The sequence below is a fragment of the Schistocerca piceifrons genome, chromosome 4, assembly GCF_021461385.2.
Source record: "Schistocerca piceifrons isolate TAMUIC-IGC-003096 chromosome 4, iqSchPice1.1, whole genome shotgun sequence".
Lineage (NCBI taxonomy): Eukaryota > Metazoa > Arthropoda > Insecta > Orthoptera > Acrididae > Schistocerca > Schistocerca piceifrons.
Genome location: NC_060141.1, coordinates 611,987,722 through 612,059,810, shown reverse-complemented (window position 1 = coordinate 612,059,810; position 72,089 = coordinate 611,987,722). Strand labels below are relative to the sequence as shown.

The window sequence follows — 72,089 nt, the reverse complement described above, 5'->3', positions numbered from 1 at the left end:
TGCCTCATACTGAGCACTATCGGTAGCAAACCGGGGCACACTACCTGGCTGGGCGCGCATTTCTTGCCACAGGCATTGCATCATGCTGGGGTGGTGGGTGTGGGTGTTGGAGGGTGGGGTGGGGGTGGGGGTAGGGTGCCTCAAACTGAGCATTGTCGGTAGCAAACCGGGGCACACTACCTGGCTGGGCGCGCATTTCTTGCCACAGGCATTGCATCATGCTGGGGTGGTGGGTGTGGGTGTTGGAGGGTGGGGTGGGGGTGGGGGTAGGGTGCCTCATACTGAGCACTATCGGTAGCAAACTGGGGCACACTACCTGGCTGGGCGCGCATTTCTTGCCACAGGCATTGCATCATGCTGGGGTGGTGGGTGTGGGTGTTGGAGGGTGGGGTGGGGGTGGGGGTAGGGTGCCTCATACTGAGCACTATCGGTAGCAAACCGGGGCACACTACCTGGCTGGGCGCGCATTTCTTGCCACAGGCATTGCATCATGCTGGGGTCGTGGGTGTGGGTGTTGGAGGGTGGGGTGGGGGTGGGGGTAGGGTGCCTCATACTGAGCACTATCGGTAGCAAACCGGGGCACACTACCTGGCTGGGCGCGCATTTCTTGCCACAGGCATTGCATCATGCTGGGGTGGTGGGTGTGGGTGTTGGAGGGTGGGGTGGGGGTGGGGGTAGGGTGCCTCAAACTGAGCATTGTCGGTAGCAAACCGGGGCACACTACCTGGCTGGGCGCGCATTTCTTGCCACAGGCATTGCATCATGCTGGGGTGGTGGGTGTGGGTGTTGGAGGATGGGGTGGGGGTGGGGGTAGGGTGCCTCATACTGAGCACTATCGGTAGCAAACCGGGGCACACTACCTGGCTGGGCGCGCATTTCTTGCCACAGGCATTGCATCATGCTGGGGTGGTGGGTGTGGGTGTTGGAGGGTGGGGCGGGGGCGGGGGTAGGGTGCCTCAAACTGAGCATTGTCGGTAGCAAACCGGGGCACACTACCTGGCTGGGCGCGCATTTCTTGCCACAGGCATTGCATCATGCTGGGGTGGTGGGTGTGGGTGTTGGAGGGTGGGGTGGGGGTGGGGGTAGGGTGCCTCATACTGAGCACTATAGGTAGCAAACCGGGGCACACTACCTGGCTGGGCGCGCATTTCTTGCCACAGGCATTGCATCATGCTGGGGTGGTGGGTGTGGGTGTTGGAGGGTGGGGTGGGGGTGGGGGTAGGGTGCCTCATACTGAGCACTATCGGTAGCAAACCGGGGCACACTAGCCGGCTGGGCGCGCATTTCTTGCCACAGGCATTGCATCATGCTGGGGTGGTGGGTGTGGGTGTTGGAGGGTGGGGTGGGGGTGGGGGTAGGGTGCCTCATACTGAGCACTATCGGTAGCAAACCGGGGCACACTACCTGGCTGGGCGCGCATTTCTTGCCACAGGCATTGCATCATGCTGGGGTGGTGGGTGTGGGTGTTGGAGGGTGGGGTGGGGGTGGGGGTAGGGTGCCTCATACTGAGCACTGTCGGTAGCAAAATGGGGCACACTACCTGGCTGAGCGTGCATTTCTTGCCACAGGCATTGCATCATGCTGGGGTGGTGGGTGTGGGTGTTGGAGGGTGGGGTGGGGGTGGGGGTAGGGTGCCTCATACTGAGCACTGTCGGTAGCAAAATGGGGCACACTACCTGGCTGAGCATGCATTTCTTGCCACAGGCATTGCATCATGCTGGGGTGGTGGGTGTGGGTGTTGGAGGGTGGGGTGGGGGTGGGGGGAGGGTGCCTCATACTGAGCACTATCGGTAGCAAACCGGGGCACACTACCTGGCTGGGCGCGCACTTCTTGCCACAGGCATTGCATCATGCTGGGGTGGTGGGTGTGGGTGTTGGAGGGTGGGGTGGGGGTGGGGGTAGGGTGCCTCATACTGAGCACTGTCGGTAGCAAAATGGGGCACACTACCTGTCTGAGCGTGCATTTCTTGCCACAGGCATTGCATCATGCTGAGGTGGTGGGTGTGGGTGTTGGAGGGTGGGGTGGGGGTGGGGGTAGGGTGCCTCATACTGAGCACTGTCGGTAGCAAAATGGGGCACACTACCTGACTGAGCGTGCATTTCTTGCCACAGGCATTGCATCATGCTGGGGTGGTGGGTGTGGGTGTTGGAGGGTGGGGTGGGGGTGGGGGTAGGGTGCCTCATACTGAGCACTATCGGTAGCAAACCGGGGCACACTACCTGGCTGGGCGCGCATTTCTTGCCACAGGCATTGCATCATGCTGGGGTGGTGGGTGTGGGTGTTGGAGGGTGGGGTGGGGGTGGGGGTAGGGTGCCTCAAACTGAGCATTGTCGGTAGCAAACCGGGGCACACTACCTGGCTGGGCGCGCATTTCTTGCCACAGGCATTGCATCATGCTGGGGTGGTGGGTGTGGGTGTTGGAGGATGGGGTGGGGGTGGGGGTAGGGTGCCTCATACTGAGCACTATCGGTAGCAAACCGGGGCACACTACCTGGCTGGGCGCGCATTTCTTGCCACAGGCATTGCATCATGCTGGGGTGGTGGGTGTGGGTGTTGGAGGGTGGGGCGGGGGCGGGGGTAGGGTGCCTCAAACTGAGCATTGTCGGTAGCAAACCGGGGCACACTACCTGGCTGGGCGCGCATTTCTTGCCACAGGCATTGCATCATGCTGGGGTGGTGGGTGTGGGTGTTGGAGGGTGGGGTGGGGGTGGGGGTAGGGTGCCTCATACTGAGCACTATAGGTAGCAAACCGGGGCACACTACCTGGCTGGGCGCGCATTTCTTGCCACAGGCATTGCATCATGCTGGGGTGGTGGGTGTGGGTGTTGGAGGGTGGGGTGGGGGTGGGGGTAGGGTGCCTCATACTGAGCACTATCGGTAGCAAACCGGGGCACACTAGCCGGCTGGGCGCGCATTTCTTGCCACAGGCATTGCATCATGCTGGGGTGGTGGGTGTGGGTGTTGGAGGGTGGGGTGGGGGTGGGGGTAGGGTGCCTCATACTGAGCACTATCGGTAGCAAACCGGGGCACACTACCTGGCTGGGCGCGCATTTCTTGCCACAGGCATTGCATCATGCTGGGGTGGTGGGTGTGGGTGTTGGAGGGTGGGGTGGGGGTGGGGGTAGGGTGCCTCATACTGAGCACTATCGGTAGCAAACCGGGGCACACTACCTCGCTGGGCGCGCATTTCTTGCCACAGGCATTGCATCATGCTGGGGTGGTGGGTGTGGGTGTCGGAGGGTGGGGTGGGGGTGGGGGTAGGGTGCCTCATACTGAGCACTATCGGTAGCAAACCGGGGCACACTACCTGGCTGGGCGCGCATTTCTTGCCACAGGCATTGCATCATGCTAGGGTGGTGGGTGTGGGTGTTGGAGGGTGGGGTGGGGGTGGGGGTAGGGTGCCTCATACTGAGCACTATCGGTAGCAAACCGGGGCACACTACCTGGCTGGGCGCGCATTTCTTGCCACAGGCATTGCATCATGCTGGGGTGGTGGGTGTGGGTGTTGGAGGGTGGGGTGGGAGTGGGGGTAGGGTGCCTCATACTGAGCACTGTCGGTAGCAAAATGGGGCACACTACCTGGCTGAGCGTGCATTTCTTGCCACAGGCATTGCATCATGCTGGGGTGGTGGGTGTGGGTGTTGGAGGGTGGGGTGGGGGTGGGGGTAGGGTGCCTCATAGTGAGCACTGTCGGTAGCAAAATGGGGCACACTACCTGGCTGAGCGTGCATTTCTTGCCACAGGCATTGCATCACGCTGGGGTGGTGGGTGTGGGTGTTGAAGGGTGGGGTGGGGGTGGGGGGAGGGTGCCTCATACTGAGCACTATCGGTAGCAAACCGGGGCACACTACCTGGCTGGGCGCGCATTTCTTGCCACAGGCATTGCATCATGCTGGGGTGGTGGGTGTGGGTGTTGGAGGGTGGGGTGGGGGTGGGGGTAGGGTGCCTCATACTGAGCACTATCGGTAGCAAACCGGGGCACACTACCTGGCTGGGCGCGCATTTCTTGCCACAGGCATTGCATCATGCTGGGGTGGTGGGTGTGGGTGTTGGAGGGTGGGGTGGGGGTGGGGGTAGGGTGCCTCATACTGAGCATTGTCGGTAGCAAACTGGGGCACACTACCTGGCTGGGCGTGCATTTCTTGCCACAGGCATTGCATCATGCTGGGGTGGCGGGTGTGGGTGTTGGAGGGTGGGGTGGGGGTGGGGGTAGGGTGCCTCATACTGAGCACTATCGGTAGCAAACCGGGGCACACTACCTGGCTGGGCGCGCATTTCTTGCCACAGGCATTGCATCATGCTGGGGTGGTGGGTGTGGGTGTTGGAGGGTGGGGTGGGGGTGGGGGGAGGGTGCCTCATACTGAGCACTATCGGTAGCAAACCGGGGCACACTACCTGGCTGGGCGCGCATTTCTTGCCACAGGCATTGCATCATGCTGGGGTGGTGGGTGTGGCTGTTGGAGGGTGGGGTGGGGGTGGGGGTAGGGTGCCTCATACTGAGCACTATCGGTAGCAAACCGGGGCACACTACCTGCCTGGCGCGCACTTGCCACAGGCATTGCATCATGCTGGGGTGGTGGGTGTGGGTGTTGGAGGGTGGGGTGGGGGTGGGGGTAGGGTGCCTCATACTGAGCACTGTCGGTAGCAAAATGGGGCACACTACCTGGCTGAGCGTGCATTTCTTGCCACAGGCATTGCATCATGCTGGGGTGGTGGGTGTGCGTGTTGGAGGGTGGGGTGGGGGTGGGGGGAGTGTGTCTCATACTGAGCACTATCGGTAGCAAACCGGGGCACACTACCTGGCTGGGCGCGCATTTATTGCCACGGGCATTGCATCATGCTGGGGTGGCGGGTGTGGGTGTTGGAGGGTGGGGTGGGGGTGGGGGTAGGGTGCCTCATACTGAGCACTGTCGGTAGCAAACTGGGGCACACTACCTGGCTGAGCACGCATTTCTTGCCACAGGCATTGCGTCATGCTAGGGTGGTGGGTGTGGGCGTTGGAGGGTGGGGTGGGGGTGGGGGTAGGGTGCCTCATACTGAGCACTATCGGTAGCAAACCGGGGCACACTACCTGGCTGGGCGCGCATTTCTTGCCACAGGCATTGCATCATGCTGGGGTGGTGGGTGTGGGTGTTGGAGGGTGGGGTGGGGGTGGGGGTAGGGTGCCTCATACTGAGCACTGTCGGTAGCAAAATGGGGCACACTACCTGTCTGAGCGTGCATTTCTTGCCACAGGCATTGCATCATGCTGAGGTGGTGGGTGTGGGTGTTGGAGGGTGGGGTGGGGGTGGGGGTAGGGTGCCTCATACTGAGCACTGTCGGTAGCAAAATGGGGCACACTACCTGACTGAGCGTGCATTTTTTGCCACAGGCATTGCATCATGCTGAGGTGGTGGGTGTGGGTGTTGGAGGGTGGGGTGGGGGTGGGGGTAGGGTGCCTCATACTGAGCACTGTCGGTAGCAAAATGGGGCACACTACCTGACTGAGCGTGCATTTCTTGCCACAGGCATTGCATCATGCTGGGGTGGTGGGTGTGGGTGTTGGAGGGTGGGGTGGGGGTAGGGGTAGGGTGCCTCATACTGAGCACTATCGGTAGCAAACCGGGGCACACTACCTGGCTGGGCGCGCATTTCTTGCCACAGGCATTGCATCATGCTGGGGTGGTGGGTGTGGGTGTTGGAGGGTGGGGTGGGGGTGGGGGTAGGGTGCCTCATACTGAGCATTGTCGGTAGCAAACTGGGGCACACTACCTGGCTGGGCGCGCATTTCTTGCCACAGGCATTGCATCATGCTGGGGTGGTGGGTGTGGGTGTTGGAGGGTGGGGTGGGGGTGGGGGTAGGGTGCCTCATACTGAGCACTATCGGTAGCAAACCGGGGCACACTACCTGGCTGGGCGCGCATTTCTTGCCACAGGCATTGCATCATGCTGGGGTGGTGGGTGTGGGTGTTGGAGGGTGGGGTGGGGGTGGGGGTAGGGTGCCTCATACTGAGCACTATCGGTAGCAAACCGGGGCACACTACCTGGCTGGGCGCGCATTTCTTGCCACAGGCATTGCATCATGCTGGGGTGGTGGGTGTGGGTGTTGGAGGGTGGGGTGGGGGTGGGGGTAGGGTGCCTCATACTGAGCACTATCGGTAGCAAACCGGGGCACACTACCTGGCTGGGCGCGCATTTCTTGCCACAGGCATTGCATCATGCTGGGGTGGTGGGTGTGGGTGTTGGATGGTGGGGTGGGGGTGGGGGTAGGGTGCCTCATACTGAGCACTATCGGTAGCAAAGCCGGGGCACACTACCTGGCTGGGCGCGCATTTCTCGCCACAGGCATTGCATCATGCTGGGTTGGTGGGTGTGGGTGTTGTAGGGTGGGGTGGGGGTGGGGGTAGGGTGCCTCATACTGAGCACTGTCGGTAGCAAAATGGGGCACACTACCTGGCTGAGCGTGCATTTCTTGCCACAGGCATTGCATCATGCTGGGGTGGTGGGTGTGGGTGTTGGAGGGTGGGGTGGGGGTGGGGGTAGGGTGCCTCATACTGAGCACTGTCGGTAGCAAAATGGGGCACACTACCTGGCTGAGCATGCATTTCTTGCCACAGGCATTGCATCATGCTGGGGTGGTGGGTGTGGGTGTTGGAGGGTGGGGTGGGGGTGGGGGGAGGGTGCCTCATACTGAGCACTATCGGTAGCAAACCGGGGCACACTACCTGGCTGGGCGCGCATTTCTTGCCACAGGCATTGCATCATGCTGGGGTGGTGGGTGTGGGTGTTGGAGGGTGGGGTGGGGGTGGGGGTAGGGTGCCTCATACTGAGCACTGTCGGTAGCAAAATGGGGCACACTACCTGTCTGAGCGTGCATTTCTTGCCACAGGCATTGCATCATGCTGAGGTGGTGGGTGTGGGTGTTGGAGGGTGGGGTGGGGGTGGGGGTAGGGTGCCTCATACTGAGCACTGTCGGTAGCAAAATGGGGCACACTACCTGACTGAGCGTGCATTTCTTGCCACAGGCATTGCATCATGCTGGGGTGGTGGGTGTGGGTGTTGGAGGGTGGGGTGGGGGTGGGGGTAGGGTGCCTCATACTGAGCACTATCGGTAGCAAACCGGGGCACACTACCTGGCTGGGCGCGCATTTCTTGCCACAGGCATTGCATCATGCTGGGGTGGTGGGTGTGGGTGTTGGAGGGTGGGGTGGGGGTGGGGGTAGGGTGCCTCATACTGAGCATTGTCGGTAGCAAACTGGGGCACACTACCTGGCTGGGCGCGCATTTCTTGCCACAGGCATTGCATCATGCTGGGGTGGTGGGTGTGGGTGTTGGAGGGTGGGGTGGGGGTGGGGGTAGGGTGCCTCATACTGAGCACTATCGGTAGCAAACCGGGGCACACTACCTGGCTGGCCGCGCATTTCTTGCCACAGGCGTTGCATCATGCTGGGGTGGTGGGTGTGGGTGTTGGAGGGTGGGGTGGGGGTGGGGGGAGGGTGCCTCATACTGAGCACTATCGGTAGCAAACCGGGGCACACTACCTGGCTGGGCGCGCATTTCTTGCCACAGGCATTGCATCATGCTGGGGTGGTGGGTGTGGGTGTTGGAGGGTGGGGTGGGGGTGGGGGTAGGGTGCCTCATACTGAGCACTATCGGTAGCAAACCGGGGCACACTACCTGGCTGGCGCGCACTTGCCACAGGCATTGCATCATGCTGGGGTGGTGGGTGTGGGTGTTGGAGGGTGGGGTGGGGGTGGGGGTAGGGTGCCTCATACTGAGCACTGTCGGTAGCAAAATGGGGCACACTACCTGGCTGAGCGTGCATTTCTTGCCACAGGCATTGCATCATGCTGGGGTGGTGGGTGTGCGTGTTGGAGGGTGGGGTGGGGGTGGGGGGAGTGTGTCTCATACTGAGCACTATCGGTAGCAAACCGGGGCACACTAGCTGGCTGGGCGCGCATTTCTTGCCACGGGCATTGCATCATGCTGGGGTGGTGGGTGTGGGTGTTGGAGGGTGGGGTGGGGGTGGGGGTAGGGTGCCTCATACTGAGCACTGTCGGTAGCAAACTGGGGCACACTACCTGGCTGAGCGCGCAATTCTTGCCACAGGCATTGCATCATGCTGGGGTGGTGGGTGTGGGTGTTGGAGGGTGGGGTGGGGGTGGGGGTAGGGTGCCTCATACTGAGCATTGTCGGTAGCAAACCGGGGCACACTACCTGGCTGGGCGCGCATTTCTTGCCACAGGCATTGCATCATGCTGGGGTGGTGGGTGTGGGTGTTGGAGGGTGGGGTGGGGGTGGGGGTAGGGTGCCTCATACTGAGCACTATCGGTAGCAAACCGGGGCACACTACCTGGCTGGGCGCGCATTTCTTGCCACAGGCATTGCATCATGCTGGGGTGGTGGGTGTGGGTGTTGGAGGGTGGGGCAGGGGTGGGGGGAGGGTGCCTCATACTGAGCACTATCGGTAGCAAACCGGGGCACACTACCTGGCTGGGCGCGCATTTCTTGCCACGGGCATTGCATCATGCTGGGGTGGTGGGTGTGGGTGTTGGAGGGTGGGGTGGGGGTGGGGGTAGGGTGCCTCATACTGAGCACTATCGGTAGCAAACCGGGGCACACTACCTGGCTGGGCGTGCATTTCTTGCCACAGGCATTGCATCATGCTGGGGTGGTGGGTGTGGGTGTTGGAAGGTGGTGTGGGGGTGGGGGTAGGGTGCCTCATACTGAGCACTGTCGGTAGCAAAATGGGGCACACTACCTGGCTGAGCATGCATTTCTTGCCACAGGCATTGCATCACGCTGGGGTGGTGGGTGTGGGTGTTTCGGGTATGGTGGGGGTGGGGGGAGGGTGCCTCATACTGAGCACTATCGGTAGCAAACTGGGGCACACTACCTGGTTGGGCGCGCATTTCTTGCCACGGGCATTGCATCATGCTGGGGTGGTGGGTGTGGGTGTTGGAGGGTGGGGTGGGGGTGGGGGTAGGGTGCCTCATACTGAGCACTGTCGGTAGCAAAATGGGGCACACTACCTGGCTGAGCGTGCATTTCTTGCCACAGGCATTGCATCATGCTGGGGTGGTGGGTGTGGGTGTTGGACGGTGGGGTGGGGGTGGGGGGAGTGTGCCTCATACACAGCACTATCGGTAGCAAACCGGGGCACACTACCTGGCTGGGCGCGCATTTCTTGCCACGGGCATTGCATCATGCTGGGGTGGTGGGTGTGGGTGTTGGAGGGTGGGGTGGGGGTGGGGGTAGGGTGCCTCATACTGAGCACTGTCGGTAGCAAACTGGGGCACACTACCTGGCTGAGCACGCATTTCTTGCCACAGGCATTGCATCATGCTGTGGTGGTGGGTGTGGGTATTGGAGGGTGGGGTGGGGGTGGGGGTAGGGTGCCTCATACTGAGCATTGTCGGTAGCAAACCGGGGCACACTACCTGGCTGGGCGCGCATTTCTTGCCACAGGCATTGCATCATGCTGGGGTGGTGGGTGTGGGTGTTGGAGGGTGGGGTGGGGGTGGGGGTAGGGTGCCTCATACTGAGCACCATCGGTAGCAAACCGGGGCACACTACCTGGCTGGGCGCGCATTTCTTGCCACGGGCATTGCATCATGCTGGGGTGGTGGGTGTGGGTGTTGGAGGGTGGGGTGGGGGTGGGGGTAGGGTGCCTCATACTGAGCACTATCGGTAGCAAACCGGGGCACACTACCTGGCTGGGCGTGCATTTCTTGCCACACGCATTGCATCATGCTGGGGTGGTGGGTGTGGGTGTTGGAGGGTGGGGTGGGGGTGGGGGTAGGGTGCCTCATACTGAGCACTGTCGGTAGCAAAATGGGGCACACTACCTGGCTGAGCGTGCATTTCTTGCCACAGGCATTGCATCATGCTGGGGTGGTGGGTGTGGGTGTTGGAGGGTGGGGTGGGGGTGGGGGCAGGGTGCCTCATACTGAGCACTATCGGTAGCAAACTGGGGCACACTACCTGGCTGGGCGCGCATTTCTTGCCACGGGCATTGCATCATGCTAGGGTGGTGGGTGTGGGTGTTGGAGGGTGGGGTGGGTGTGGGGGTAGGGTGCCTCATACTGAGCACTGTCGGTAGCAAACTGGGGCACACTACCTGGCTGAGCGCGCATTTCTTGCCACAGGCATTGCATCATGCTGGGGTGGTGGGTGTGGGTGTTGGAGGGTGGGGTGGGGTTGGGGGTAGGGTGCCTCATACCGAGCATTGTCGGTAGCAAACCGGGGCACACTACCTGGCTGGGCGCGCATTTCTTGCCACAGGCATTGCATCATGCTGGGGTGGTGGGTGTGGGTGTTGGAGGGTGGGGTGGGGGTGGGGGGAGGGTGCCTCATACTGAGCACTATCGGTAGCAAAATGGGGCACACTACCTGGCTGAGCGTGCATTTCTTGCCACAGGCATTGCATCATGCTGGGGTGGTGGGTGTGGTTGTTGGAGGGTGGGGTGGGGGTGGGGGTAGGGTGCCTCATACTGAGCATTGTCGGTAGCAAACCGGGGCACACTACCTGGCTGGGCGCGCATTTCTTGCCACAGGCATTGCATCATGCTGGGGTGGTGGGTGTGGGTGTTGGAGGGTGGGGTGGGGGTGGGGGTAGGGTGCCTCATACTGAGCATTGTCGGTAGCAATCCGGGGCACACTACCTGGCTGGGCGCGCATTTCTTGCCACAGGCATTGCATCATGCTGGGGTGGTGGGTGTGGGTGTTGGAGGGTGGGGTTGGGGTGGGGGGAGGGTGCCTCATACTGAGCACTATCGGTAGCAAACTATGGCACACTACCTGGCTGGGCGCGCATTTCTTGCCACAGGCATTGCATCATGCTGGGGTGGTGGGTGTGGGTGTTGGAGGGTGGGGTGGGGGTGGGGGTAGGGTGCCTCATACTGAGCACTGTCGGTAGCAAAATGGGGCACACTACCTGGCTGAGCGTGCATTTTTTGCCACAGGCATTGCATCATTCTGGGTCGGTGGGTGTGGGTGTTGGAGGGTGGGGTGGGGGTGGGGGTAGGGTGCCTCATACTGAGCATTGTCGGTAGCAAACCGGGGCACACTACCTGGCTGGGCGCGCATTTCTTGCCACAGGCATTGCATCATGCTGGGGTGGTGGGTGTGGGTGTTGGAGGGTGGGGTGGGGGTGGGGGTAGGGTGCCTCATACTGAGCACTATCGGTAGCAAACCGGGGCACACTAGCTGGCTGGGCGCGCATTTCTTGCCACGGGCATTGCATCATGCTGGGGTGGTGGGTGTGGGTGTTGGAGGGTGGGGTGGGGGTGGGGGTAGGGTGCCTCATACTGAGCACTGTCGGTAGCAAACTGGGGCACACTACCTGGCTGAGCGCGCATTTCTTGCCACAGGCATTGCATCATGCTGGGGTGGTGGGTGTGGGTGTTGGAGGGTGGGGTGGGGGTGGGGGTAGGGTGCCTCATACTGAGCATTGTCGGTAGCAAACCGGGGCACACTACCTGGCTGGGCGCGCATTTCTTGCCACAGGCATTGCATCATGCTGGGGTGGTGGGTGTGGGTGTTGGAGGGTGGGGTGGGGGTGGGGGTAGGGTGCCTCATACTGAGCACTATCGGTAGCAAACCGGGGCACACTACCTGGCTGGGCGCGCACTTCTTGCCACAGGCATTGTATCATGCTGGGGTGGTGGGTGTGGGTGTTGGAGGGTGGGGCAGGGGTGGGGGGGAGGGTGCCTCATACTGAGCACTATCGGTAGCAAACCGGGGCACACTACCTGGCTGGGCGCGCATTTCTTGCCACGGGCATTGCATCATGCTGGGGTGGTGGGTGTGGGTGTTGGAGGGTGGGGTGGGGGTGGGGGTAGGGTGCCTCATACTGAGCACTATCGGTAGCAAACCGGGGCACACTACCTGGCTGGGCGTGCATTTCTTGCCACAGGCATTGCATCATGCTGGGGTGGTGGGTGTGGGTGTTGGAGGGTGGTGTGGGGGTGGGGGTAGGGTGCCTCATACTGAGCACTGTCGGTAGCAAAATGGGGCACACTACCTGGCTGAGCATGCATTTCTTGCCACAGGCATTGCATCACGCTGGGGTGGTGGGTGTGGGTGTTGGAGGGTGGGGTGGGAGTGGGGGGAGGGTGCCTCATACTGAGCACTATCGGTAGCAAACTGGGGCACACTACCTGGTTGGGCGCGCATTTCTTGCCACGGGCATTGCATCATGCTGGGGTGGTGGGTGTGGGTGTTGGAGGGTGGGGTGGGGGTGGGGGTAGGGTGCCTCATACTGAGCACTATCGGTAGCAAACCGGGGCACACTAGCTGGCTGGGCGCGCATTTCTTGCCACGGGCATTGCATCATGCTGGGGTGGTGGGTGTGGGTGTTGGAGGGTGGGGTGGGGGTGGGGGTAGGGTGCCTCATACTGAGCACTGTCGGTAGCAAACTGGGGCACACTACCTGGCTGAGCGCGCATTTCTTGCCACAGGCATTGCATCATGCTGGGGTGGTGGGTGTGGGTGTTCGAGGGTGGGGTGGGGGTGGGGGTAGGGTGCCTCATACTGAGCATTGTCGGTAGCAAACCGGGGCACACTACCTGGCTGGGCGCGCATTTCTTGCCACAGGCATTGCATCATGCTGGGGTGGTGGGTGTGGGTGTTGGAGGGTGGGGTGGGGGTGGGGGTAGGGTGCCTCATACTGAGCACTATCGGTAGCAAACCGGGGCACACTACCTGGCTGGGCGCGCACTTCTTGCCACAGGCATTGTATCATGCTGGGGTGGTGGGTGTGGGTGTTGGAGGGTGGGGCAGGGGTGGGGGGAGGGTGCCTCATACTGAGCACTATCGGTAGCAAACCGGGGCACACTACCTGGCTGGGCGCGCATTTCTTGCCACGGGCATTGCATCATGCTGGGGTGGTGGGTGTGGGTGTTGGAGGGTGGGGTGGGGGTGGGGGTAGGGTGCCTCATACTGAGCACTATCGGTAGCAAACCGGGGCACACTACCTGGCTGGGCGTGCATTTCTTGCCACAGGCATTGCATCATGCTGGGGTGGTGGGTGTGGGTGTTGGAGGGTGGTGTGGGGGTGGGGGTAGGGTGCCTCATACTGAGCACTGTCGGTAGCAAAATGGGGCACACTACCTGGCTGAGCATGCATTTCTTGCCACAGGCATTGCATCACGCTGGGGTGGTGGGTGTGGGTGTTGGAGGGTGGGGTGGGAGTGGGGGGAGGGTGCCTCATACTGAGCACTATCGGTAGCAAACTGGGGCACACTACCTGGTTGGGCGCGCATTTCTTGCCACGGGCATTGCATCATGCTGGGGTGGTGGGTGTGGGTGTTGGAGGGTGGGGTGGGGGTGGGGGTAGGGTGCCTCATACTGAGCACTGTCGGTAGCAAAATGGGGCACACTACCTGGCTGAGCGTGCATTTCTTGCCACAGGCATTGCATCATGCTGGGGTGGTGGGTGTGGGTGTTGGACGGTGGGGTGGGGGTGGGGGGAGGGTGCCTCATACACAGCACTATCGGTAGCAAACCGGGGCACACTACCTGGCTGGGCGCGCATTTCTTGCCACGGGCATTGCATCATGCTGGGGTGGTGGGTGTGGGTGTTGGAGGGTGGGGTGGGGGTGGGGGTAGGGTGCCTCATACTGAGCACTGTCGGTAGCAAACTGGGGCACACTACCTGGCTGAGCACGCATTTCTTGCCACAGGCATTGCATCATGCTGGGGTGGTGGGTGTGGGTATTGGAGGGTGGGGTGGGGGTGGGGGTAGGGTGCCTCATACTGAGCATTGTCGGTAGCAAACCGGGGCACACTACCTGGCTGGGCGCGCATTTCTTGCCACAGGCATTGCATCATGCTGGGGTGGTGGGTGTGTGTGTTGGAGGGTGGGGTGGGGGTGGGGGTAGGGTGCCTCATACTGAGCACTATCGGTAGCAAACTGGGGGACACTACCTGGCTGGGCGCGCATTTCTTGCCACGGGCATTGCATCATGGTGGGGTGGTGGGTGTGGGTGTTGGAGGGTGGGGTGGGGGTGGGGGTAGGGTGCCTCATACTGAGCACTATCGGTAGCAAACCGGGGCACACTACCTGGCTGGGCGTGCATTTCTTGCCACACGCATTGCATCATGCTGGGATGGTGGGTGTGGGTGTTGGAGGGTGGGGTGGGGGTGGGGGTAGGGTGCCTCATACTGAGCACTGTCGGTAGCAAAATGGGGCACACTACCTGGCTGAGCGTGCATTTCTTGCCACAGGCATTGCATCATGCTGGGGTGGTGGGTGTGGGTGTTGGAGGGTGGGGTGGGGGTGGGGGCAGGGTGCCTCATACTGAGCACTATCGGTAGCAAACTGGGGCACACTACCTGGCTGGGCGCGCATTTCTTGCCACGGGCATTGCTTCATGCTAGGGTGGTGGGTGTGGGTGTTGGAGGGTGGGGTGGGGGTGGGGGTAGGGTGCCTCATACTGAGCACTGTCGGTAGCAAACTGGGGCACACTACCTGGCTGAGCGCGCATTTCTTGCCACAGGCATTGCATCATGCTGGGGTGGTGGGTGTGGGTGTTGGAGGGTGGGGTGGGGTTGGGGGTAGGGTGCCTCATACCGAGCATTGTCGGTAGCAAACCGGGGCACACTACCTGGCTGGGCGCGCATTTCTTGCCACAGGCATTGCATCATGCTGGGGTGGTGGGTGTGGGTGTTGGAGGGTGGGGTGGGGGTGGGGGGAGGGTGCCTCATACTGAGCACTATCGGTAGCAAAATGGGGCACACTACCTGGCTGAGCGTGCATTTCTTGCCACAGGCATTGCATCATGCTGGGGTGGTGGGTGTGGGTGTTGGAGGGTGGGGTGGGGGTGGGGGTAGGGTGCCTCATACTGAGCATTGTCGGTAGCAAACCGGGGCACACTACCTGGCTGGGCGCGCATTTCTTGCCACAGGCATTGCATCATGCTGGGGTGGTGGGTGTGGGTGTTGGAGGGTGGGGTGGGGGTGGGGGTAGGGTGCCTCATACTGAGCATTGTCGGTAGCAATCCGGGGCACACTACCTGGCTGGGCGCGCATTTCTTGCCACAGGCATTGCATCATGCTGGGGTGGTGGGTGTGGGTGTTGGAGGGTGGGGTTGGGGTGGGGGGAGGGTGCCTCATACTGAGCACTATCGGTAGCAAACTAGGGCACACTACCTGGCTGGGCGCGCATTTCTTGCCACAGGCATTGCATCATGCTGGGGTGGTGGGTGTGGGTGTTGGAGGGTGGGGTGGGGGTGGGGGTAGGGTGCCTCATACTGAGCACTGTCGGTAGCAAAATGGGGCACACTACCTGGCTGAGCGTGCATTTCTTGCCACAGGCATTGCATCATGCTGGGTCGATGGGTGTGGGTGTTGGAGGGTGGGGTGGGGGTGGGGGTAGGGTGCCTCATACTGAGCATTGTCGGTAGCAAACCGGGGCACACTACCTGGCTGGGCGCGCATTTCTTGCCACAGGCATTGCATCATGCTGGGGTGGTGGGTGTGGGTGTTGGAGGGTGGGGTGGGGGTGGGGGTAGGGTGCCTCATACTGAGCACTATCAGTAGCAAACCGGGGCACACTACCTTGCTGGGCGCGCATTTCTTGCCACAGGCATTGCATCATGCTGGGGTGGTGGGTGTGGGTGTTGGAGGGTGGGGTGGGGGTGGGGGTAGGGTGCCTCATACTGAGCACTGTCGGTAGCAAAATGGGGCACACTACCTGGCTGGGCGCGCATTTCTTGCCACGGGCATTGCATCATGCTGGGTTGGTGGGTGTGGGTGTTGGAGGGTGGGGTGGGGGTGGGGGTAGGGTGCCTCATACTGAGCACTGTCGGTAGCAAACTGGGGCACACTACCTGGCTGAGCGCGCATTTCTTGCCACAGGCATTGCATCATGCTGGGGTGGTGGGTGTGGGTGTTGGAGGGTGGGGTGGGGGTGGGGGTAGGGTGCCTCATACTGAGCACTCTCGGTAGCAAACCGGGGCATCCTACCTAGCTAGGCGCACGTTCATTCCTTCAGGCATTGCATTATGCTGGAGTGTTGTTTTGGGGTGTTGGAGGGTGGGGTGGGGTGGGGTGCGGGTGGGGGGTGTTTGATCGCTAATCCGCGCCAAAATAATGCAGATGTCTGAGTAAATAAAGTGTTTTTTTTTGTACCCGAGTTTCACTGGGCCACCACCGGCCTGAGGTCCGGCCTCAATTCTCTGCCGCCAGACCGAACGATGTGTCACTTCACTGTGGTTAGCACACTGGTTTGCATTCCGTAGGATGATGGTTCAACCTCGCGTCCGCTCATCTAGATTTAAGTTTCTCGTGGTTTCCCTAAATAACTCCAGGCAAATACCAGGATGTCTCCTCTGAAAGGACACGGCCATTTCCTTCCCCGTCTTTGATACAATCCGAGCTTATGCTCCGTCTCTAACGACATCGATGTCGACAGGAAGTTAAACCCAATCTTCCTTTCTCTCTTCCGCCGCCAACCATCCTGCACCATAGCAACCTCACCACTCCTGGGGTCGGCTACGAGAGCTTCCTTGTATGAGGCATTATTATATTTCTTAGTCCACATTTGTGAACTAAAAGTGCTTCTCTTAATATCTCAAGAAATTCTCAAACAATGCATCGATGAGTTTAACAGCAGCCTAGCGTGGAATTGGATGAGAGTTCGAATAAACAGGGCGAAGTAAAAATACCGTACCTGACGATCTCCATCTAGTTCCACATCCCAATTTAAAACAAAATTTGGTCTAGCAAAACCTAGTCCCTCCAACAGGTTTAGTAGAAATGCGATTTAAAAGATGAGACTTCGGCAACACTGTAAATGCGTGTAGCGTGGCCAAGAGCATATAACATGAACTCCGCACTGTGCCGCAGCTGTCCCATTAACTCTGCGAGGCGAGGCAGTGACGCGGGGAATGGACATGCAGGCTCGCCGATGTTCGAGTCGCGTTGGTGCCAGGCATTTCTTTCCCAGTTAAAGTATCACACTGTATGCAGTTTACACCTCCACAATACGGCACCTTGTGTACTTGTTACTGTTACTTTTATTTAAACATTAAGACATAACATGCACTTCTTACAAACGTAGACGACTACTGTTTCGTCCGTGAGACAAATAAAGCCATTAGAAAAATAATACTGGATAAAATAACATCGTCTGAATTCACTGAGGGACAAAAAACACAACAGATAGGCTACACTAGAGTGCACATTATGCTACGCACAATAATTCTATTCTGTACGTTTGACGTCCAAGTTTATCTTCACAGAAAAATGTTCAAATGTGTGTGAAATCGTATGGGACCTAACTGCTAAGGTCATCAGTCCCTAAGCTTACACACTACTTAACCTAAATTATCCTAAGGACAAACAAACACATCCATCCCCGAGCGACGACTCGAACCTCCGCTGGGACCTGACGCACAGTTATCTTCACAGAGCCAACACGTACACGCACGAGCAATGTTCACTGAGAGATGTTCATAGCGACTACCTTGTATTTTCAGACGCTTCGCCACTCGCTGGATCATACTTTGTTGGACACTGCGCAACAGACCTGCACCCATCATTGCCGAAGCAGCAACTACGCGAGCTACTGGGTCGTGTAAATCCGCTGGTAGAGTACTATAAACTTTTTCCTTTAAGTGCCCCCTCCCCACCAAAGAAAGAAAAATTCCGATGGAGGAACGAGGAGGCTAGAATATCGCGTGGCGAAAGCTTATTCTCCTGAATTTTTGTTATAACATTAATTGTTTAGTCATTTGAAAACTGAGGGCGAACTCCTGGTGTGTTTTGTCTTATGCACGCGATCTGGTAGTTGTACGTTTCATAGCTTCACAGTACCAAAATATGAAGTAAAGCAATACAAAGGGATTAACGTAAGAAAGAGCACGCCATAAACGCTTTAGAAGTAAAGCTCTCATAAAATAACAGTAGATTCATATCTAGTTTAATTAAATTCTAAACTCTGTTGTGTAAGGTATTCTGTGACTGAACATTCACTACCTGTCATCTGCCAACAGCGGAATTAAATCACACTTCTAACATTGCAAAATATATATATCAGACTCTTCGGATAGAAAGAAAAAACAAAAACGAAGGTAATGTGCCCGTTAACTTGAATAGGTTACCACACTCGTGGAGTCAGACTTGTAGCATTCTTGCTGGCATAGGCAGACAAGTCACTGTCTAAACAGGGAACAGAGGACTGTCAATATAAGAGTTTCACTTGGGGTGTTCAGCGTGCGGGATGTACAGCACAAGCCCATGCTCTCCATCAACGGGATCCTAGGACCCCAGGACAACCCTTGCCCGTTAGTTCTTCCTGTAGGCGGTGCCGTTATCTGCTATTGTTCTCTCGCCCGGCTACCAACCGCGACTCGTCCACTTCTGCTGTTGCAAGTCCCCCTGTGTTCAGCTCCTCCTGTGTTGCCCCCAGTCCCTCAGCTTGCCAACAGCTGTGGTGCTAGCAGCGCCTCCTTCGGTACCTGCTCCGTCTCGCTGAAGCGAGAAAACTCCTCCAGATCTGGTATCACTTGCTGAACAGTGCTGAGCTTCAACTGAACCGTACAATCATGGGACACATCTATCTCTTACCGCAAAAGTTTCTCACTCCATCTTTACGTACTTTATTTGCAAACGCCATTTTATCCTGAGGATTAAAACTCTTGTAGTTGTTCTACCGCGCCTTTGTATAAAATACCTTAAATATAAACTATAAAAATGACATATTTTATAAAATGACGCGGCGCAACAAACCGAAGACTTTTAATCTTAATGTCACCGGCGGCGAAAGCCTACTTGGTTATACCATTTTATAATTTTATATTTATTTACGCAAGTTATTTAAATGTGCAAGTAACTAAGGTACTGTTGTTTAGTGCCATAATTTAGATACATTTAGTTCAATAATAGATAAAAATGAAAGCAATATATTTTTCTTATTAGTCTATAAACTTTGTCTCAGCATCAGTTTGAAAATTTTGATGTCTGTAGTACATCGTCTCAATCCACACCTGTGTTGGCAGATTTATACCCCAAGTGGCGTCTACGATTACCTATTCCACTTCACCATGCAGTTTTTCTGTTTCCAAAGCTTTGTCATGCTCATCTGTTGTTCAAACAACAACAACGTGGAAAAAATAGATATTTTCTGCAGTTTAAGTTACACTGGCGAGCCGAAACATTATGACCATTGCCTACCGCGCGCTCGTGACGCGATAACAAAAGTATGTAAACGGAGCAGACAGGACGTGGTATTACCTTAGCGAAGATATGGGCTGCGAAGGGGGAAACCCATAGAGATAAGCGACTTAGACAAAGGACAGATTATTATTACTCAGAGAAAATCTCTAAAACGGCGAAGCTGGTCGAATGCTCACGTGATATTGTCGTGAGCATCTACGGAAAGAGGTAGGACAGTGAAACAATCAAAACTAGGCGCTAAATGGTGGGACGTCCGCGACTCTTCGTAGAACACGGAGTTTGGAGGCTTGTCTGCTCTGTAGAGTGGGATAGGTGCGGATCTGTGGCATCTCTGCCGAAAGAGAACAATACTGGTGCAAGCATAAGTGTTTTGGAGCACGTCATTCTGCGTACGTTGTTGAACATGGAGCTTCGCAGCTGACCACTTCTATGTATTCAATTTGACCCAATGACACCGTCAGTTACGATTTCAGCGGGCACGGGACATGGGGATTCGATCGTCGATCAATGGAAAAGTTTCGGCTCTTTGGATGAATCACAATTTTGCTATATGAGGTCGATGGTCGTGTCCGCAGCTCGTGACCTAGGGACTAGCTTTGCCGCCTTTGGATCTCAGGATCCTGGGTTCGATCCCCGGATGGATTGGGGATTTTCTCTGCCTAGATACTGGGTGTTTATGTTGTCCTCATCATTTCATCATCATTAGTGAATGTGGCGAGATTGGACTGTGTAACGGTTAATACTTTGTACGAGCGCTAATAACCGCGCAGTTGAGCACCCCACAAACCAAACATCATCATCATCATCGGTGGTCGTCTCGACAAACGCCGTAATCGAGGTGAGCGGCGGCTCGAAACGTGCAACGCGCCATGGACGCGGGATAGTGGGGGCAGTATTATGCTATCCGTGACAGTCTCCTGCACTTGCATGTGACCTGTGGTTGTAATCGAAGACACACTGACAGCTGCAAACCACCTGCATCCCTTCATGCTTGATGTCTTCCCCGACGGCGGCGTCATCTTTCAGCAGTAAAACTGTCCGCGTCTCTGAGCCATAATTATGCTACAGAGGTCTGACGCGCGTTATAGTGAATTCACGTTGATATCTCGGAGACCAAATTCGCCTGATGTAAATCCTATAGAACCCATCTGGTTCGCTGTCGGGCACCATCACGGCGTACGTAAATCAACGGCTCGTTATTTACTCGAATTACATGACCTGTGCGTAGACATCTAATGACACATATCTCCACAAAGCTACCAAAAAACTGGCGGATCCCTGTGATGTATCTCGTTTCAAAGACGGACAAACAAGATACTAAGCAGGTGGTCATAATGTTTCGGCTCATCAGTGTAGAATAATGAGTCCTGCCCATTAACGTTACATTGGAGCTCAAAAACCCTGCCAGATTTCACACGTTTTTCGTTTTGTTAATGCTGCTCTTTTTCTGATTCGATTCGATACACTATCTCATATATACCTTTCCATATATGTAAAAATGTACTTTATGTGATTTCATCACTGCAAAGTATTTAGTTGTCGCACATATTTTGAATTCGATCTTCGCTTGTTGTTTTATTTGGCATTGTATTTTATGGTTGGTTAAAGCTGCATAAAAGTAATTTTTATTGTTTGGTTCTAAAAGTATTTCTTACAATCTATTGAGATCTGATGTGACATTCTCAAAAAGAATACTACAACTCCAAAAGTTGATTTTAGCTTTTTGTTGCAAATTACTGTTTCAGATTTGACACTTCAAGATGCGTTTTTTGTCGAAGGTCACCTACATATCGCCACTAATATTATGTATCCCTGACAAAAAGAAGTGGAGCACCCAGAAGCGGAGGGGAAAACAAATGAAACTTATTGCGGTGCGAGGGTATGTGATCATCTCACAGTGTCTACAAAATCGAGTCAAATTTTACAAATAACTTGGCCGCATTCGTTTGTTTATCAGTATGACGTAGAGCCCCCTCTCACCCTGATCCATGCACTGATCCATTTGGGAAGGGTGTGACAAAGATGTTGGTCCTCTCTTGAGGCAACCTGTGCCATAACTATTGTAACTGGTATTTCATATCTTGGGTGGGGGCACTGTGACAGAACTGACAGATCTGAGGTAGTCCCATACATTTAATGAGGGACATCTGGTCGTCTTGCTTGCCAGAGGAATACCTAAACACCAAGCAGATATGTACAACGAGCATTGTCCTGTTGTAAAATGGCACTACAGTAGTCTACTATCGCCTGAGGGGTAACACAGGAGGACGCAGGTTGTCCGTGATGTATCGTTATTCTGCCAGAGTCCACACACGATAACGAGTAAGACCTGCGCGTCTCCAAAATGTTGGAAAAATGTGATCTTTTATCAGGTAGCCACCATACTCAAAGCCGACGGTTGTGTGAAGAATTGAAGACCGATATTCATTGCCGCACACGATGCAACGCCATCCATCCACAGTCCGTACTGCCTGGTCCAGGCACCATTCCAAAAGTAACCATTTGTGTTGCAATGTTAACGGCAACCTACACGCGGGACGGTAATTCCGTAGTCTGGCTGTCGCAAGTTCCCGACCAATGATGCAGGATGACAGAGAATATTCAGGATGATAGGCAAAGCTGTGAAAGATTTGCCGCGTGCTTGGTGCACAATACTGTGGTCGTCTCTAATGTTGGTGAGGCGCTTTGGACCGGAAGTTGACGAAGACTATGCCTGCCTTCGGGATCCCATAGGCTAAAACACTGGGCCACTGTCACATCCGTAGGGCCCACAAATCTGGATATTGGACGATCGTTCAACAGGCCAAATGGGAACCAAAGATGAGGCTTCTGTCAAACTGACAGGCGCTGATAACACCGCCTCATATCCGCGTCCTTCACAGTGATCACTCTGGGTCTGACGCTATCCAAACCCACTGTATGCCTTACCGGGCCTGGTGACAATACCAAACACGAAGAACACTAAGTATTCTAGTGGCCGTTCTGCCTGCCACACAGAACTGCATTTCTAATTGTTTACACGCTGGTATCATTCCATGGCGTGTACATGTTACATTGACGTCGGACCATGTCTTCTGGGTGATTGACTTACTTGTCGGGATATATGTATGTAGTTGATAACCACAGGCATATAAAGTAATTACGTATAATTTCTCTTAGGTGCTTCATCCACATTAGGAAATTAGGGAGAACTAAATTTAAATTCTGGCTCAGTATTTCTATTCACAAAAGATCGGGAGAATTCCAGGATGGACTGAGTATTCTGGAATGGATTTCCCTCGACCCCCCCCCCTCCCCCTCCCTCCCTTCCCACAAGAAAAAATATAAAGAAAAATACCTGTAGCGTAAGGGAATCGCTAACGACGATACTGACGTCGCAACATTAAACGAACTGATTAAAAAAACACTCAGTTTGTATTTCCAGATTTGAATAGAGGCCACCTACGAGGGTGAGTCAAATGAAAACCTTAAATTTGTAATAACAAATCGAAATTTCGCGCCGTTATCCTGTAAGTTGGTAAGTGTGCTACAAACAGCATGCAGAATGGCTTGTAGGTGGCAGCATAGTGCAAATGCACACATACCGTCGCAGTATCAGTATAAAGATGGCCGCCCCACTTGCGACTTGCACCAGGGAAGAACAACGTTCTGTTATTCGGTTTTTACGTAGTGTAGGTGTGAAACCTATTGAAATTCATCGACGAATGAAGGTTCAGTGCGGTGATGCATGTTTGTCACAGCAGCAAGTCTACGAATGGAGTAGGAAGTTCGCAAATGGTGTTACTTCAGTGGAAGATGCTCCTCGTCCAGGTCAGGCTCAACGAGTTGTGACTCCACATAACATTGCAGCGGTTGAACCCATAGTGAAGGAAAACCGCCGAGTGACACTGAATGACATTGCAGTATGATTACAGATTAGTCATGGGTCAGCATGATGTGTATAATGTGCTCCAGTTTCACAAAGTGTCTGCAAGATGGGTGCCACGGCAGCTGAATCCTGAAATGAGAGATCAACGTGTTGATGTTTGTGAAGAACTTCTTCGGCGCTTTGAACGAGAAGGTGATGGCTTCCTTGCAAGAATCGTTACTGGGGACGAAACCTGGGTTCACTTTCACCAACTGGAAACGAAGAGAGCGAGCAAGGAATGGCGCCATTCCTCGTCACCAAAACCAAAGAAGTTGAGAGATTGCAGGGCACTCTCACTTCTGATTCGGTGTAGGGAATACGATCTATGGCGGAATGACTTCATACATGGTGATTAAATAGTGGGCAGCAGTTTATGGTCTTGTTTGCGAGCTCTAGGGAAAGAAATACGATAAGCTTTACCTGCGTTCAAAGGAACAGGGTGCCAACTTAAACGACTACAGTAAAAGCACGGCGTTGGTGGGGTGACAAAGCGCGTTTTTTTCTGGGGAACGATGAAGAGACATTTCCAGATGGCTGCGTGCAGTGGTTGCATTGTGAGAAACACATTAGCTTTGGCGCCAGATGTCCAGGTATACGGCCTAGCGCCGAAAAGTCGCCGGCAGCGCATTGCAGGCCTTGTTAGCGAGCAAGCCACCAAAAGAAATGTAAACATTCTGCAAATGTCCGTGGGACAGGGAAACTGGGGCCCAGACGTCCAGACTCTGTTTGAAAACATGTTTTGTCAATACGAATTTATGGCCGTTCTTTGCAAACTTTGAAATGGACGCAACAGGGGAGATAACAAGCTGTTTATGGAGGGCTGTGCTTCCACCCTGTATTGTGTTAGCAAAAGACACGGCAAACGTGTGGGAAAGACGGTGCGAAGCTGAATTTTTTTCCATTTTCTGCCAATTAACTTTAAGTCTCTGATTAGTCAAATCGGTTTGCAGTGCAAAGACCATTCACCGAGCTTAGAATGCCAGGCTTCAGCTCGTGATTGGCTTGTGTGGAAATGGAGGAAGTCAAAAAAGAGAAATGTGCTTTTGGAACCAAGCTGATGAGGAAATGGGGAGAAAGGGAGATCGGCACTCTTGTACATGTCTCTTGTACTGGCGCTTCGCTAGTAAAGAACTGCAGGTCTCTACCTAAATGGTAAGACTTGTGTCCTTTCCTAGGTTGTGACTTAGCGCGTGTGCCAGTCACCTTCTGAACCGTCAGAGATACTGATTATATCATCTCGGTCACAACAAGTGATGCGTGGGTGTACTTTTTTTGTCTTGAGTGGGCCGGCCGGTGTGGCCGTGCGATTAAAGGCGCTTCAGTCTGGAACCGCGTGACCGTGACGGTCGCAGGTTCGAATCCTGCCTCGGGCATGGATGTGTGTGATGTCCTTAGGTTAGTTAGGTTTAAGTAGTTCTAAGTTCTAGGCGACTGATGACCTCAGAAGTTAAGTCGCATAGTGCTCAGAGCCATTTGAACCATTTTTTGTCTTGAGTCGGCCGTCTAAGCATTTGACGTATATCAACATGCACAGTCGTGGCACGGAGTAAAATTGGTTTGGCAGACCAGCAAACGGGTCCACCTGCACACTGGAATCCGTCAGGGTTTCAGAGGCTCTTAGGGAAGTACCTGCGTTCTGAATTAACCGAGCGCGAGACCGCGTACTTGCATTTTTCGGCAACGCGCATTTAATAACAGATTTCCGCCGTCCATGACTTCAGTCGCCGAACGCATTGTAGTGTGCCGCCTTGACCAGTAGGATAGTAAAGTATTCGCTGCTGCGACGTAGGGCTACAATATCTATTTCTCAGCACCCTGTTCTTTCGAACCATATTTTTCCTTTGTTTTTTTGTATGGTAGAATATAGATGATTGGTGATGGTGTAGTTTGATGCCATAACCTGGATTCACGTGTAGGAAGTGAGATAGAGCGAGTTGTGTTCTGGTTAGTGTCGTGTGTCGATCCCCAGCAGATCACTTTGTCCACCATAGATCCCATTTTAGTAAGGCTTTTTTAAATAAATATTTTTGTATGATGTTTCATTAATAATTTTGTTGTCTTGTCTTGTTTAAGATCAATAAATCTATTGTGAATTAGACTACAACTTCTCCCTGAGTTCTGATTAACAGTTCCTACACATTTTTATGGCACTCTAGATCAGAAACATAAGGAGTAGCCTTTTCATTTGGTGTCCACTGCGTGGATCTTTTACTTCATTAACAGTAATTTTCTTTCAAAGTTTCGAACTGAACCATCAGCAGGGAGGGTTATGCCGACTCTCTTTTGGGACGAAAAAGGCGTCATTTTGGAGCATTACACCTATAGAGGGACCACTGTCACCAGTGCATCATACACAGATCTCCTACAAAATCATCTGCGGCCTATAATTAAATCAAAGAGACGTGGATTGCTGTCAGCAGGTGTCCTTTTGCAAGATGACAATGAAAGGCCCCACGCTACCCGTACAACAGTTGCAACAATCACAGACCTGCATTTTGAGTGCCTTCCTCATCCACCATACTCAGCAGACCTTGCCCCAAATGATTTCCATATGTATGAACCACTCAAAGACGCAATGGGAGGAGAGAAGTTCCGTTCTGATGAAGAGGTACGTCACATGGTGCATGAGCGGTTGCGTAGACTACCAAAGGATTTTTTTTTTTCTAAAGGAATTTATGCACTTTGTAAGCGCTAGAGGACTTGCAATGAGCATGGGAGATATGTTGAAAGATGATACAGCTTTGTACCACTTCTGCAGAATAAATAATATTTAATTCATTTGACTCACCCTCGTAGCTTTACTTGTTCGACTGTGGAATGAATGTTATATAATCTGAATGTTTATGTCAGTTATATGTGAGAAGATATCCCTCTGACACAGGTATAATTCAGAAAGCAGAGACGGTGTATGAGATACAACGATTTTAATTAAACAATCTTTTGTATTTCTTTAATTTTTATAAATGCACTGTTACATTGGAGCTACATATCTGCTACATAGAAGATGTAAAACATTTATATATTTCTTCGACAGTTGACTGTCATAATGGATGAGTATTGACCAAACGTAATGCACAGATAAGCTGATCTGTAATCTTTGGTTGCACTTGAAAATCATTTCTTGTTCAGTCACATACAAGGAATGAATTGGAAGTAACTTATGGACACTGATATACGTGCAGCTAGGAGATTGTTTCTGTAACTACGTTGCTGGTTGCGCAGCCGTTCTCTAGAGAGGTGTCGGTGCAGCAGGTGGTGTGGAGGTGCGGCTATCCGTGTCTGTAGTAACCGCCGCCACGCCTGTAGCCACCGTAGCCGCCATAGCCGCGGCCGTAGTAGCCGCCGCGCCTGTATCCGTAGCCGGCAGCCTCGACGGTCAACACCGCCGATAGCACCAGCGCCAGGAACAACAGCTGCAACATAACGCAGTAGGCACCGCTCAGTCTCACCACATTTCCTGATTATCCTGCAAGTTAAACTGTCTTAAAATTTATATTACACTACTGGACATTAAAATTGCTACACCACGAAGATGACGTGCTACAGACGGGAAATTTAACCGACAGGAAGAAGATGCTGTGATAAGCAAATGGTTAGCTTTCCAGAGCATTCGCACAAGGTTGGCGCCGCTGAAGACACCTACAACGTGCTGCCACGAGGAAAGTTTCCAACCGATTTCTCATACATAAACTGTAGTTGATCGGCGTTGCCTTTTGAAACAGTTAACGTAGAACAGGGAATCAGCGATCATAAAGCGGTTACTTCATCATTGATTTCAGCCGTAAAAAGAAATATTAAAAAAGGTAGGAAGATTTTTCTGTTTAGCAAAAATAACAAAAACCAGATTTCAGTGTACTTGATAGCTCAACACAAAAGTTTTGTCTCAGGTGCAGTGAAAGGTGGCTACACTGAGCCACTGCGCCAGAGATTGCGCCAAACAGTACTATTAAGCCGCCTCCACAGTGCCTGTTAAGAACTCGTAGTAGTCAGTGCTTGTTGAGAGCTTGTAGAAGTCAGTGCGTGGGCAGAGCTCGTTGTAGTCAGTTCGTGCCGAGATGTGCTAGTGGGCACTGCTTGTCGTGAAGTCGGAGTGAGATGTGATAGTGGAGAGTGTTGTTCCATGTTTTATGCAGTTATTTGATGGGAGAGATAGCAGATGTTATTCTAATGGAAATACTGTAACGATCAGAGTGCTTTTCGTCAATATATATGAAGGTAAAATATTGCGTGTTTTTTCATTAATTCCATGTTTTAAATAATGCATCATTACAGGTTCAGTCAACAAAGCATCTGGCTTGTGTTCTTGTATTAGAGTGTAATTCTGGTTTTCTTGAGTAATTATGGTATTTTTACTTCATTTAGTTACTTCAGTATAAATGGTATTTAAAAATTCTTGTCTTGTTGAAGAGGAACCGTGCCAGATGTGCGTTGAGTCATACTTCCACATACAGAACAGTGATACTTGTGCTTGGTTTAGTAGGTTTTATAGTTGCTGGGGACTTAATTAATTAACTGTGTTTACGAAAATTTTCTTTCATTGTTTGTTGCAGTCAGATTGCGTAATAATACTGGTCAGGGCCTACCGTTTACGAGACTTGCGTAATCGGACTTACAGCTACCAAAAACTAAAAGTATTTGCAAATTTATTTAATTACGACCCCATGCACGTGGCGACCGCTGCTTCGGATCGTCCCTTGGAATCTTCTGATTGTAAAAATAGTAGACAGTAGTATTGTTGTAGTAATTTGTAGTTTAGTAATTGTAGTTTATATTGCAAGTGTAGATTTGGTAATTGTCATTCTTCTAAAGGTATTTTTCAAAATTTAAATTGTTGTCTTGTCTATGGGTTTGACAATTTGTGCAATTATTTCAATTGTTCGTTAATCGTGTTTGAGGGAAACATCTCGTGTGAATAGTATTGTTGGAGATAAGGAGTCATTGTGTGTGATTTTCGAACAGTGACGAATTTTTTTATGTTTTGTAAATGATTACGCGATCAATGAAAAAGGCAAAAATGATGAATAGTGAGAATGACGAAATTGTTGACATGGCGAACTCGCCAACAGAGGAAAACAGTATGGTGGATAATGAGGTGGAAAACAATGTAATAAGTCGGGAAAATAGTCCGGAACCTTTTCAAAATTTTTCTCAATCAGAAAATTCACAGAATACGAGATCAACGATAGAAGATTCTGAAATAGTATCGAACACAGATAGCTGTATGGCTATGCAGAAGGAAGTTAGTTTTGTGGGAAATGTTAGGGGCGAAAAGAATTTCGAACCGGCTGATATGGAGCAGTTGATGGGTGTAATATTAAATTTGGGATCAGAATTAAAAACACGGTTCGACTCACAAATGGGAACAATTAAAACAGAGATGGGAACTTTGAGATCTGAATTAAAAACAGAGATAGGAACTTTGGAAACACGGATGGGAACAATGGAAACTCGGATAGATTCACGAATAGGAACATGTTTCAAAAATATGAAAGATGAATTAAAAAAAGAAATCAGAGAAGAAGTACAACCAATTTTGAATGCTCACAATAATAGATTAATTGCAGTAGAAATCAGACAAAGGGAACAGGATGAAAGAGATCGCGTGACAGTACAGAAATTTTCAGAGTTAAATTTACAACATGCAAAAGATAAGGAAGAAATATTTGAGAGAATCGAGGAATCCGTACCGAATGACAGATTAAATAACCTAACACAACAGTATGAACAATTAACTACTAAATGTGTTAATACTGAAACCCGAGTCGCGACACTTACGGAAGTCGTAAATAAACAGAAAGAACAAATAGGTGATTTATCGGAAAGAGTTGAGGAGATTTCAGACAAATTGACAAATCTTAGTTTACATGGGGACAGAGATTCGGATGATACAGCACCATTGCCATTTGCAGAAACCGAAGAGTATCAGAACATAAATAAACATGTTGAAAATCAGGGAAAATTTAATGAACGCGTTAAAAGGGAAGTTGAGGCATTACGAAAGCAAGTCAAACAGATCGAAGGCGAAATGGTAGGAAAAGACAGCAAAAGAAATTGGGAATCACAGATATCAGATGGGTTTGAAGAAAGTAATTTATTTCATTTGCGAGAAGCAACAAGAGAGCGCCAGGCGCGCGAACTTGACAGTAATCGACATTCGGACTGGGACAGACGCGGTAGGTCTTTGTCGCCACGAGGCGAAAACTTTGACTATAAACACTTTTTGACTGTTCGGAAATTTAAGATCTTCCGCAATTCTAAGAACGACATACATCCATGTACATGGTTAGATCAATTTACGTACGCACTTCCGCCAAATTTGCCACTAAGTCACAAACTAGAAATTATGTGCAGCTATTAATGTCCTCAGGGGATTCACTACTCTAAGTGAATATGTGCCGTAGCGAGCATAGGGCCCCGAGCTGTAGTGGTGCTATTTCTCTTTTAGTTTTCTGTACCGCTGCCTACTCTTTCACTATTCTTTGCATCTGTCAAACCAACTCTTCGACTATCAATCTATCTAGAGAGTAAGTAAACAATAACCAGATATGACTGTTTTACCCAAAGTGACTTTGGAATTTACCGTTTGGACTTACTATATTTTCTGCAGCATTCATTCGTAGCTTGAACGAAATCTTGCCTGTTTATCTTCGTGACAATGTTACTTCATATGTTGACGACATTCTTATTGCTAAACGTTCTTGGAGAGAGCACAACAAAATTTTGGATTCATCATTACATATTTTTGCAAAAGTTGGCATTACAGTAAACTTGGAAAAATCTGAATTTGGTCGTTCACAGGTGAAATTTCTCGGTCACACTATTTGCACAGAAGGTATTCTTCCTGATACAAAAAAAATTGGACGCTATACGTAATTATGCTGTTCCTGCCACAAAAGGTGAGGTTCGTAGTTTTCAAAATTTTTGTGGAATGATATACTTTAAAAAAAAAATTTTTGTGGAATAACATACTTTAGAGAAACTAACAGCTACATGTAAACATGCGGAGAGTACAAGGATACCGCGCTGTGTTTTGGCGGCGGCACATACTCAAAGCAACAGTCAAGTCTGCGCACCGCACAAGGCAGTCGTTGACCGCGAACAATTGCTTCCTACGTCACGCGCCTACAGCTGATCGAGCGCTCAGTGCGAATGCACTGACAGCCGTAAATACACAGTTTAATTTCTCCGATTAAATTCAGTATAAAGCTATAGTGACTTGATGAATTATGTTATTAACATTCAGTATTTTTCAGGATACGGTTGTATAAAATATTTAAGAACTACAGGTAAATTCTGTGTGTCTCCGACGTTAAGAGGACTTGCTATCGAGAAAATTTCAGAAAGAATGTAATTTCCAAGAAGAAACTAATAAACTGAAAAGGTAACTATTAATTGAGTTCATTTTTCAGGTAACATATTTCCACTTAGGTACGTACTTTAGACGTAATTTGCTGCTCGCGATTACGTGACTCATACTTTGTGTTAATTTCATGTTCTATGAATTTACTTGTGAAGCGATGTGATTGCGTACGTTAACTGATTTTGACAATGATTATTAATGAACTGGGTTGTAACTTGTGTATATTATGCATCGCTTGGCTGCACTGCTTTTTCACTGATGTCTTATTTTTTTTAATTATGTGCCTGCTGTGCTTAGTTATTTAAATTATAATTGTCACCTGATTTATTGTGCTGATATGTATGTAAGTTATACTTTGTGATTTATCTGCTTGCGCCTTCATGTTTACTTATTAGGATGACACATGAACATTTATTTGCTTATGCTGATATGATGCTAATGACCTGTTTGCTGCTATGCGTATGGAGTGCATATTTATACATTTCTGTTTGTTGTCATAACTACTCTTTAATTTGGTGTATAGAAATGCTGATATACTGTGTACAAACATAGAGTTTAGGTCACACTATTGTATTAATTATAGATTGTTTGCTTGGCAGAGCCTCGTTGTAAGAATTGTGCTGCTTCCACTTGTTGACATTCTGTTCTCTACTGGTATATTTACTCGCTATTGCTTGTTTTGCTTACGCTCAGTGCCTTATATTTTTAAGATAAGAAAATGAAATGCTATAATTCGACGAACGACATTGGTACAAGAACTTCGTTGAAGTCACATGAGCTGAGGTTTTATGGAAGCTGCATAAATTTATGCTAATAGGAAGGAAGCTAACGACATGACATACCAAAACTAGGTTTAGACCATTGACAGTTATTACACTGCATTTTTCGTGAGCAATTGAAATAGTAAGTGACACTTGACACAAGGAATACTCCACATGTTTGCTTCTGTTTGCCATAATTCTTGAAGTGGTGTACACACTGTGAAATATTGTGATCATACACATTCCATAATCGTACTTAATTACTGAGAGCTATTCGAACTAAGTCTGTTAGAGGTCATGTATGCATTTCTTTTGTTTATAATTCATAATGAGTAGAAGATTGGGCTCAGATGGATTACACAGAGGTTGTGTGTTGACAATGTGTCTTCGGATTGTATGGGCTGATGAGGTTTGCATTAGGATTTTATCTGTACTTGTTCGAGGAGACTGACTAGAGGAAAGAGTTGTTATGGAAGTGAAATGATATTGGTAATAAGGTTCATATTTATCGACGTATTAAAGAGGTATTATTGAGGTATAGAGATTATATGAAGTTGATGATTATTGGAGTTTTTGTAGACAAGAGGTAAGGTAAATGATATTGATGGTAAGATTTATATGTATCGACGTAAGAAGTATTAGTGAAGTATTGAGATTGTGTGAAGTTGATGATTATTGGAGTTTTAGTGGATAAGAGGTAAAGTAAGTGAGGAGCATATTTTTTTTTTGTTGGTCTTAATGGAACAAGGAGGATGAAGATAGCAGACTAGAACACTAAAGAAGAAGGAAGATAGTCTATACACACACTTTGTTAAATCACTAAGCAGTATATACTTTTTTTTTGAACGGAGGAAGTATTTGCATATCTTGGCTCACTGACAGTTGTTCAACAACAGTTCATTTGATCTGGCTTGGCAAACACTGGTCTTGATATGATGACTATGACGTTGACCTAACTATTATTAACTGTTATACATTGCTGCCACTACTACTTGATACACATGATGAACATCAGATTTTGACAGAATTGCATTTACACAATTAACACTATTCAATTACACAGTAGTACTTAATGTGGATGAAAGATGAGTGAGTGTGTTTTGTGTGTTTTCCTTTCCTAATCCTACCCACCTATCTCTTGAATATTATTTTATTTGTTTGTAGTGGCTTGCACTGACACCCATAAATATTATAGGTTTACTGATATTTGAGTATTTGTAATAGTTACTACGACAATTATCTGATATCATTTGTGTGTTTATTAGAATTTGTATGTTTAGTGTAAGAGCATTGTAAAAGCATTTGTATGTGTATTCAAACTATTGTTCATGCCTGAACTGTCAGATTAGTGAAGGTGAATATTATGGACTGTTACCTGCACTTTTCAACGTAATGTGTGACACTTAGGAATGACTAATTTCTGCTGATGAACTGAGTAATCAGTGATAGTGAATTTATGGACTGTTACTTGTACCTTTTGTACATGATTGGTGCCACTAGGACATGTTTAATTTCTGCTGATGAACAGTGTGATCAGTGATAGTGAATATCATGGACTGCTATCTGCACCTGCTCAACATTACTGGGTGCACAGATGGAGCTACTTCTATGGAAATGATGTCACTTGTTGGCGTCCGCACCTGCTCAACATTGCTGGGTGCAACTGATTGACTGCTTCTACTGAAATGATGTCACTTGTTGGTGTCTGCACCTGCTCAACATTGCTGTGTGCAACTGATGGACTGCTTCTACTGAAATGATGTCACTTGTTGGTGTCTGCACCTGCTCAACATTGCTGGGTGCAACTGATGGACTGCTTCTACTGAAATGATGTCACTTGTTGGTGTCTGCACCTACTCAACATTGCTGGGTGCCACTAATGAACTGATTCTACTGAACTAATGTGACTTGTTGCTGTGTGCACCTGCTCAACTTTACTGGGTGCCACTAATGGAACTGCTTCTACTGAAATGAAGTCACTTGTGGTGCCTGCACCTGCGCTCAACATTGCTGGGTGCAACTGATGGACTGTTTCTACTGAACTGATGTCACTTGTTGGTGTCTGCACCTGTTCCACAATGTTGGGTGCCACTGATGGACTGCTTCTACTGAAATGATGTTACCTGTTGGTGTCCTTTTTTTTGTATAAACTAATCATTGAAAGCATTTTATGTGAACATTTGTATAAACTGATTTTTTGTGTATTGTGTAAACTATTATGTAAAGCCACATGTATGGAAAGAATTTGTATTGCCTACTGTATTTTATATATTAGGTTATTGAAAGGTCAGTGCAAAGCCAAAGTTTTAACTAATTATGTGATATTTAGGTATTAATATTATCTTTTTTTTTGTCTGTATTTTTCTGGACGAATTTGGTGGTATTTTCACCACCAATGCTGGCAAAAATACCATCAAATTCTGGCCTGTGGAGGAGGGGCATATGAAAGGTGGCTACACTGAGCCACTGCGCCAGAGATTGCACCAAAGAGTACTATTAAGCCGCCTCCACAGTGCCTGTTAAGAACTCGTAGTAGTCAGTGCTTGTTGAGAGCTCGTAGAAGTCAGTGCGTGGGCAGAGCTCGTTGTAGTCAGTTCGTGCCGAGGTGTGCTAGTGGGCACTGCTTGTAGTGAAGTCGGAGTGAGATGTGATAGTGGAGAGTGTTGTTCCATGTTTTATGCAGTTATTTGATGGGAGAGATAGCAGATGTTATTCTAATGGAAATACTGTAACGATCAGAGTGCTTTTCGTCAATATATATGAAGGTAAAATATTGCGTGTTTTTTCATTAATTCCATGTTTTAAATAATGCATCATTACAGGTTCAGTCAACAAAGCATCTGGCTTGTGTTCTTGTATTAGAGTGTAATTCTGGTTTTCTTGAGTAATTATGGTATTTTTACTTCCTTTAGTTACTTCAGTATAAATGGTATTTAAAAATTCTTGTCTTGTTGAAGAGGAACCGTGCCAGATGTGCGTTGAGTCATACTTCCACATACAGAACAGTGATACTTGTGCTTGGTTTAGTAGGTTTTATAGTTGCTGGGGACTTAATTAATTAACTGTGTTTAAGAAAATTTTCTTTCATTGTTTGTTGCAGTCAGATTGCGTAATAATACTGGTCAGGGCCTACCGTTTACGAGACTTGCGTAATCGGACTTACAGCTACCAAAAACTAAAAGTATTTGCAAATTTATTTAATTAAGATCCCATGCAGCAGATAGTGTTGAGGATTAGTGGACAAAGTTCAGAACCATCCTACAATATGCATTAGATGGGTATGTGCCAAGCAAGATCGTAAGAGATGGAAAAGAGCCACCGTGGTACAACAACCGAGTTAGAAAACTGCTGCGGAAGCAAAGGGAACTTCACAGCAAACATAAACATAGCCAAAGCCTTGCAGACATACAAAAATTACGCGAAGCGAAATGTACTGTGAGGAGGGCTATGCGAGAGGCGTTCAATGAATTCGAAAGTAAAGTTCTATGTACTTACTTGGCAGTAAATCCTAAGAAATTTTGGTTTTATGTCAAAGCGGAAGGTGGATCAAAACAAAATATCTAGACACTCTTTGACCAAAATGGTACTGAAACAGAGGATGACAGACTAAAGGCCTAAATACTACATGTATTTTTCCAAAGCTGTTTCACAGAGGAAGACTGCACTATAGTTCCTTCTCTAGATTGTCGCACAGATGACAAAATGGTAGATATCGAAATAGACGACAGATGGATAGAGAAACAATTAAAATCGCTCAAAAGAGGAAAGGCTGCTGGACCTGATGGGATACCAGTTCGATTTTACACAGAGTAAGCGAAGGAACTTGCCCCCCTTCTTGCAGCGGTTTTCCGTACGTCCCTAGAAGAGCGTAGCGTTCCAAAGGATTGGAAAACGGCACAGGTCATCCCGTTTTCAAGAAGGGACGTCGAACAGATGTGCAGAACTATAGACCTATATCTCTAACTTCTATCAGTTGTAGAATTTTGGAACATGTATTGTGTTCGGGTATAATGACTTTTCTGGAGACTAGAACTCTACTCTGTAGGAATCAGCATGGGTTTCGAAAAAGACGATCGTGTGAAACCCAGCTCGCGCTATTCGTACACGAGACTCAAAGGGCTATAGACAAGAGTTCCCAGGTGGATGCCGTATTTCTTGACTTCCGCAAGGCGTTCGATACGGTTCCCCACAGTCGTGTAATAAACAAAGTAAGAGCATATGGAATATCAGACCGATTGTGTGATTGGATTGAAGAGTTCCTAGATAACAGAATGCAGCATGTCATTCTCAATTGAGAGAAGTCTTCCGAACTAAGTCTGATTTCAGGTGTGCCGCAGGGGAGTGACGTAGGACCGTTGCTATTCACAATATACATAAATGACCTTGTGGATAACATCGGAAGCTCACTGAGGCTTTTTGCGGATAATGCTGTGGTATATCGAGAGGTTCTGACAATGGAAAATTGTACCGAAATGCAGGAGGATCTGCAACGAATTGACGCATGGTGCAGGGAGTGGAAATTGAATCTCAATGTAGACAAGTGTAATGTGCTGCGAATACATAGAAAGAAAGATACTTTATCATTTAGCTACAATATAGCAAGTCAGCAACTGGAAACAGTTAATTCCATAAATTATCTGGGAGTAGGCATTAGGAGTGATTTAAAATGGAAGGATCATATGAAGTTGATCGTCGGTAAAACAGATGCTTCAAATGGCTCTAAGCACAATGGGACTTAACTGCTGAGGTCATCAGTCCCCTAAAACTTAGAACTAATTAAACCTAACTATCTAAGGACATCACACACATCCATGCTCGAGGCAGGATTCGAACTTGCGACCGTAGCAGCCTCGTGGTTCCGGAAAAGCAGGTGCCAGATCCAGATTCATTGGAAGAATCCTAAGGAAATGCAGTCCGAAAGGAAGTAAGTTGAAGTACACTTGTTCGCCCACTGTCTGAGTACTGCTCACCGGTGTGGCATCCGTACCAGATAGGGTTGATAGAGGAGACAGAGAAGATCCAACGGAGAGCAGCACGCTTCATTACAGGATCATTTAGTAATCGCTAAAGCGTTACGGAGATGATAGATAAACTCCAGTGGAAGACTGCAGAAGAGACGCTCCGTAGCTCGGTACGGACTTTTGTTTAAGTTTCGAGAACATACCTTCACCGAGGAGTCAAGCAGTATATTGCTGCCTCCTATGTATATCTCGCGAAGAGGCCATGAGAATAAGATCAGAGAGATTAGAGCCCACAGAGAGGTATACCGACTATCTTTCTTTTCACGAACAATATGAGACTGGAATAGAAGGGAGAACCGACAGAGGTACTCAAAGTACCCACCGCCACAGACCGTCAGGTGGCTTGCGGAGTATGGATGTAGATGTAGATGAAACGTTGTTGTGACGCCTCGTGTAAGGAGGAGAAATGCGTACCATCACGTTTCCGACTTTGGTAAAGGTTGGATTGTAGCCTATCGCGATTGCGGTTTATCGTATCGCGACGTTGCTGCTCGCGTTGGTCGAGATCCAATGACTGTTAGCAGAATATGGAATCAGTGGGTTCAGGAGGGAAATACGGAACGCCGTGCTGGATCCCAATGGCCTCGTATCACTAGCAGCAGAAATGACAGGCAGCTTATCCACATGGCTGTAACGGATCGTGTAGCCACGTCTCGATCCCTGAGTCAACAGATGGGGACGTTTGCAAGACAACAACCATCTGCACGAACAGTTCGACAACGTTTGCAGCAGCATGGACTATCAATTCGGATATCATGGCTGCGGTTACCCTTGACGCTGCATCACAGACAGGAGCGCCTGCGATGGTGTACTCAACGACGAAGCTGGGTGCACCAATGGGAAAACGTCATTTTTTCGGATGAATCCAGGTTCTGTTTACAGCATCGTGATGGTCGCATCTGTGTTTGGCGACATCGCGGTAAAAGCACATTGGAAGCGTGTATTCGCCGTCGCTATACTGGCGTATCACCTGGCGTGATGGGATGGGGTGCCATTGGTTACACCTCCCGGTCACCTCTTGTTCGCATTGACGGCACATTGAACAGTGGACGTTACAATTCATTCGATCCCTGCGAAACCCTACATTTCAGCAGGATAATTCACGACCGCATGTTGCAGGTCCTGTACGGGCCTTTTTGGATACAGAAAATGTTCGACTGCTGCCCTGGCCAGCACATTCTGCAGATCTCTCAACAATCGAAAACGTCTGGTCAATGGTGGCCGAGCAACTGGCTCGTCACAATACGCCAGTCACTACTCTTGATGAACTGTGGTATTGTGTTGAAGCTGCATGGGCGTCTGTGCCTGTACACGCCATCCAAGCTCTGTTTGACTCAATGCCCAGGCGTATCAAGGCCGTTATTACGGCCAGGGGTGGTTGTTCTGGGTACTGATTTCTCCGGGTGTATGCACCCAAAATGTAATCACGTGTCAGTTCTAGCATAATATATTTGTCCAATGAATACCCGTTTGTCATCTGCATTTCTGCTTGGTGTAGCAATTTTAATGGCCAGTAGTGCACTTAATTTTTTAACCGTATAGTCACAACCCCAAAAAGAGAATATTACGTTCTTGCATAAGTTCGTAGCATTCCCATAGCTTTAAGAAACACAAAAACTACATACAACAGAGACATAAGTCATCAGTAATATATCTGCTTCAATATTTACACTGAAGCGCCAAAGTAACTGATATAGGCACGCGTATTCAAATGCAGAGATATGTAAACAGCCAGAGTACGGTGGTGCGGTCGGCAACACCTGTATCAGAAAACATTCCTGGCACAGTTGTTAGATGGGTTACTGCTACCAGACTATCAGGTTATGAAGATTTAAATGACTTTGGAAGTGGTGTGACAGTCGGTGCACGAGCGATGGGACACAACATCTCATAGGCAGCGATGAAGTGGGGATTTTCCACTGCGACTATTTCACAAACGGACCGTGAATATCAGGAATCCGGTAAAACATCAAATCTCCAGCATCGTTATGGCCGGAAAAAGGTCCTGCAAGAACGGAACGAACGACGACTAAAGAGAATCGTTAAACGTGATAGTAGTGCATGCCTTCCGCGAATTGCTGAAGATTTCAATGCTGGACCGTCAACAAGTGTCCGCGTGCGAATCATTCAAAGAAACGTCATCGATACGGGTCTTCGAAGTCGAAGGCTCACTCGTGTACGCCTGATGTGTGCATGACACAAAGCCTTACACCTCGCCTGGGCTCGTCAGCACCGACATTGGACTGTTGTTGACGGGAAACATGTTGCCTGGTTGGACGAATTTCGTTTCAAATTGTATCGAACGGATGGACGTTTACGAGTATGGAGACAACCTCATGAATCCATGGACGCTGCATGTCAGTAGGCGACTGTTCAAGCTGGTGGAGGCTCTGAAACGGGGCGTGTGCAGTTGGAGTGATATGGGACCACTGATAGGTCTGGATACGACTCTGACAAGTGACACGTACGTAAGCGTCCTGTCTGATCACCTGCATCCATTCATGTCCATTGTCCATTCTGACAGCCTTCGACAATTCCAGCAGGACAATGCGACACCCCACACATCCAGAATTGCTACAGAGTGGCTCCAGGAATACTCTTCCGATTTTACTTCCTCTGGCTACCAAACTCCCCACACACGAACATCATGGAGCATATCTGGGATACCTTGCAATGTGCTGTTCAGAAGAGATGTTCACCCCCTCTTACGGACCTATGAACAGCCCTGCAGGATTCATGGTGGCAATTCCCTCCAGCACTACTTCAGACATTAGCCGAGTCCATGCCACTTCGTGCTCTGGCACTTCCGCGCGCTCGCGGGGACCCTACTCGATATTAGGCAAGCGTACCAGTTTCTTTGGCTTTTCAGTGTACAATGTCTGGCAACGCTGGGGTAGCTTTCCGATTCCGCGACTGAAGAAATCATGCGGTACTGACGCGAAGAACTCACCGAGACATCTTCGGAGCGAATTGTTTCCCGGAAAGGAAGTTCCTTGAAGTTTGTTCGACAGACAGTGGTAGAGGTGAAAATCTGAGGGCGCATGATCAGGTGAATAAAGTGTTTGCAGAATGACTTCCGAACCAAACTCCTGTACAGCGTTTCTTGTCAGTCCAGCAGGATGTGGGCGGGCCTTGTCGTGAAGTAGCATCACTTCACGCTGTCTTCCTTGTCGCTGTTCTCGGATTGCGTCTGCATGACGCCTTAGTTGTTGACAATAAATGTCATCGTTGGTGGATACCCTTTGGGCAAGCAATTTGTAGTACATCACACGGTCATTGTTCCACCAACTGCATAACATTATGTTTTGTGGATGCGCGCAGATATTTGTACGGGGAGCTGCTCCTTCATTTGATCTCAACAATGCGTTTATTTTCCTTATGTTAGCATAAAAATACCATTTCTCGTCACCAGTTACGATAGAGGATAGGAGTGGTCGGCATTGTTCACGAAACAGTTGATGGCGAGCAAGCAGGGATGCACACATGGTCACCTGCTGATGTGACTTTAGCTTGTAGCATGCGGCACCCATCCACCCAATTGTATGCATTGCATGAAAGTGTCGGACGATGGTGTAATGACCCCAATTCATCACATATGCCACTTCTCAAGTACACTGACGTGAATCATTGTGGACTATTTCGTTTAAACGATCTACTTCAAACATCGAAAATCTTCCTGAATGTGGAAAACGATCACACTTAAAAAGAGAAAACCATTTTCTTGCCGTGCTCTGTCCTATCGCATTATCCCCATACACGCCGCAAATGTTTCTGTCTGTCTCCGCTGCTGTCACCGCTCTATTGAAATGAAACAGAAGAATATGTCGGAAATGTTCCGATTTCTCTACTTGACACTCCATTTTACAACGTGAAGATCTCAAATAACCACTTCCAAATGATAGTATATAAACTCAAATAGTGACCGTAAACTACAAATAGAAAAATTATAATCGACAAATAGAACCATGGCAACCGGAACACCAACAGGCTGCAAAACAAAAACGTTATGACTTATACACCAGCCTCATAGTTTTACGAACACCTGAATTATGAAGTTTCATGGAGTCAAACGGAAAAAAATCACTGCCATCCACAAATTCCGGAGGTAGCAAGAGCAGTTAAGCGCGAGAAATATTGAACAATAGGCTTAACATCTTAACAGTCCAAGTTACTGACAGGAATAATGTACAGTACCAATCGGATCACATTTGCACAGATGATAGGAAAATAGTCTAGAGGACCAAAGGTGGCAAACGACATAAAATAACGTATATGTTTTATTTCCGAGTCTCTTTGTGTAACGTTTTTTGTTAGCTATTTCACTGATTGACATAAGTTCCTTGTCACTCAACGACACCGCCAACATAGTTACAAACATAGCACCATTTCAGTTGCTAACCGCTACCAAATCTGATTTCGTATCTCCTTCTTTTGCACCGAAAACATTTTAATTAATGATGTGTTCTTTCTTTTATCTCGACGCTGTGCTAGCCCCGTCATCTCTCTTTGCCCTATGTACTAATAATAATTAGTGCTAAAATGCTCGTCTTGCTCTCTCCTTGCACTTTATCACTATACTGTCGTCTACATTGCAATGTTAGGTTGGTCCAAGCGTGTTAATATATGTATATCCTTCATTCCTAAGGAAGCTGTCTTACTCTGCAAATTTAACATGTATGTGTATCACTATATCTGACCATCTACACCCCGTATAAGTAATATTAATATATTGATACTAAATCTATTTAATATTAAAATAATATTATTATGGGTTTAGAACTGAGAAATTTTATCTTCAGAGGAAGTGCGTTTATGAGAGTGAGAGTCACCACAAATCATTTCGTGTACGTCTATCAGTGTCGTGATGTTAAACAGTCAAATTAAATTTAAGAAATACAAATTGGAACAAAAGTGTGGCCAAACAACGGTGACAATCTGCCTGTCAAGTTTTGCATATTATTCAACGATTTTTGAAATTCATTATCCCAACTAGGATGCACCACTTAACATACTCTGTATCACATGAAAAATTAATGACCGAATTCTTTTAAAATAGTGTATTTTATTAGCCAATGAACACTTCAAAGAATAACTTCATCTGCAATCTCTTATTTGACTATTAAAATACGGTCAGAGATACACTGTGTGATCAAAAGTATCCGGGCATACCCAAAAACATACGCCTTTCATATTAGGTGCATTGTGCTGCCACCTACTGCCAGGTACTCCATATCAGCGACCTCAGTAGTCATTAGACATCGTGACATTAGACATCATAACCCACGCATCACGCCTGCAAATGCCAAACGGCGCCTAGCTTGGTGTAAGGAGCGTAAACATTGGACGATTGAGCAGTGGAAAAATGTTGTGTGGAGTGACGAATCATGGTATACAATGTGGCGATCCTGTGGCAGGAGTGGGTACGGCGAATGCCCGGTGAACGTCACCTGCCAGCGTGTGTAGTTTCAACAGTAGAATTCGGAGGCGGTAGTGTTATGATGTGGTCGTGTCTTTCATGGAGGGGGCTTGCACCCCTAGTTGTTTTGTGTGGCTCTATCACAGCACAGGCCTACATTGATGTTTTAAGCATCTTCGTGCTTCCCACTGTCGAAGAGCAATTCGGGGATGGCGATGGCATCTTTCATCACAATCGAGCACCTGTACATAATGCACGGCCTGTGGTGGAGTGGTTACACGACAATAACATCCCTGTAATGGACTGGCCTGCACAGGATCCTGACCTGAATCCTATAGAACACCTTTGGGATATTTTGGAACGCCGACTTCGTGCCTGGCCTCACCGACCGACATCGATACCTCTCCTCAGTGCAGCGCTCCGTGAAGAATGGGCTGCCATTCCCCGAGAAACCTTCCAGCGCCTGGTTGAACGTATGCTTGTGAGAGTGAAAGCAGTCATCAAGACTAGGGGTGGGCCAAAACCATATTGAATTCCAGAATTACCGATGGAGGGCGAAACGAACTTGTAAGTCATTTTCAGCCAAATGTCAGGATACATTTGATCACATATTGTATGTTATCACAGCAGGAACACATCTGTTGGACCTTAAAATAATGAACATATTATGCAAACGTTTCTGTGGAACATACAAATGATCAAAAACGTATCACGTTTCTGCGAATGTAACTGCATCCTTGCAAGTGATGTCACATTGAAGTTTCTCTATTGCGTAATTTAGACTGCAGACGCACTGGCACGCGTACACATTTCACAAAGTTAACACGAATAGTTTAAAAAACTTCAAAATGTGATTGGACATTTTTGTTGTTAATGAGTGACAATGTTAACACGCAGTGAATTACAATTTTCTTTATAGTAAGGGAAGAATATAACCTGTCAGTTCATTATGAAGATAAATACATGTTAGTTTCTGTAGTTAGTTATAACTAAGTCCATCGTCACAAAGAAGCATTATTGTAAATCTGTAGTAAAATTTTATATTTTTTCGAAATTCTGAGTTCCTTGGTTAGATAATAAACCATATTGAAGAAATTTCTCCATTTAAAGATTTTTAAATCACGATAGGTGAAATGGAGAGAACACTCCCGATATCGGAAATTCGAGTCGTATAATGTCAGATTTGCATATTATTTTCAAATGCATAAACTTTCCAAAAATTTTGAGAAGAACGTTAATAGTGGAATGGGTCGATGATTATTAATATCTGTCCTAATACGCTTTTTAAAAGATTGTTAATGACACACATAAATCTGGCAAGAAAAATGCCTTGTGAAAATTATGCTCCATATGTGGACGTAGGACAGAGTGAGAACAAAGACTGTGTTAGCAATCTGCCCTTGTGTATCGTAAAAATGTATGTTGATGAAGAGAGAACGCTAATGGCGGTCGTCTGCCGCTATACTCAGAAGACTAGTTTGAGACAAGGATCTGGATCTGGAGCGAGCTAGTGTTCCATTCTACAGGTAATCATGAATAAACAGCGGACGTATGGAGAGCTATATGTGCAAGCAGTCATTCCTCTAACAGAAGTCACTCAGAAATAGTAGGGTTATGCCACTTATTGATGTTGCTGAGTTCTAGAATACTTGTGAGTTACCTGCATCTAACGGCCAAATGGCATCCATACAGCGCCGTAGTGTTTTATTTCGTTGTACGCTATGCAGTGAATCCCTGTACTTGTATGTTGAAATGGACCTTGGTTGACATTTAATGAATGGGTCGTCTTTCGCTCAAATATTATTACGCGTTCCAACACACGAACTAAAAACTAGTGTGAGCTAGATACTTTGTTATTAAGTCATAGAAATTAATATTTTCTGCTAGCTATATTATGCTAAAGCAGCTATGTAAGAAGTATTCACCCAGTTTGAAAATCTTCACTTTGTGACTATCAGTTCAATTTCTATTTTCTACATTCGCAGGAGATAAAAAGCAATAATCTAACAACGCCTCCTCCACTCTATGTTTGGTAACATGTGCTACAGCGCCGTTAATTACGACTTCCTTTTGCCCTTCCTGTAGAGGGGTAATTAAATAGGCTTCTGTCTCACAGTAGGAGTTACAATAAACGGAAGCATTACCAGCGAGACCCTAAATTTGCAGTTTCTAAAAGTGAACTGATATGGTGCCACCTATAGCCCAAACATGCTCAATGGGGGACAGATCCGGAGATCTTGCTGGCCAGGGTAGTTGACTTACACCTTCTAGAGCACGTTGGGTGGCACGGGATACATGCGGACATGCATTGTCCTGTTGGAACAGCAAGTTCCCTTGCCGGTCTAGGAATGGTAGAACGATGGGTTCGATGACGGTTTGGATGTACCGTGCACTATTCAGTGTCCCCTCGACGATCACCAGTGGTGTATGGCCAGTGTAGGAGATCGCTCCCCACACCCTGATGCCGGATGTTGGCCCTGTGTGCCTCGGTCGTATGCAGTCCTGATTGTGGCGCTCACCTGCACGGCGCCAAACACGCATACGACCATCATTGGCACCAAGGCAGAAGCGACTCTAATCGCTGAAGACGACACGTCTCCATTCGTCCCTCCATTCACGCCTGTCGCGACACCACTGGAGGCGGGCTGCACGATGTTGGGGCGTGAGCGGAAGACGGCCTAACGGTGTGTGGGACCGTAGCCCAGCTTCATGGAGACGGTTGCGAATGGTCCTCGCCGATACCCCAGGAGCAACAGTGTCCCTAATTTGCTGGGAAGTGGCGGTGCGGTCCCCTACGGCACTGCGTAGGATCCTACGGTCTTGGCGTGCATCCGTGCGTCGCTGCGGTCCGGTCCCAGGTCGAAGGGCACGTGCACCTTCCGCCGACCACTGGCGACAACATCGATGTACTGTGGAGACCTCACGCCCCAAGTGTTGAGCAATTCGGCGGTACGTCCACCCGGCCTCCCGCATGCGCACTATACGCCCTCGCTCAAAGTCCGTCAACTGCACATACGGTTCACTTCCACGCTGTCGCGGCATGCTACCAGTGTTAAAGACTGCGATGGAGCTCCGTATGCCACGGCAAACTGGCTGACACTGACGGCGGCGGTGCACAAATGCTGCGCAGCTAGCGCCATTCGACGGCCAACACCGCGGTTCCTGGTGTGTCCGCTGTGCCGTGCGTGTGATCATTGCTTGTACAGACCTCTCGCAGTGTCCGGAGCAAGTATGGTGGGTCTGACACACCGGTGTCAATGTGTTCTTTTTTCCATTTCCAGGAGTGTAGTAATTGCTGATACTAAAGAACCATCCATCATCCACTATTAGGCTTCATGTATAAGGTTAAACGGAATACCGCTGAGGAAATTTTGGAGGTTGTCCAGGAGTATTTTCTGAATATTTTGGTACGAGTGATCTGTGGTCTGTCCCAGAACAACAACTTTTTTTTTTTTTGCTCATCAGTCTACTGACTGGTTTGATGCGGCGCGCCACGAAGTCCTTTCCTGTGCTAACCTCTTCATCTCAGAGTAGCACTTGCAACCTACGTCCTCAATTATTTGCTTGACGTATTCCAATCTCTGTCTTCCACTACAGTTTTTGCCCTCTACAGCTCCCTCTAGTACCATTGAAGTCATTCCCTCATGTCTTAGCAGATGTCCTATCATCCTGTCCCTTTTCCTTGTCAGTGTTTTCCACATTTTCCTTTCGTCTCCGATTCTGCGTAGAACCTCCTCATTCTTTACCTTATCAGTCCACCTAATTTTCAACATTCGTCTATAGCACCACATCTCAAATGCTTCGATTCTCTTCTGTTCCGGTTTTCCCACAGTCCATGTTTCACTACCATACAATGCTGTACTCCAGACGTACATCCTCAGAAATTTCTCCCTCAAATTAAGGCCGGTATTTGATATTAGTAGACTTCTCTCGGCCAGAAATGCCTTTTTTGCCATAGCGAGTCTGCTTTTGATGTCCTCCTTGCTCCGTCCGTCATTGGTTATTTTACTGCCTAGGTAGCAGAATTCCTTAACTTCATTGACTTCGTGACCATCAATCCTGATGTTAAGTTTGTCGCTGTTCTCATTTCTACTACTTCTCATTACCTTCGTCTTTCTCCGATTTACTCTCAAACTATACTGTGTACTCATTAGACTGTTCATTCCGTTCAGGAGATCATTTAATTCTTCACTTTCACTGAGGATAGCAACGTCATCAGCGAATCGTATCATTGATATCCTTTCACCTTGTATTTTAATTCCACTCCTGAGCCTTTCTTTTATTTCCATCATTGCTTCCTCGATGTACAGATTGAAGAGTAGGGGCGAAAGGCTACAGCCTTGTCTTACACCGTTCTTAATACGAGCACTTCGTTCTTGATCGTCCACTCTTATTATTCCCTCTTGGTTGTTGTACATATTGTATATGACCCGTCTCTCCCTATAGCTTACCCCTACATTTTTCAGAATCTCTAACAGCTTGCACTATTTTATATTGTCGAACGCTTTTTCCAGGTCGACAAATCCTATGAGAGTGTCTTGATATTTCTTTAGCCTTGCTTCCATTATTAGCCGTCAGAACTGCCTCTCTCGTCCCTTTACTTTTCCTAAAGCGAAACTGATCGTCACCTAGCGCATTCTCAATTTTCTTTTCCATTCTTCTGTATATTATTCTTGTAAGCAGCTTCGATGCATGAGCTGTTAAGCTGATTGTGCGATAATTCTCGCACTTGTCAGCTCTTGCCGTCTTCGGAATTGTGTCAATGATGCTTTTCCGAAAGCCAGATGGTATATCGCCAGACTCATATATTCTACACACCAACGTGAATAGTCGTTTTGTTGCCACTTCCCCCAATGATTTTACAAATTCTGATGGAATGTTATCTATCCCTTCTGGCTTATTTGACCGTAAGTCCTCCAAAGCTCTTTTAAATTCCGATTCTAATACTGGATCCCCTATCTCTTCTAAATCGACTCCTGTTTCTTCTTCTATCACATCAGACGAATCTTCACCCTCATAGAGGCTTTCAATGTATTCTTTCCACCTATCTGCTCTCTCCTCTCCATTTAAAAGCGGAATTCCCGTTGCACTCTTAATGTTACCACCGTTGCTTTTAATGTCACCAAAGGTTGTTTTGACTTTCCTGTATGCTGAGTCTGTCCTTCCGACAATCATATCTTTTTCGATGTCTTCACGTTTTTCCTGCAGCCATTTCGTCTTAGCTTCACTGCACTTCCTATTTATTTCATTCCTCAGCGACTTGTATTTCTGTATTCATAATTTTCTCGAAACATGGTTGTACTTCCTCCTTTCATCAATCAACTGAAGTATTTCTTCTGTTAGCCATGGTTTCTTCGCAACTACCTTCTTTGTACATGCCGGCAATGGAGAGTGAAGCTTTGACAATGCCAGCCACTCGTGCTGGTGAAACGTCAGAAAAACCATTAGATGAACGTCGACCGAAAATCCCGAGACAGAAGCCAACAGACAGTTTGACAACAAGTGGCCACGAAAGCCTTAACAATTTTGTATTATCTTATCTTCACCGCTTTCCGCTCTTGAATAGGAATTGGCTACCATTTCTCCACAGGCCTTCAGACATCTCACTGAAAGTGTCCTAAGCAGAGTTCTAGTCATCATAAAGGCGAATGATGGACACACTCTTCATTAATGTCCCTTGGCAACAGCAGCCGATAATGATGAATGGGAAAGTCAAGCAAAGGGTGAGTCACTGTAAACAGTTTAGTGACAGGATTGTGCTCATCAGAACCGAAAGCAGATCAACACTGACAACAACACTTGAGGTATACATTCGAAGTCACAAGCATAAGATGAAGAGATAAAGATAGAAAAAGCCTATGAGAATACTGAATGGGTAATTCAATACGTAAAGGGAGATGAAAATCTAATAGTCAAGGAGGACTGGAATGCGGTTGTAGGGGAAGGAGAAGAAGAAATGGTTTTGAGAGAATATGGAGTTATTAGTAGGAATGACAGGAAAAAAGAGTAATTGAATTCTGCAACAAATCTCAGCTCGTAGTAGCGAATACTCTTTTGAAGAATCAGAAGAAGAGTAGGCGTACTTGGAAATGGTCGGGAGAAACGGAAAGATTTCGTTTCGATTACATCATGGTCAAGCAGAGACTCCGAAAACAGATATTCTATTATAAGGCTGGAGCAGATGCAGATTCAGATCACAATTTAGTATGGATGAAGAATATGCTGAAGCTTAAGAGATTAGTCAGGAAGAATAAATGCGCAAATGAGTAGGATACGGAAACACTAAGCAATGAAGAAATACGCTTGAAATTCTCTGTGGCTATAGATGCTAAGATAATTAATAGTTCAGTAGGCAATTCAGTTGAAGAGGAATTGACGTCTCTAAAGAAAGGTAATAACGGAAGTTGGAAAGAAAAACTTAGGTAGTAGGAAGGTAACTGCAAAGAAACCATCGGTAACAGACATAAATATTTCAGTTAATCGACGAAAGAAGGAAGTACAAAAATGTTCAGGGAAATTCAGGACTGCAGATATAGAAAATGGTTCAAACGTGTCTAGAGTGTTTACTTTGTATGCACACCTCTAAAAATTATACTTTAACATAATCTAGTGTTTCATAGTTCTGCTGTAGGGCTTATTGTCCCAGAATTACATAACAAATAGTTCACTTCTTCCAGTTCTGACTAAGCTTAACGGGACGATTTCCTTGGTTTTAAGGCATTTGCCGGAACTGGAATTCACCTCTCATATACAATGATATGTAGGAAGTCATGTGACTGCGATATGCACCTGTACAGATGGCGGTGGTATCGTGTACACAAGGTATGAAAGGGCAGTGCATGGGCGTTGCTGTCATTTGTACTCATGTGATTCATGTGAAAATGTTTCTCATGTGATTATGGCCGCACGACAGGAATCAACAGACTTTGAATGTGGGTTGGTAGCTATACGAATGGGACAGTCAATATCGGAAATCGTTAGGGAATTCAACATTCAACATTCCGAAATCTACAGTGTCAAGAGTGTGCCGATAAAACCAAATTTCAGACATTACCTTTCACCACGAACGACGCAGTGGCCGACGGTCTTCACTTAACGGCCGAGAGCAGCGGCGTTTGCGCATAGTTGTCAGTGCTAACAGACAAGCAACACTGCGTGAATAATTGCAGAAATCAGTGTGGGGCGTACGGTGAACGTATCCGTTAGGATAGTACGGCGAAATATGGCGTTTACGAGCTACGACAGCGGACGACCAACACGAGTGTGTTTGCTAACAGCACGACATCGCTTGCACCGCGTCTCCTAGGCTCGTGACCATATCGGTTGGGCCCCAAGTTGGCAACAAGGCATATACAAGATGATGTTGCCCGAATGAGATTTTCACTCTGCAGCGGAGTGTGCGCTGATATGAAACTTCCTGGCAGATTAAAACTGTATGCCGGACCGAGGCTCGAAGTCGGGACCTTCGCCTTTCGCGGGCAAGTGCTCTTGGTAGAGCACTTGCCCTCAAAAAGGAAAGGTCCCGAGTTCGAGTCTCGGTTCTGCACACAGTTTTAATCTGCCAGGAAGTTTCGAGATGATGGTAGTTCCATAATGGTATGTGCTGTATTTACATGAAATGGACTGGATTCTCTGGTCCGACTGAACGAGTCATTGACTAAATGGCTATGTTCGGCTACTTGGAAACCATTTGCAGCCATTTGAGTGCCATCGAATATTTATTGGACATAATCGAGAGGTCAGTTCGTGCACAACATCCTGCACCAACAAAACTTCCGCAATTATGGACGCCTACGGAGGCAGTATGGCACAATATTCCTGCAGGGGACATCCAACGACATCTTGAGCCCACGCCACGTAGAGTTGCTGCACAACGCTAGGTCGGACACGATATTGTGAGGTGTCTCAAGACCTTTATCACTTCAGTGCATTCCCAACTGGGACTCCCACTGACCAACTATCAACTCGGCGGTATTTTTCTGGAAATTGGCTCTGACATGGATCGTTACTGAGTTGCCCGTTCTAAATAGAGAATCAAAAATAAAAAAAAAAATAAAAAACGAAAACCGAGTTATGACCAGCTTTAACAGAGAACACGCAGAGGTGGTCACCTTGCCAGTAGGACAGGCGACTCACGCACACGAACACATACATACACAGACTCTGACTCACCAGAAGGCGGAACATGGTGGCGGAACCGGCTGAAAAGTGAATCGCCGTACCGGCGCCGCGACCAGCTTATATACTGGAGCTGCCGCCGGCCTTCCACCCGGCGCGGGTGCCGGTTTGTGACCGCTGTTACGCAGCAACCCGTGCGGGGAGCGGCGTCCCCTGCCTAGCGTGCAATTAGCAACCTTAGATCAAAATAAAACGCCCACATAGAGTTCTCTCTCACACTTTACTACAACGTGACCCTGCGGAAAAGATAAACATAAAAAATTAACACAAGGAGAACCACGTACGTGTGTACGGCTCTCTGCCGACGGACGTAAGCCGTTCTAGAAAAGTCGTACTTTATTTTGCAGGTGACCTCACATAAGGATACATCTTCAGACAGGTGGAGTTCCGCCAGTATTGATGTAAAGGTGACATCAGTGTGGTTAGTTTTTATAGGAAATACCACAGCATTGTACGATATGAGGGAATTTTCTTTCGTTATTTCTTCGTACTGTTGTTATTGTGCCAGATGCACTGAACATTACTGTTACTGAAATACTAGCTTAGGGCCCGCTGCTTCGCTCGAATGGGCTGTATGGCCTTGATAGATTCCCTTTTTTTTTGTTTTTCTGTACTCGAATTTTTATATTGCTCACAAATTGCAACAATTTCTAAATATTTCACGCTAATTAAGGTCACAGAAGCATGGTCCTTTCCGAACATACTTCTGACCAAAAAGCGACCAGGTAGCTGGAGTCCAAAAATTTTGTTAATTATGTCTTTTGCTTTTTTGTGGTGATGTTTCCATAATACATATGTCTTTATATCTGAGAACTGAAATACCAGTTTTCATAGATTTAGCTTTAATTTTTTTAATATAACGAAGTATTTTCTTAAAAATATTTATCCCCTTATTTCATTCCTTTAGGGCCGGCCGCGGTGGTCCAGCGGTTCTAGGCGTTCAGTCCGGAACCGCGTGACTGCTACGGTCGCAGGTTCGAATCCTGCCTCGGCCATGGATGTGTGTGATGTCCTTAGGTTAGTTAGGTTTAAGTAGTTTTAAGTTCTAGGGGATTGATGACCACAGATGTTAAGTCCCATAGTGCTCAGAGCCATTTGAACCATTTTCATCCCTTTAGGGTCTGAATTTCCAGAAACAGTGAAACACGTATTTTTTTATTTTCCAACCGAGAAGCCAATCACAATTTTCCAAAGATTTAAAATGCTTTCGCAAATGAAACGTTTCACTCTGTATTTCACACATTTAGTGACTGAATCTCCAAAACCAGTGATAAGTGTACTATTTCTTTCTAACAGAGAAGCACTGCGTCTTCAGGCCACAAGTCGCCCAGCGGGTCCATCCGACCGCCGTGTCATCCTCAGCTGAGGATGCGGATAGGAGGGGCGTGGGGTGAGCACACCGCTCTCCCGGTCGTTATGATGGTTTTTCTATGACCGGCGCCGCTACTATTCAGTCGAGTAGCTCCTCAATTAGCATCACGAGGCTGAGTGCACCCCCAAATATGGCAACAGTGAATGGCGGCCCGTATGGTCACCCATCCAAGTGCCGGCCACGCTCGACATCGCTTAACTTCGGTGATCTGACGGGAACCGGTGTATCCACTGCGGAAAGGCCGCTGCTCTACTAGAGAAGCCAAACACAAATTTTCATAGTTTTACCTCCAAAAATGCTTGCATAGTGAAATATTTCCACAAAAACTGTAACCCCTGTTACAACCTACAGTGGTTGAATTTCCAAAAACAGCGAAACAAGTATTTTTTTCTTTCCAACTGAGAAGCCAAATTCAAATAGATGTAGCTTTAAAAATGCTTTCATAATGAAAATTTTCATGAAACACCTCATCCCTTATTTCACCCGCTTAGGAGCTGAGTTTCCAAAGAAACTGAAACCCGTATTTTTTTATTTGTAACCGAGAACTCAGATACCAATGTTCATACATATACCTTCAAAAATATTTTAGTAGTTCTTTAATAATGGTATATTTTAAAAAAAAACTTTTCATCCCTTATTTCATCCGCATAGAGGTTAAATTTCCAAATTTGCTGAAACACGTATTTCTAACCGAGAAACTAAATACCACTTCCCATAGGCCCAGCTTCAAAATTGCCCTAATAGCGCATATTTTCAAAAAGAACCCTTCTTCCCCTATTTCACACCTTCTTAAACGAAGCAAATTTCAAGTTTCTACCCTTAGTCTTCCGGGCTGGGCGATGATGCGTCAGTGAGTGAGTGAGTCAGTCAGTCTTTTATAAGTAGAGATAGTAATTAGACTTAATAGACACTGAGAGTACCTGCTGAACTTGGTTGTTAAAATCAAAGAACGTAAGAGAAATCATATTACTTATGCATTAAACACGTAGAAATTTGGCAACATATTAACAAATAAAATCTCTATTCTTATTTGTATCAACAAGGACTTGCGTATTATTCTATGCGTTATCAACATTCCCCATTTAGCATGTGTACGGTATTGATTTTATTAGTGTTCCTGATTTGATACGAGTGAGGAATATAGTTTGTGCCTGCATTCTGATTTTATTACCAAATTTGTGGCTGTTTATTAAGTGAGATACCTGTGTCAGCTTTAACGTCCTCATGCTACGAACTTCTGTGGGAAAGTGGGTAAGTTTTACACTGTCAGTCCATACATTACGAGTTCAATGCTCACTCAGTCGCAACGTTTTTTCTCTCGGTATCATTTCTTTCATTTCTGGAGATTATTAGTAAATGTGCAAACTGTCAAACTGCGCCTTCTGCATCTAAAACTACATCCATACCTTGTAAACCGCTATGATGGACAAAAGATTCACGAAAAGGATGCTTTCTGCAAGCCGTTAAACGTATTTCTCGGAAAGACTGGAACTCATTAGGCAATAGTTAAATATCTTTCGTGACAAATGCGTGACAAGGGGTTCTTTCTTTGGCATTAGGAGAAATTTATTCGAGATTGGGTAAGACTCTAAAATTGCCGTTTATCATATAATTGTTTCGGAGAGTTTGAGAAAGTATAGTGACCCAACAATTAAACCTGACAGGAAGTGCTCAGAAATTATTCTGTCTCATACGATTGATGGCTATTGCTACACTATAACACTGGGCACTTGCTCAATATATAGTCTGCAACTTTAGTTACACATTCATGCATAGGGATGCCAAGTGTAACACTATCACAGAATAGAAGTGAATTAATGCCCGAAATATCGTCTGTCACAATATGTACACGAAGAGGTACAATGATACTGCTTTTTAATTTACAGATGAAAATCTAGTGCGTCCCCCCCCCCCCTACTTCTCGTAAGTGATTTGTAGTCGACTTGCTTACTTCGAGTCTAGCAGATGTTGCGCCAATTGGTTTTTTCTCCGTCGGTCGCGAGCGCTGACTCTTATGCAATAAACGGTGCATAATAATGTGATATGTGGGTAGGTTTAAATGCTAAGCGTACGTGAACTGTTAGGATGCCAACTACTTTTGTTTTATTTCACCAATCGTAAAATAAGTAAAGCGATTTCTAGAGCTAGTCTATCGCGAATATGCATAACAAGATTCCCAGTCATAAATCATTAGTTCCCGAACACCTCAAATCACAAAAAAATGCTTCAGACGATCTTAGAATCAACATGAGATCTTACAAACATGTTTTCAGTGGCAACTTTAACAACTTATTCTGTCTTTACGAGCAGCTGCACTTCACACTAGTTCGAGTGATTCTACATCTAAAACCGATCACCATCTGTCTTGGATTAACACAACATCGCACAAGTATGTCATCCAAGATATTTTTCAACGAACTGTTCTGTCTTTACATGAGATCAGATTTTATATACGTATTCATATATTACCTCCTAGGAAACCAATCGTAAACTAGTAGTGAACAATCATAGCAGTCTGATGCGTGCCCTCTCAGGGCGCAATTGTGACTCGTCCATCCTTTCCATCAATAAGCACTGGCAGTAACTGAAACGTGTATTTGGCATTTCCTGAGGAACTGAGTTCTATTGAAATTGTTATTATCAAGTTTTCAGTGTAAGTAAAGTCAACGGCACGCTTGGAGCTACATATTAACATTGAAACAGTAAACAAAATAATACAAGACTAGCTACTTGGCGCCCAGCGGGGTAGGTGAATCCCCACTCTCTCTCTGTGCTCCAGCGCGATGCGGCTCTTCCTCGTCAGGCCGTTTTCACGCTACACTACCATCTGGCTCGTCGTTCGATGAGACTGCGTTGTGACCCTATCTATTCGCTAGCGTCCCTCGGAAAATCTTCCTATACTGTGCATTAAAACGTAGCAGCAAAAAATGTAATAAACTTGGGAAGGGATGTGGCATAAGTACCACAGTATCCACTCAGTGTTCCTCAGTTAGATTTGTTCGATACATATACTGTACGCATATTTAACTAGTACTTGCTGTAACGCTCTTTATAAATCTCCTCCTCTGGAACACTTTGAATGAAAGTGTAACGTTCTTTAAAATAATCTTCTTAATATTACACTGGATGAATGCCTGAACTGGTAATGCATACAGAGCTGGAGTTATAGTGTAGCGTGTTGTAACGGCAAGTGGGGTACTTCCTCTGTTAGCTAAAAATTTTATTCGAACTGATTGGACAATGCAACTCCCAAAACCAATGAAGAAATACAGTCGCAGAAGAATACATTCGGCCTCTTGGGCGCTGAATCCTCTGGTCCTGTTCAAAATTGGTAACTTTGGTCCACGTGCTCATGAGGAATAAATAACATTAGCTTACCTCTAAAGCAGCAACGGTGGATCACGAGATGTTCTGGTATTTCATGAAGAAGAATAAAGTATACTAGCTACAGGCCCAGCGCTTCGCAATGCTGCCCGTATTACTTTGAAATGTGCATGAAATTCTTTTCGCTGATAAATGTGAACATTTAAGAAAAATTGAATGTTTTTAAAAAACATATGGCCTGGACAGGGAGGCGGCACTGATTTGGGTGAATTACTAACACTGACCTTTTCAATAGTGAAATTGTATTCATAGTTAAGTTTGGCTTTCCAAAACATCTAACAATTGAAATTACACTACTCAGAAAAATTACATCCTTTTTTAGTCATTGCCTCACAAACAATGAGATTTATACAGCAAGTATTATCTACCCTCACTAAAAAAGCATGAAGTCAAATCATCAAATAACGTATAACTGTATTAATAAATCTTAGGAACATTACAAAAGGGAAATATATAACTAGCCTTTACACCAAATCTATGTACATTGAGGGTTAATCGACAGTTGCAATTACTAGCCAGCTCATATACACTAACGTGCTGGCAAAACGGAAGACAAATATTTGGCATCTTTACGAAACAGCTAAAATAATGTACGAGGGAACAGTGTCTGGCTGATCAGTGGGAAGCACATTCACATCTTCTACTTAAGACACTGTTTAGAACGTAGGACATCACACAGAATCTTGAAACACCAACCACGTTCGATACATGGTCTCCTAAAATACGGGGCAGGCCAGCTGGTAAGCCGTTTGCAGTCCTCATATCTTGACAAAAGACGTATTTTGTTAAAATGTGATTTACGGGTACCTGTACACCACAAGCATTGCATAGCAGGAATCCTCCGGCCGGAGGAGGAATTCATGCATCAGAGGACAGTGCCGAATCCGGAGGTGCGTCAGGAGGACTTCTGCTCTCCGCAGAGGACGGAAGGATGAACGCCTTGGCCGTGTCTTTGGTTCACCGATAGTAGCTAGATGTTCCTCAAACCTAACGACTCCGACAGACGCATAAGCCTATCCCTTAACAGCGAGTTATCTGCTTGTACAGGGACAGCAAATACAGAAACTATTGTTGCCAAGCAGCCATTCTTCACTGTACCATCTGCTACTTTATTACATTGCGTTCCCACGAGCCCTGGTACCCAGCAGAATGATACCTTGCCCTGCCTCTGTAAGTGGAAAAGGGTATCGATGATCTTTTGAATATACTTTCATATTGGGTACATGTAATTATTGCCTGAAGGGCAATTACGGAGTCGGTGCAGATGGGGAATTCGATAGCATGATTACACAACGCTGGGTCCAGTGTCTTCACTATAACATATAATTCAGCGTCATACACTGTGAATGTATTACGTAATCGTGCCTTGAGAATATACACAAGAAAGCATTATAATGGAATTATCCACATCGGATGGAAATCGCTAGAAGTGATGAACAGGTGCAGACAAACAAATGATTAAAATTTCAGAAAAATTGGATGATTTATTCAAGAGAAAAATCTTCGTAAATTGAGCGTCTCGGTAACGCATTGACTCCTTATGCAAGAAGTTTTCGGTCCGTTGGATGCCCTCCTGAGGGATATCGTGCCAAATTCTGCCCAATTGGTGCACCAGTCGTCAAAGTCCAAAACTGGTTGGAGTATTCTGCCCGCAATGCTCCAAACGTTCTCATCTGGGGAGAAATCCGGCGACCTTGATGGTCAAGGTAGGGTTTGACAAGCACGAAGACAAACAGTACAAACTCTCACCGTGTGCGAGTTGGAATTATCTGGCTGAATTATAAGAACAGAATGGCCAACCATGAAGGGCAACAAAACTGGGCGTATAATATCGTCGACGTACCGATGTGTTGTAAGTGTGCCGATGATAACCAACGGGTTTCTGCTATGAAAAGAAATGGCACCCAAGACCACCACTCCTGGCTGTCGTGTCGTATGGAGGACTTCTACGCCTTAGAATCTCGTCGATTGGAGCAAAATTGTCTTCAGTGATGTGTCCCAATTTGAAATAAGTCCCGATGACCTGCAACGGCTTGCCTGCAGACGTTCTTGAATAAATCATCCAATTTTTCTGAAATTGTGATCATTTGTTTATGTGTAGATGTGTATCACATGTACTAATTTCCGTGGCTTTTGGATAATTCCTTCGAGATTCGTCGTATTCTGGAAATAAAAAAGCGTATCCAATGAAATTCCACTGCTTTGACAAGATTGGCTATTGTGACACCATTTTCTGTTTATACGATTGCTTATTTTAAGGAAAGATGTGGCACTATCGTCTGACAAAGTCTACGGTGTCTATACAGACACTCGAATGTATGGGCGGTCTACCATCTATTAGAAAATCCCTACGGTTCTGTTTAGCAGGTTACACTTTCTGATGAGAGGGTAATGGTAACACTGGCAGGACAGGTTTCTCAATTTGCTCAGTCTCTTGCACAAAGTTGCATGCTGACTGGAGTAATACTTGCGCGAAGAGAATGTTATTTAAGCCATCTGATGTGCTGCCGCACGAAGAAGTCCCGTGAAGGTGATATGGAAATTTACTGATACGAAAATGCACCCTCATCACTGACTTTAAATATTGTCCACTACACGTTCAATAAGTAACACATTGTCTTCGAGAGGACTCAGGTTGCAGATTGACCTGTTCCTCTTCGATCGTGTTTTTTGGTTCAAATGGCTCTGAGCACTATGGGACTTAACATCTGAGGTCATCAGTCCCCTGGAACTTAGAACTACTTAAATCTAACCAACCTAAGGACATCACACACCTCCATACCAGAGGCAGGACTCGAACGTGAGACCGTAGCGGTTGCGCAGTTCCAGACTGAAGCGCCTAGAACCGCTCGGCCACGCCGGCCGGCCGTGTTTCTTTTCCCTTCCTTTCTCCCACATGCTGCAATCTCGCTTAAGGTATAGGAATGTGGATGGATGCTTCGAGGTCAGTTCTAAGTAAGTACCCGTTGTGTGTTAAGTGCTTAGCAATGAGGTCCACGTACTCATACACTCCTGGAAATTGAAATAAGAACACCGTGAATTCATTGTCCCAGGAAGGGGAAACTTTATTGACACATTCCTGGGGTCAGATAGATCACATGATCACACTGACAGAACCACAGGCACATAGACACAGGCAACAGAGCATGCACAATGTCGGCACTAGTACAGTGTATATCCACCTTTCGCAGCAATGCAGGCTGCTATTCTCCCATGGAGACGATCGTAGAGATGCTGGATGTAGTCCTGTGGAACGGCTTGCCATGCCATTTCCACCTGGCGCCTCAGTTGGACCAGCGTTCGTGCTGGACGTGCAGACCGCGTGAGACGACGCTTCATCCAGTCCCAAACATGCTCAATGGGGGACAGATCCGGAGACCTTGCTGGCCAGGGTAGTTGACTTACACCTTCTAGAGCACGTTGGGTGGCACGGGATACATGAGGAAGTGCATTGTCCTGTTGGAACAGCAAGTTCCCTTGCCGGTCTAGGAATGGTAGAACGATGGGTTCGATGACGGTTTGGATGTACCGTGCACTATTCAGTGTCCCCTCGACGGTCACCAGTGGTGTACGGCCAGTGTAGGAGATCGCTCCCCACACCATGATGCCGGGTGTTGGCCCTGTGTGCCTCGGTCGTATGCAGTCCTGATTGTGGCGCTCACCTGCACGGCGCCAAACACGCATACGACCATCATTGGCACCAAGGCAGAAGCGACTCTAATCGCTGAAGACGACACGTCTCCATTCGTCCCTCCATTCACGCCTGTCGCGACACCACTGGAGGCGGGCTGCACGATGTTGGGGCGTGAGCGGAAGACGGCCTAACGGTGTGCGGGACCGTAGCCCAGCTTCATGGAGACGGTTGCGAATGGTCCTCGCCGATACCCCAGGAGCAACAGTGTCCCTAATTTGCTGGGAAGTGGCGGTGCGGTCCCCTACGGCACTGCGTAGGATCCTACGGTCTTGGCGTGCGTCCGTGCGTCGCTGCGGTCCGGTCCCAGGTCGACGGGCACGTGCACCTTCCGCCGACCACTGGCGACAACATCGATGTACTGTGAAGACCTCACGCCCCACCGTTGAGCAATTCGGCGGTACGTCCACCCGGCCTCCCGCATGCCCACTATACGCCCTCGCTCAAAGTCCGTCAACTGCACATACGGTTCACGTCCACGCTGTCGCGGCATGCTACCAGTGTTAAAGACTGCGATGGAGCTCTGTATGCCACGGCAAACTGGCTGACACTGACGGCGGCGGTGCACAAATGCTGCGCAGCTAGCGCCATTCGACGGCCAACACCGCGGTTCCTGGTGTGTCCGCTGTGCCGTGCGTGTGATCATTGCTTGTACAGCCCTCTCGCAGTGTCGGGAGCAAGTATGGTGGGTCTGACACACCGGTGTCAATGTGTTCTTTTTTCCATTTCCAGGAGTGTATTTTTGGAGTATTAGTGCGATGCACTCAATAAAAACATCAGAAGTTCCGTACCGGTCCATCTCAGTTACCTTCTATACTCTGATCATAAGTTTAATGTTGAGTGTTGAGAGCCACCAGAAAATTTAACGAGTCACATAACAGAGAACTTCTTCAGTGCAAGCGGTCTGCCTATGCCGTAGACGCTGACGTGTTCTCATGGGGGGAGTACGATGCTTCTGCTTCAGATAATTGCAAGGACTGATCACTGATTCCGGTTCGTCATGGAGTATTTTACTTTAGCCACTACGTTTGCACGGTTGCTATAAATATGTTGTTAATGTTTGGGAAGGAGACGCACCATGCTGTAGCATAAATAAAAGAATTACGACGCCTTGTTCGTTCGGTGAAACTGCGCAGTGGAGGAGCATACTCATTAAGTTGCGGGTATTATTCAACAACCTACATTTTCTTTCTTTTTCTTAAGAGAGAGTCGATAAGTCGTGATGACTGGGTGTTGTGTGATGTCCTTAGGTTAGTTAGGTTTATGTAGTTCTAGGGGACTGATGACCATAGATGTTAAGTCCCATAGTGCTCAGAGCCATTTGAACCATTTTAGAGTCGATAAGTGTTCCAAAGGAGATCCTGAAACTGAATCCCTTATTTCAGATGTCCTGCCATGAGTTACTTTCGGGAATCAAGCCTTTTTCGTAATATCTTCTCTGTATTTTAGAACCTACTATTAATGATAAATATTTCTCCATCCTGAAACTTCCTGGCAGATTAAAACTGTGTGCCCGACCGAGACTCGAACTCGGGACCTTTGCCTTTCGCGGGCAAGTGCTCTACCATCTGAGCTACCGAAGCACGACTCACGCCCGGTACTCACAGCTTTACTTCTGCCAGTACCTCGTCTCCTACCTTCCAAACTTTACAGAAGCTCTCCTGGTAGAGCACTTGCCCGCGAAAGGCAAAGGTCCCGAGTTCGAGTCTCGGTCGGGCACACAGTTTTAATCTGCCAGGAAGTTTCATATCAGCGCACACTCCGCTGCAGAGTGAAAATCTCATTCTGGAAACATCCCCCAGGCTGTGGCTAAGCCATGTCTCCGCAATATCCTTTCTTTCAGGAGTGCTAGTTCTGCAAGGTTCGCAGGAGAGCTTCTGTAAAGTTTGGAAGGTAGGAGACGAGGTACTGGCAGAAGTAAAACTGTGAGTACCGGGCGTGAGTCGTGCTTCGGTAGCTCAGATGGTAGAGCACTTGCCCGCGAAAGGCAAAGGTCCCGAGTTCGAGTCTCGGTCGGGCACACAGTTTTAATCTGCCAGGAAGTTTCATATCAGCGCACACTCCGCTGCAGAGTGAAAATCTCATTCTGGATTTCTCCATCCTGTCTGTAATGTTATAAGTCTACTCTTTCTTTTGTACTACTGTTGCTTCTACAAACCTCCCTACGGGTGCCGTTGCGGACTTTCCAGACATTTTACTGCAATTCTGTAGCTAATAGGGCCTTTGTAGGGTGATCGTTCCTCTGCGTTTGGATAGCTTTAGTACATTTATTTCATTATACACGATTTAACTCACATAATGTGAATAAAATAAATGGTAGAAGAAATACGAGGATCAGTCTGAAACGAAGAAGAGAGTAATGAGTAATGTTAAAGCAAATACTCATCTGTGAAGTGACGAAAGCAATGTACGCTACAGTCAGAAATGCTTGAAAGGGTGTAGTGTTGCAAAGGCACCCAGTTATTTTGTAAAAAAAATAAACAAAAAAATTGATTTGTCGCAGTCGTTAACGCACTTTACTCGGATTCAGAATCAGTGGCCGAATTGATCCAGGTTACATGTAGTGTCCATAATACTCTTTTGGTAAATGTTAGGTTAACACCTTGAAAGCAGTCGCAACTAACTGCCTACCTAGTCTTATTTATTTGAGGCCATCATCTTTCGCTAACCCAAAGTTTGCGGTTAGTCAACCGGTGACCCACCTGTTTCTTTAGATAAAAGTGGGAAAATGTAAAATCATTGTGGGACGAAAGCACAGGAGAAATTTGGACCTAAAGGGAAATAAACATATGCTGGTGCCACAGTTATCCATTCATCGAACAGAAAACTTTTCAGAAGATCAACATTAACTAATTGAGATGCACACTTTTGCTTCTTTTAACCACTGAAATTACTGTACTCTGCAATACCGAATAAAAGACCTTAGTGATAGCTCAACACGAATTTTGATAAGATACAGTCATACAACGATCGTAGTTTTACAGTTCCTCAGGTGACTAAAAGCTGAACTAAGAAAGTTTGATATTACACCACACAGTCCATTTAATCATTATTAGAACAGTTTCCACAAGGACAAAAGATCTTGGGAACGTAACAGTGTCATTATATCAATGACTATCAATCAGTATATTTTGATAAAGATTTGTAACCACTATACAGAAACAATGATGTTAGTGTAAGAACAAGTAAGTATTCATAGTCATGATTACCCACGTTAGCCGGCAACGTAGCTCTTTACAATCGATATGAAAGGACGAAGTCATACACAAATTTATCGCCCGAGAGAACTGCGGTAGCCTACTGTAACACTTGAAAACAAAGTAACAACAAAGTCTTAAACATGGCTGCGAAACAGCAACTGTACAAATCTGAAAAGGTTGAAAAATCAGCCAACTAGTTGCAAACTAAGCTTTATTAGCCCTTAGGGTTCGATATTTGTAAAAATATGTTTTTCACTTTTTTTTATGAAGATATTTTTATAAATATCGAAACCTTGGTCAAGGGCTAATAAAGCTTCGTTTGCAACTGGTTGGCTGAATTTTCAACCTCTTGAAAGTTACAACATTAACTATTTACAGAACCTATGCTATTGCAGGAAGATCAAAAGATGAAATCCGATTTGTTCTAATAATCTTGGTGGTGTTGACCTCCACAGTTGATTGATACTAATATTACTGATTGACAGAAATAACCACAGCTGTTACTACTCAACCACGATGCTATTACACTTGGCCTCCCGCGACCGTTCTTGGAAACGCGCGCTGCCATTGTAGTAAACACAGTATCCTACTCGTGAACACTGTGAAGGTCTGGATAGTTTCACGTGGAGGTTGTCTAGTCGTTACAACAGCAGAACACCTCCTGATCGGCTTCAATGGCACAGGCAAACACAACAGCCGAGTGGAGCTCCCTTACTCCCAGGTGCAATAGTGTTGTGGTCGACTAACTCGCATTAACTATGTCACCACCGGTTTCATTCTTTAACAGGTTGCCTGGTATTAAACGAAACAAAAATTTAGAGTTAAAGCTATATAATAGGTTGGTGCATAATTTCGTAGCGTTTTCCCGTAAGTTTAAGAAACACAACGGATACACATAACAGGGACTTTAGTCATCGATAATATGTTCCTCTTCACTATATACAACAGTGTGGCAAAGCTGGGGTAAGTTTTCGATTCCGTGACTGTAGAAATAACGTGGTTTTGAGGCAAAGAACTCGTCGAGACATGTTCGAAGCGCATTTTCAGATGGCAAGGAAATTGCTAGGAGGTTGTTCGATAGAAAGCGGAAAAGGTGAAAATTTGAAGGCGCAAGATCTGGTGAATAAGGTGGGTACGGGGTGACTTCCCAATCCAACTCCTGTGTAGTATTTTTTGTCAGTCTAGCAGGTTGCTGGCTGGCTTTATTGTAGAGCAGCATCACTTCACGCAGTCTTCCTCGTCGTTGTTCTCGGACTACGTTTCTCAGTTGTTGATAATAAATGTCAGCAGTGATGTTTACACCTTGGGAAGCAATTCGTATCACACCACACCGGTGCTGTTCCACCAGCTGCGTAACATTATCTTTTAGGGATGCGGGCAGGTCTTTCTTTCTACGGGGTTGCTGCTTATTTTGGGCTCAGTCACTCCTTTCTTTTCCTTTTATTGGCAAAAAGACACCACTTCTTGTCACCAGTAACTTTACAGATTACAAATCTTCTGTATTGTTCACGAGCTAAATGATGCAACAGAAATGCGTACATGGCCACCCGATGATTTTTGTGCTTTTGGCTTAGAGATGCGATACGCCCACACTCGATTTTTAAACCTTTTCCACTGTATGCAGACATCGTACGATGGTGGAATGATCACAGATAATCGCATTTGCCAGTTTAAGAGTACACTGACGTTGCCCATTGTAGATTATTACGCTTAAACGGTCTTCATCAAACCTCGGAGGTATTTCTAAACGTGGAGAGTCACTAACGTCGATACTCTTTAACACGAGAAAACTCTTTTCTTGCCGTGCTCTGTCCAATGGAATTATCCTCATACACAGAACAAATTTTTCTGGCTGCCTCCGCTGTTGTCTCCCTTCTATTGTACTCAAAACGGAAGAATGCGTCGGAAATGTACCTATTTCTCCACTTCACACTACATTTTCTAGTGTCCACAGATCCACTCACTATCTCCAAATGACAAAACGACAATACGTAAACTCCAATAGTAGCAGTGAACTACAAATAAAAATGACAATAGATAAATAAACCCATAGCAATCGGAATAACAATAGGCAGAACAAAAACGCTACGAACTTACACATCAATCTAATAAGTCTATTGACTTCACGAATAAAACAAATCACTTCCCACGGCCAACAATACTCACCAAGTAATGCATCATGATAAAAAAGGTGTCTTTGTCATATTCAACGTTAGTGACTCTCGAAACGGCGATTACATAAACATTATGCTAACCGCCTGGCGGAAGCAAGCCTAGGGGTTAAGTGCACGCGGCACGGCAGCCTGTGTAGACTGTTCAGATATGGACGCTCCACGACAGAGGCAAGCACGTAAGCGTATTACGTGGTCTCTGCCGAGTGTAATATATCGATTGTAGGATAATAATTATTACAAAACAAAAACCTTAAAGACAGAATGACATTAAAGCGTAAAAATAATTCAATTCCTCTGTATTTAATTTTTAAACTAATTTTATTACTTTTGAAAAAAAATTCCTTTCAATGAGGGCAACCTAGTGATGTTTTGAGAGAATGAAGGTGTATTAATATGGCTGTGTCGGCTTTCATTAATCTTGATATTATCGAAATATTCTATCTAGGTGCTTCTCAAGGCAACGGCCATGCCGCAGTGGATACACCAGTCCCCATGAGATCACCGAAGTTAAGCGCTGTCGGGCGTGGTCGGCACTTGGATGGGTGACCATCCAGGCCGCCATGCGCTGTTGCCATTTTTCGGGGTGCACTCAGCCTCGTGATGCCAATTGAGGAGCTACTCGACCGAACAGAAGCGGCTTCGGTCAAGAATACCATCATAACGACCGGGAGAGCAGTGTGCTGACCCCAAGCCCCTCCTATCTGCATCCTCCAATGAGGATGACACGGCGGTCGGATGGTCCCAGTAGGGCACTCGTGGCCTGAAGACGAAGTGCTTTAGGTAATTCTCAACGTTGAGTTTGTAACTGTACCGTGTTAGCCGCATCAGAAGTATTTAATGTTAGCATCTGTTGCTTCAGCCTCTGGGTGTGGATTTCAACCGCTAGCGCAACAGGACGCATTTGTGCAGTGCAAGTTAAAGCTGTCACCGTGTATAAGGATTGGAAACTGTAGACATTTTGTAATCGTTTGTTGTAAATGTGAACAGTGGTTTCACTGTCTAAAATCTTTCAACAAACTGCGTGCCTCTTTAAAAAAATGGTATGTAATTAGTATATGGAAATAAATCCAGCACTCTACTCGTGGAACAGGTGTTCTGGCGTTTGAAGGGTCGGAAGCAAAGCATTTACAAAAAGTTGGCATGTTGCAGCACGCTAATGTGGCGTTATGTGCATCTGCGTGTGACGGAAAAATGAAAAGGACTTCATTTAAACACGTACTCATTCGTCCCTCAATATTTCTCGTTCCACTCTTGAAAGGTGACGCAGTAATTCAGCATAACTATCGGTGCCTCTGTCACCGATGCTAGTGGTAAGACTTCGTGAGGAAAACACGACAAACCCGGTATTCTGTTACACAATTTTACAATTTTGATGAACTTCAGCGAGGAAGGAAATGTTTCTATACGGCAAACGAGTGTTTATGAAAGTGCATCAGAACGTCAGTGTAACACAAATGGCTGAGCAAATCTGAAAGATATATGCTCAACCATATTGGGAAGCTACGCTATTGCTTTTCAGTGTTACTTACAGTCGGTGTTGTTACATCTTTATATAAGACTTTTACTCTCAAGAAACTGCCTTATTATCACAATGAGTTACATTTAACGTTCTGTTGCGTTTCAACAGCCTTTGGCGTTCGGTATTGAGAAAAATTACTGTCTGCGCCTAGCTATTGAAGAGGGGAAAAATACTTACGTAAATAGATAACTATGTTGTATCTCACACAGGCTTGCGTTGTGTGGATTACGTAAATACCTCCCTTTCTGGTCTCATCCGTACTTTATTGCAACAGAAGCAGCTCTTTCTGAGACACGAAACAGGCTCACTTGTTACTGATGTTGTAATGGTCTTCAGTGAGAAGACCGGTTTGATGCAGGTGTCCCTCCTACTCTATCCTCTGCAAGCCTCTTCATCACCTCCGAATAACTTTTGGAACATTCGTCCTTCAGAACTCGCTTAATGTCTTCACCTCTTGGTTTCCCTCTACTGGATTTACACGCCCCCTGCCCCCCCCCCCCCCCCACTTCACTCCAGTTGGCAATTGGTCATCCCTTGATGTCCCAGAATATGTTCTACCAACCTATCCGTTCTTTAATCAAGCAGTACCACAAATTTCTTGTCCCTACAGTTCTATTCAGTACATCCTCATTAGTTACATGATCTGCCCATCTAATTTTCAGCACTCTTCTGTAGCAACACATTTCAGATTCCTCTATTCCCTTCTTCACTAATCTGTTTATAGTCCATGTTTCACTTCTATACATGGCTGCACTCCAGACAAATACCTCCAGGAAAGGCTTCCTAACACCTAAAAATCCGTATCTGATATTGACAAATGTCTCTTCCGTAGAAACGCTTTTCTTGCCATTTCCAGACAATTTTTTTATATCCTTTCTACTTCTGCCATCAACAGTTACTTTGCTGCCAACAGCAAAAATTATCTACTGCGTTTATCGTCTTGTTTCATAAACTCATTCTCTCAACATCACTTGATTTAATTCGATTATATTCCATTATTTTTGTTTTGATTTTATTGATGATCATCTTATATCCTCCGTTTAAGACGCTGTCCATTTCGTTCAACATCCAGTATAGGGTGCAAACCTGTCTCACTCCCTTCTCAATCACTGCTTCCCTTTCAAGTCTCTCGTCTCTTACAGCTACCATCTGGTTTTCGTACAAGTTACTGGTAGTCTTTCGCTCACTGTATTTTACCCTGTTACCTTCAGAGTTCCAAAGAGAGTGTTCCAATCTACATTGTCAAAGGCTTTCTCTAAGTCTATAAATTCTGTAAACGTAGGTTTGTCTATCCTTACAGTTTTTTCTAAGGTAAGTCGTAGGGTCAGTATTGCCTCGCTTGTTCCTATGTTTCTCCGGAACCCAAAGTGATCTTCCCCGAGGTTGGCTTATACCAGTTTTTCCATTCTTATGTAAGAATTTCGTGTTAGTATTACATTAATATTACTTATTTCAATACACACAGTCGTAATTATTTTTATTTTTAGATGACGCTTTTGGGTCTTCTAAGAGGTCATCTTTAGATCTTATATTTCTTGATGACCATAGATCTGAAGGCGATCTCTTACAAGATGGAAACCGGTCATATAAAAATAACAAACTTAAATACGGAATGAAATTTTCACTCTGCAGCGGAATGTGCGCTGACATGAAACTTCCTGGCAGATTAAAACTGTGTGCCGGACCGAGACTCGAACTCGGGACCTTTGCCTTTCGCGAGCAAATGCTCCACCAACTGAGCCACCCAAGCACGACTTACGACCCGGCCTTCACACCTTTAATTTCGCCAGTACCTCGTCTCCTACCTTCCAAAATTTCATTCTAGAAACATCCCCCAGGCTGTGGCTAATCCATGTCTTCGCAATATCCTTTCTTCCAGGAGTGCTAGTTGTGCAAGGTTCGCGGGAGAACTTCTGAATATACGAACTTCAGTTTTTATTTCCTCCCTCACACATGCCGGCCGAAGTGGCCGTGCGGTTAAAGGCGCTGCAGTCTGGAACCGCACGACCGCTGCGGTTGCAGGTTCGAATCCTGCCTCGGGCATGGATGTTTGTGATGTCCTTAGGTTAGTTAGGTTTAACTAGTTCTAAATTCTAGGGGACTAATGACCTCAGCAGTTGATTCCCATAGTGCTCAGAGCCATTTGAACCATTTGAACCCTCACACATACTTACCCACGCATGTTCACCCACACACAGACCCAATATAAACACAAGCACTCGCGCGCGCATACATGCACACACTGCAAAGCCGTGTCTCGGAATGCGCATCTCTCTCTCTCTCTCTCTCTCTCTCTCTCTCTCTCACACACACACACACACACACACACACACACACACACACACATACATACACATGTGGAATGCCCATGTATAGGGTAGGGGAATCCAGCCTCAGCACATTTTTCCTCAAGAAATTACAAATTTATTTCAAATATGCCAACAATCATAATGGTGATTAAAACTACAATCACCTCTACAACAATGAACAGCATGTTTCTGTTACATAAACAGTATTTAGACAAGAGAAATATATATTTAAACACAGGCAAATTTAAATCGGAGAAACAATAATTGAACTAACTACTGTTTGTAACCTTAAGTAGGTCGAAGCCACCTTTATCCCTGCAGGGGCCACTCTTAGGTCACATAAAATTGTGAACAGCCATAAAGCCCTTAAATAAAACCCGCAGAAGTAGAACAGTAGAATTAAGTAAATATTCCTAAATTAAATTACAAAACACCCAAGAACAAGAATCAATCCCCCGAGAAAGAGGGCAAATTCATAACTTTAAGTCTGCTGATCTTGGAATGAGTTGCAAGAAATGTGCACGCAAGTTAAGCCAAGCTGGCTATCAAGAGCAGTGAATTACAGATGGAATTTAAACATTCAAAAACTTAAATACAGTAAATGTTCGTAAATTAAACTAGAGAAAACAGATTCTTAGCTTTGTTATGTTAGATCACAAGACAGGGAAAGTTCGAAAAGGCAGTTACTTAAAATCACCTATCAAACAGAATAACCAGAAAGCTTAACTTGTTTAGCAGCTGCAGCTGGAATCAAACCTCCAGCGAGAGATAACGGCCATCGGAGACGCTGTCCAGATACAAGCACAGCTCGAAATACAGGATTATGTATACGCGGGCAAGCACCGCGTCAATACAACGACACAGTTCAGAAGCCAAAGCTGTCAACAAACAGCGTTCACATTACGACACTAAAATCAAGATTTCCGGCAATAAGGTGCTCAGGTCTTTCAAGGCTTAATAAAGCCATTAAAGTAACGTAACGTTTGCTAAGAAATTAGTTAAGTCGAAGTTAAGTGAATAAGGATTAAACTTTTTTAAATTATAAGTAGAAATTTCAATTACTGTACTAAAACCGCTAATTCAAGGATAAGACACTTGTTATAACCAATAGCAGACTTATCAACAGACAGCGAATGCTCTTTTGAAACTGCAGAATAATAGATGCAAGCTTACTCGCCTGGCACAGACTTCAGGCTTAACATTTACAGATAAGATTGAGGTTGCAGACCTTCAAGATTTAAACCCATCTATAACATATTTAAAGGAACATTAGTGTAAAACATCAAAAGCTGATTCAACATTGCTCAGAACTTACGGCAGATAAGGAATGACTTAAAGCTAAAGAACAACAAATGGAAACACCTGTGCACGTCAAGCACCGACGGCAGACTCTGAGCGGAACAGTTGAAGGACAAATTTACCACTTCAGTAAGTGGCCCATCTAAGTAAACATTCATGTAACCCGAGACCAACTCGGAGGTTCCAACAGACCAGCTGCCCGTACAACACTTCTTATACACCCATAAATATAAATCACTAAGCAAAACAGCAAATTTACACTCGCTGCTTCAAATAGATCGCAGTAATTCCAAGGAAACCTTGTCTTTCAAACTCCACAGCAAGTTTCACTCAGGGAATAAACGCAATACGCACCATAACGTCTTCAGTATTCCATTTGCCATCATTCAAAGCACTATTCCGGCCGCCAACATGCAAACTGCACACGGTGAGAACGTTTCAGAAGGAAGATTACTGGTGCACTCTCTTTCTGAAACTCAGAAATCAGCGTCAGTGGATGCTATCGCACCTACGGTTCCAAATACAGCAAGAGGCTGCAACGGCCACCATGTCAACAGACAGCCTTCCGGAAGTCAAGAAAAATAGCATCTACCTGGGAGCCAGGTGTTGTTGGCGTCTGGAAAAGGCTGTTAGATGGCAGACTCGTGGGAAACAAAATTATCAGTGATAGAGCGACCCTGGTGGGAACCGCCCTGGTGTGGAACCAGTAGACCCCGTGACTCCAGGTGCCAACACAACCGCTGACTCACCATACGTTCTAGTAGCTTACAAAGAGCGATGGTGAGGCTGATGCACCGACAGTATCCATGTCAAGTGTGTTTTTACCGGGTCCTAGCACTGGAATGATGGTACTCTCCCACCATCATGATGGAAAGCTGACATCGCACAAGAAGGTTGAAGATGACGAGGAGATGTCACTTGTGGTCGGATGGGCGCTGTTTAACCATCTGACTGTGGATCAGATCCGGCTCAGGAGCTATGTTGGAGCAATGTAGAAGGGCGCTGTGGAGCTCCCTCCGTAAATTGGGCGTTATAGGGTTCACTGTGAAGTGTAGTGAATGAGGGGACTTTCTCTTCCATCCGCTGTTTGAGGATGCGAAAGGCTGAGGGGTAATTCTCCGACGCAGAGGCTTGAGCATACCGCTCAGCAAACTGCTCAGCAATTGCGTTTGCATCGGTAGATAACACATAATTAATGTTGATGACAGGGACGCCTGTAGGGGTCTGGTACCCAAAAACACGTCTGATCTTCGTCCAGATTATGGAAGGTGACGTATAGCACCCAATGGTCGTGACGTATCTCTCCAACACTCCTGTTTCTGTCTTCTTATAAGCTAGCGAACGTGGACACAGAGCTGTTTAAAAGCTATTAAGTGCTCCAGGGAAGGGATCCGCATACGTCGCTATAGATCCCGCCTACGCTCTTTAATGGCCTCAGCAATTTCCGGCGACCACCAAGGTACTGTCTTTCGCCGGGGACACCCTAAGGAACAAGGGATCGCGTTTTATGCCACAAAAACGATCATCCTGGTGACTCGGTCAACCACCACATCGATTTTAACGACTGGGGAAAATTCATTGGTGGCAGCAGAGGTGAAAGCTTCACAGTCTGCCTTGTTTAAAGCCCATCTGGGTAGGCGTCCGTGGTCATGACCCCAGGGAAGTGACAGGAAGATGAGGAAGTGGTCACTAACACACAAGTCATTGTGGGCTCTCCAGTGGACAGATGGGAGAAGCCCTGGGCTGCAAAGTGATAAATCAATGGCCGAGTAAGTACCATGAGCCACAGTGAAATGTGTGGGAGCCGAGTTGTGACAAATTTTCGACATCTCTACTTTGACCAGTATGCATGGTGCCACACCGCAAGGGATTATGGGCTTTAAAATCTCCCAAAAGCATGAAGGTTTCGTGAGTTGATGAATCAGTGCAGCCAATACATTCAGGGTAACTGCACCATCTGGAGGAAGATATACATTGTACACAATTATTTCGTGTATCGTCCTTATCCTGAGAGCTACAGCTTCAAGAGGAGTTTGAGGGGGCACAGGTTCACTACATACCGAGTTCAGAACATAGACGCTAAATCGACCTGACACTCTATTATATGCTCTATGGTTCTTGTAATATCTCTTACAGCCACAGAGGGCGGGGGTCCACAATGCCAGGAACCAGGTTTCCTGGTGGGCAATGCAGAAAGTAGGTGAAAAGCTTAACAGTTACCGTAGATCAGCCAGATGGTGGAAAAACCTGCAAGAAATTCCGCTGGAGGATGACGTTATCGTGAGTCTGGGAAGGTATGAAGCACACAAGGGAGCAGGTTACACTCAGGGTCACCTGCTGCCACCGATTGAGTATTTGTATCCATTCATATTGCGGATGAGTTTATAGACGACGTGACCCACCAATCACGCTGAGGGATCTACGCCGAATCGCCGTTGGGAAGTGGGACAATGTGTACCAACAGTGCCTTGATGAACTTGTTGGTAGTACGCCATAATGAATACAGGCATGACTGTCATTCCGAATACTTCTTTAGTCCTTATGGCGTCATCAACAGGCTCAACTTTCTATTACCGTTGTCCTCAATTGTCTTCCAATGAGCATAAACGTTGACCACCCTCTTGATCTGCTCTGTACGAGCCGGCCACGGTGGCCTAGCGGTTCTAGGCGCTCAGTCTGGAACCGCGCGACTGCTACGGTCGCAGGTTCGAATCCTGCCTCGGGCATGGATGTGTGTGTTGTCCTTAGGTTAGGTAGATTTAAGTAGTTCTAAGTTCTAGGGGACTGATGACCTCCGATGTTAAGTCCCATAGTACTCAGAGCCAATTCAATGCTCTGTACGAGACAGTAGGATAAGACACTTCTTTCATTTTCCCGAAATAGATCTTTACAGAATTCGACTTCTTGTATCGTTTTCTGCTCAAATGTTGACACGTTCACATAGTGTCCAAACATATCAATTTTTCCAATGTCTAACTTTCCTCGTTTAAAAATCAGCTGCATTCAAAGTTCACATCTCGAGACTTCGAAGAGAAATAATTTTGTTAAGGAAATATTTCGAATGAATACAGAAAGTATTAAGTAATGTGTAACATTATCATACAAATAAACATAAATATAAAAGCTCCAGAATGACGCAACACTGAAGAAACGAAACAGGAATGAAGATAACTAAAATTTTCCTTTTTAATGCTCTACGTAGTCACGATGAGTGGGTGAACAAATGCAGCAGTTTCATGTTCTAGATACAAAAAGAATTAGGGAAACCTGTCCATCAAAACTGGAGATAATAAATGAAGCAGGAAGCAAACGGAGGCCACTTTATCCAGTCGCTAG

The 72,089-nt window shown here is 47.0% G+C and overlaps 1 protein-coding gene, 1 long non-coding RNA gene and 1 pseudogene across 2 annotated transcripts; 1 reads left to right on the top strand and 2 right to left on the bottom strand.

The window, feature by feature from the left end:
• Positions 1-720: 720 nt before the first annotated feature.
• On the bottom strand, positions 721-2,601 carry LOC124796058 (velvet complex subunit 2-like). Its single transcript, XM_047260145.1, has 2 exons — positions 2,357-2,601; positions 721-961 (listed from the first exon to the last, which is right to left on the bottom strand). Exons 1-2 carry the CDS (start codon positions 2,599-2,601, stop codon positions 721-723), a joined length of 486 nt encoding a protein of 161 aa, XP_047116101.1.
• A 23,375-nt stretch (positions 2,602-25,976) lies between these two features.
• On the bottom strand, positions 25,977-49,904 carry LOC124795513. The gene is made up of 2 exons (XR_007016711.1): positions 49,800-49,904; positions 25,977-26,482 (listed from the first exon to the last, which is right to left on the bottom strand). It is a non-coding gene; the product is annotated as an uncharacterized LOC124795513 (long non-coding RNA).
• A 14,178-nt stretch (positions 49,905-64,082) lies between these two features.
• On the top strand, positions 64,083-64,200 carry LOC124796814 (annotated as a pseudogene).
• Positions 64,201-72,089: the final 7,889 nt, after the last annotated feature.

Excerpts from the sequence above, each read along its gene's own strand:
- LOC124796058 (XM_047260145.1), bottom strand. The coding sequence starts at position 2,601 with ATGCTCAGTTTGAGGCACCCTACCCCCGCCCCCGCCCCACCCTCCAAC. Across the intron at positions 962-2,356 it reads AGAAATGCGCGCCCAGCCAG|TTTGAGGCACCCTACCCCCG; the intron begins GTAGTGTGCCCC and ends GACAATGCTCAG.